The sequence below is a fragment of the Cupressus sempervirens genome, chromosome 4 (genome assembly GCF_028749045.1).
Source record: "Cupressus sempervirens isolate cs-2001-9-10 chromosome 4, ASM2874904v1, whole genome shotgun sequence".
Classification (NCBI taxonomy): Eukaryota; Viridiplantae; Streptophyta; class Pinopsida; order Cupressales; family Cupressaceae; genus Cupressus; species Cupressus sempervirens.
In genome coordinates, this window is record NC_143121.1 from 716411603 (window position 1) to 716483691 (window position 72089).

A 72089-nucleotide genomic window follows, 5' to 3' on the forward strand; every position below is an offset into this window, starting at 1 on the left:
GAATATGATGGAGCAAATAGATCAAATCATGACCACAAATTATCTAAAATAAAACAAGTGTCACATAGTGACTAAGCTCTTGCCATTAATATTATAATAAAATAACAAATATAATAACATAAGTATAAATTTTGTTAATATCATTATAAAAAATATAAATCTAATTTTTTTTTAATATTGTGATTAAAGTTATATAATGATATATAATAAATAATTTTATACTAGAAAAATATAATACATTAATTAAAATTAAAATCAAAATTATATTCAATATTATAATTACACTAGTACTGGCACTTGTTGGATTGGAGAGAGGATAATTTAATAGTTGAGTTTGGCATGAAACACATGTTTCATACTAAGATCCAAAATAAATATAAGTAAAGATTATCTTAAAGATTGTTTCGATACTTTTCATGTTCTTTATATTTAAAAATAATATACAATTTATAATTTATTTTTGTACATTGTTAAGTTAATCTTCTTTGAACTTCATAATGACAATTGTTGACTGTAAATAATTTTCTAATAATATAAACATATTTGAGACTATCATTTTTCCTCACTAATTAGTGAGAAAAATTATATTCTAACTTTTATATAATTGTTTTTTTATATATAAATCCAATTAATTGAACTAATGCTATAAATTATTTTTATTTTAATTTCTTTATAATTTAATTTAATTTTGCATTAATATATGTTGCAACAATAAGTGTCCAAACAAAATAATTATGTATCTTGTTGCATTGATATTTGAGCTAAACTTATATACACTCCCAACGTAGTATTGAATGAAAAAAGAGCACAAGGAGAATTCACGAGCCATATTTTATTTGGCATGATGTTGTATCTCTTTTAAGAGTATATATAAGTTGTGCATGGGAGTATTGTAGTTATTAGAATTTGGAAGATCAATTTAGTTTTTTCTTATTTACAATTATATATAAGCCAATCATTTTGTCTCATGTATTAGAAATTATGCAATTTTTCATAAAACTAATCAGTCTTAACCAAGTGGGGATTGATTCAAACAAATATCATTTAATCACTAATTTGATACATCAGTACTTAGTCTATTGGAAAGACTAATACTATATATTCTAAAAGATCTTCTTTACATTGTTTTTGAAATGACTTTGTAATTTCTTATTTTCTTGTACAAAACTAACTAATTTATATTAACCAACTTTCCAATTAACCTAACTACAAATTAATTTATTAAATGTAAATCTTATTTCCCAACAAATAATATCCTAACTAAACACTAAATTTTAAGTTCGAAGGGCTTTAACTTTTTCAAGCAAGTATATCTTGTCATAACAAAGTGCAAATACAACATAGAATGTTCCTTCATTAGAATATGACACGCTTATTATAAATAGGAGACATTTTTGATAGCAAATAAAATTGTGATATTCCTACCACAATTCCAGTATTTCTTGAGTGAAACTCATCAACTCATGTTTCATGAATAATGGTTGATAATGATTGTTAAGCACATGGATGTGTAGCCTCTAAGGAAGGTCCAATGTTTCACCTATATAAACATCACCTTGAATGCAAAGAATGCTTAGTATTCCATTTATTTTCTTAGAAGATGTGTTCTTATTAAGCACACTCATGAAACATGAATCGATAAATTTAAGCCTAAAATTCAAAAGTGATAGCAATACTTAACATCAATGTTAAAGAAATTTTCACACTTTATGAAATAAAATAGTATTGTTTTTAGATTTGATTGTGAACAATTTTTTATTTATTCCTACACCTATCCTCCCTACAAACTGTACAGTTGACCAATTTTCAAAAAAATCGAAAATATCATTAATTTTTTTCGAAAATTTCAGCATTTATCTTCATGATCTGCATAATTTGTAACCGAAACCAACAAAAGAAATTGAAAAAAAATCACTATGTTTTCGTGGGTCTAGAAGAAAAAAGTTTGACTGAGTGTTCCATAATGAATCACATAAAGACCTGTTCACAAACACATTACTTTAATACTGAACATTCCAACGATTCATTTGGTTCAGAGAAATGGCAATGAAGTCTAACCTTAGTTGATGATAAATCTTAACCCGCCAATGCAGGGCAAATAGTCTTTATGTCTGCAAAATCAACTTTATTACGATGGATGCAAATCTAATGAAGTCATTACAATCCTCTTTGAAATTCGATGGAACTGGTGAGATTATCAATGCATTCTAGTCTCTATGAAGTCATGGAAGCAATTGAAAAAATAAGGATATGAATCAATTTTTCTTTTATCTTGATGATCATCATATAATATGATTCAAAATGCATTCATACTAAATTTTAAAAAAAAGTTAAACATACAAATAGAATGTAAAAGTCTGATAACTTTGATTTGACAATGATGATGCACACATCTTTGTGGTAGCATTTGACATCTGAGCTGATCCATGGAGGCATGTTCTCACAGAATCCACATATTTCTAAATGCAACAGCTTTAGAAATGGCAATTAAATCAATTTTTGGCATGAAGCAGCTGCCCATGTGAATCACTCGCTTTGGGTTGAAGGCAAGTAAGTGTTTGCAATTATTGCCAAGACAAACTCTGCAGTGGGAAGAATAAACAACTGAGACATAATAAAAATAAGGAGAGCTCTGTATGTGTGTAACCGTAAATGATAATAATAATAATAACAATTGTTGTTATCACTCGATGGCTACTCTTGTCTGCACTAAAAAGCCTGTGATATTCAGTTTCCACCATTGTTTCATCTTCTATGTGTTGCCTGTCAAAAGTCGACATAAATCATGATCATCTGTTGGGAAAAATAGTATGATTGGCCCTTACTTAGCATGCCATATAGTTTCTAGCTTGTCTTGGGCAGCTACATCATTCTAGCATTTTCTATTGGATTGTTTAGCTTCTTGTCATTGCAGTTGAATCTCTTCGATTAAGAGTCAAGATTACTTCATGGTAGCCCGAAGACCTATTAGAGCCTCCTCTTGAATTTCGCCACTACTAATTTGGTAAGATTCATTTCTCCTAACAAACAAGTTCCTTAAGGTTACACATACAATTATAAGACTTACTATAATACACAACTTTTATCAATTGAAAATAAAAAATTAAATAGTACAATAATTTTTTAATTATTCTTCCTACAACTATCAAAAGTAAGAATGTCTATTGCAATTTTAATTATTCTTCCTACAACTATCAAAAGTAAGAATGTCTATTGCAATTTTAAAGACTAATAAACTCCCTAATTAGAACAAGTATTTATAGAAATATTTGACTACTTTGCATACCCACCTTATTTTGTTTTTTTCCTTATTCTTTCTTGTAAATGGTATCCATTTGACTTAAAACTATATATCTCAAATATTTTGTACTCTTTTGAATAGGTCATAACATATTTTATACTAATGCATTTTTAAGGACAATTTTCATTAAGCAGCTTCTAAATAATTCATACTTTTGAAAATTGTAGGCTACTAGGTAGGTTTTTATTTTTTATTTTTTAAATTTAAACTTTTTAAATAATTGCATTTTTCTTAGTATAGTAAGCAATTGTACTTCAGTGTATAATAGGAACTACAGAGAGGCATGGTCAATTAGAAAAAAACTTGGTCTAATTTGTTACATGTATTTTTCTAGAACATAAGATTAACAGGAGGCCAAATAAGAAATGATATTAATTAAGGAAAATTAGATTGTATAAAATAGTTTTAAAAAAGAAAAAGAAAAAGAAAAATTTCACACAAGTGAATTCATGAAATTATACACATTAAACTAATACTTTTCAACTGCTATAAAATTGTTTGGTTAACACACTCTTGTTATAAATTTGATAGAATCTAGAGTTTCATAAGAATTAAATCATAAAGAGATGAGTGCAAAACCTTGATATCTAAGAATCCCGATGTTTCTTTATTTAAATATGGTTGCTCTTATTGAATCTATTGACAATATTTCAATGACACATTTTTTTCATGTAGAAAAGCACATGACACATTTAAATTTTTACTAAATAAAAAACATTTGAGGAGTCCATTCTGAGTTCTCAAATGATATTTTCTTCATTTGTACACTTCTTTGCTACCATGAATTATCTTTAACATAAACATGGAGGATTTCTACTTAAGATAATAAATGAAAATTGAAATGGACTATAACATATCTTGGTACCTATTGAAGGTTCATGATTATTGTGGTCATGCCATAAGTTCTGGGATAATTTGAAAAATGTTTCACACCCGCAATCTATCTAAATAAGCTTAAAAAATATCATTCTTGTCGATTTCTAGGACTAACAACATACATGCTCAACAAAATGTCATGGTTTCCATACACATCTTGGTTATGGTATGGGTGATGGTCTTTTTTTTAGAACTTTTGTTAGATATTGGAGATGTATATGTAAATTCTAGAAGCATTGATGAAGGCACATGAATTTTATGGAAAAACACTTCCAAGTGATGTCATCCCTATTCCATAGTTTCCATTGTCGCACATGATTGAAGCATGTAGTCAAATGTGAAATTCATATGTTAGGCCTATGTTGCTAGAAGTTTTTTTTGAAATTTCTTAGAAGATTTGATCTCATAGATCATGCTTATATGTTGAACTCCCCCACATAGTAGTAGAGCCTTGACTTGCAAGTGACAAATAATTTTCCCACCTCATGTCATTGAATATCAAACCATCCTAAAGAAAAAAGAAAAACCCCAATATTATTTTTAATTCCACGATCACTAAGATTGAAGGCCATTGCACAATTCATACAATTAGTAATAATTAGGCTAAAGAACATGAGGTAAATGTCAAAGGAATTTCTTTTCACTAGATGTGTTATATTTTAGAGAAGTTGTAAAAGCCATTTATGAGCTTCTTTCTTTCCATTTGTTGAAAAGACCCATATTGCATTCCCAATACAATCTGACAAGATAATGGAGCAAATGATAGTTCAAATCTTGTTAAGAAATTCATTTCTATGGAGGATTTTTTGTTTTCATCAACAAAACACAATGATTTCATTATTTAAGATTTGTAATGTTTTATGCTAGGCTGTGTTCACTACAAATAGATTATAATTGTTTCATCCACATAGTTGATTGTTTGATATGAAATCTTCATGTTTAAAATTTAGGCAACATTTTCTAGGTGGGAGCCAAGACACAATTGGCCTTAATATTGACATCCTATGAAACATTACATAGCGAAAATTCATAAATGTTTTTTTCCCAAACCCCTCATTGTATATGAGCAATGTTAGTATGGATAGGTGGAGGATAGGTGGATAGATTGGAAGATGGATTAGGATGGTTTAGGATTAGCTTAGGGATAGGCAAGTGGATGGCATTTAATGAGGGTGGGTGAAGGAGGAGATATTTGTTAACTTTGGCTTGGGTTAGTAAGTCTTAACCCATTTTTAGAGAATGTGACAAGGTTAGGAGGGGATTAGGATTAGGTTTAAAGACATCTTCTAGAAGAGTCTAGACTTTGGATGAGGATAAAGACTTTCTAGAATAGTCTAGAATTTCCTAGGATGAGGATGAAGACTTTCTAGAAGAGTCTAGAACTTCTTAGGATGAGGATAAATTAGATTTTTAGGAAATAAATAAAGTTTTATTTATTTCAAGGGTTTGGGTTGAGGAGATATTTATTAAAACTTTTTTAATAAACATGAGGATTAATATTTAATCTTAATTAAATATTTTGAGTTGGGATTAGGGGTAGGAAATGATGGGATTAGCCTTTAATCAAAATTAAAGAAGGATTAGAAGATTTTGGAAGAGGTTAGTGGTCTTAAGGAAATTGGCCAAGTTTTGGGCAAAAAATAAATTTTTTATTTATTTTGGGTTTTTTGGTCAATTTATTAATTAAATAATTAATAAATAAGGAAATAATGTTTAAATAAGATTTAAACATTTTTGGGAGGGATTCTTTAATTAAATATTTTTAATTAAGATAAAGGGATTTAATGGCATAAAAATAAATAAATAAATAAAATAATTAATTAATTAATAAATGATGATATCATCAGGGACTTTTTTCAGAAAATAAAAATACTTTATTTTCTAAAGGTTTTTAGGTGTGTACATTTTGCCCCTCTTTGATGTGATGCCGCAAGTGTCATGGCATCAAAGATAAGAAAATAAGATGCCTAAGGCTAGAGCAGAAGAGGAGAGAATGGATTGTGAGATGCCCCCTCAAGAAGGCTATGGGGAGAGAAAGCGAGGCTCGATGGCTTCTTGAAAAGTACAAGAATCTCGGATGAGCAAGGAAACTCAGATTGGCAAAGAGAAGGGGCTGAATTAGCTCAAACTCTCACTATGGGAGAATGATAAAGGAGAATCAGATGCACAAGAGGAAGCAAGCTTAAGACTTTAGGGAAGGTGGAGGATGAAGGAGCGAAGCGCTATAAAAAGGAATCCAGGATAGGGAGATGGATGAGGGATTATAAAGCTGATGCAATAGGATTTCAAAGAGTCAGATTGGCGAAAGATGGGTTTTGGAGATCCCTAGGACTAGGATTGTGGATCTCGAAAGATGAGGCTTGGTGGATTGATTTGGATTGGTGGATCCCTAAGACTAGGATTGTGGATCCCTAAAGCTAAAGGTGAGGAGTGATTCAAAGAGATACTGATGCATAAGCTAGGGTAGGAGAGACAGATATTGGATATGGATGGGGGATAATGGAGATGAAGGAAAACCATTGAAGCTTTTTGAGCGGGGGGATACTTCAAAGAGAAGTACCACCATGTAGTTGAGCATTAGATTTGCTATAGGACTGTTGGTTAATTGCCAAGGTTACCAAGAACATCAAGGCCTTTTCACCAACTGTCCAGAGGACTGATAGACTGACTCAAAATAAACACGCAAGGATTGCCCCAGCATCACACATGAATCTCGAAAGAATCAGAGTGGAACCGACATTGGGTAACCCACAAGTAGAAAAGAAAAACAAACAAAAGACTTGATCAAGACCTTACGCCCAGATTGCCCCATTTGCAGTATACCATGATATGGAAGATCGTGGCAACTTTGAGGAGGGAACAAAAAGATTGTTTAGAAAAGATACTTCAAGACCCAAAAGGGAAGATTCCAAATCAAAAGAAAGTGAAAATCCAAAAGAGAAACATTTGCCAACGAGATGGGTAGGACGAGGTACTAACGGACCAAGATCAGACATGAGGAAAGCTATATCCTACAAGGATCTATCAGAGAGCACCTAAGCTGGTGGATCTGAATGAGTGATGCGTCTGGCAAGCTGAACTAAGAAGGATAACACTTTGGTGACAGGAGATCTAGCTAAAGGATGCATTGGGATAGCTAACCAAGGGTTGTGCGATGTGTGCAAGATGTTGATCAAGGAGGAACTGACACGAAAGCTGGATAGATACAATGGTACTAAGCTAAAGAGGATGTACAAGCTGACAAACCAAGATATTTACAAGTGGGCTGATCAAGATATGGTACAAGCTAATGGACCAATGATAGGTATGATACAGATGGATAAAAAGCTCAGGATGAGAGGATAGCGGGATGGCTCAATTTGGTGCAAGAGGCAGAAGCTAAGGATGAGGTGATAATGAAAGATATGGATTTGACAAGATGCATCCAATGATGATGATGGGGACAATGCTAAGGTTGGTGGTAGTTGAATGGATAGATGGCGCTAGAGTGAATGGCTAATGAGAGGATGCCATTGGATTTGCATGAGGATAGCCTAGAGCGGGATACTAATGACAAGGGAGGATGGACAAGACAAGATCTCCAAGGAATATAGTGCCCCCAGTCAGAAGATGACATGTGGAAGGAGGTCTTATGATGGATGTGATAGGATTGAAGCTAGGATGGAAAAAGCTGAAGGGGCTAGGGAGATGGATGATAGCTGGGATGGTTGGCTGAAGCTGCAGGAGATAAGTGGATGGTGTGAGATGGAAGATGGAGCAGGATGGTTTATGATTAGCTTAGGGATAGGCAAGTGGATGGCATTTAATGAGGGTGGGTGAAGGAGGAGATATTTGTTAACTTTGGCTTGGGTTAGTAAGTCTTAACCCATTTTTAGGGAATGTGAAAAGGTTAGGAGGGGATTAGGATTAGGTTTAATGACATCTTCTAGAAGAGTCTAGACTTTGGATGAGGATAAAGACTTTCTAGAATAGTCTAGAATTTCCTAGGATGAGGATGAAGACTTTCTAGAAGAGTCTAGAACTTCTTAGGATGAGGATAAATTAGATTTTTAGGAAATAAATAAAATTTTATTTATTTCAAGGGTTTGGGTTGAGGAGATATTTATTAAAACTTTTTTAATAAACATGAGGATTAATATTTAATCTTAATTAAATATTTTGAGTTGGGATTAGGGGTAGGAAATGATGGGATTAGCCTTTAATCAAAATTAAAGAAGGATTAGAAGATTTTGGAAGGGGTTAGTGGTCTTAAGGAAATTGGCCAAGTTTTGGGCAAAAATTTTTTTTTATATTTATTTTGGGTTTTTTGGTCAATTTATTAATTAAATAATTAATAAATAAGGAAATAATGTTTAAATAAGATTTAAACATTTTTGGGAGGGATTCTTTAATTAAATATTTTTAATTAAGATAAAGGGATTTAATGGCATAAAAATAAATAAATAAATAAAATAATTAATTAATTAATAAATGATGATGTCATCAGGGACTTTTTTCAGAAAATAAAAATACTTTATTTTCTAAAGGTTTTTAGGTGTCTACACTCATAAGTTGATCCATCTAACCTATTAAAAAAAAGCATCTTAGAACACATGTAGATAAATAAATAAGCATATAAGGGAAAAGAAACATGAAAATTGAGGATAGAGAAAAATGGTAGACTCTAGAATCAAATGGGGCACATTATTTCAATGGTCTTGAATTCCTCTCATATGTTGTTAACCATTGATTTAAGAAATCATACCACTCTTCTCAAATAATAAACACCTTTGACATAACAAGTGTGTACTTCTTGTTATATATATTAATCAATCCTAGGTATATTAAGCTCTTTTAAACAAACAAAGTATTAATTAGGATCTCGTATTGTAGCATAAATTATCTTAGGTAAATATTTTTATTTATAATAAAATATGTCTAAGGTTTAAGGTGTTTGTGATAGGATATTTTGTTATATAAGGGATCCAACTTGCATTGATTTATTTATGGTAGATCATGAGGGTCTAAAAAAATGAAAAATTTTGTTTACAACTTAGTGCAATATAATATTATGTTTGGAACATGCTAAGGTATTTTTGGAAAGTACGCATGAAAATATTAAGAAATGAAAAGGAATTATTGTTTATCTTAACATATATAAGTAATAGACAATTGATTCTTTGTAGTGAACTATTTGGGAGTAATAACTATTAATATTATTATAATGTATTTAATAAATAGAAATAATATATTCATTAAATATTTAGAATAAAAAATTAATGTTTAAATAGTTAGAAAACTGATTCTACATCTCTTCAAATTTAATGATAACAAGAGCTAAGCATTTGATAGTCTTCAAATATTCCAATGTCTCTCTTATTAACTTATTCTACAATATGACACTACTAAAAGTGAAGGATAGATTGATGTAATGAATTATTTTATAATTTTGTAATAAAAAAACAAGGAAATGAGATCTTTTCCCTCCATCCTATAAAGAAACATGATTAGTTATATATTGCATCATAAAGTCAAGTATAGTTTCATTAGTGAAATCATAATCTAACATCACATTACCTATATTGGTGTGCTTTAATTGCTGCTGGATAATCTCTAGTTGACTAAAAGTGTATGTTAAGATGTCATAAGATATAAATCACCATGCATGACATCGATCATGTTGTACATAGAGGACAAAAAAAAATGAAAATAAAGAAAATAGACCAAGAAAAATGATGACGAAAAACATATATTATGGTTTTTGAAAATGTCACTTTTATACATCCTACCTTATGTTACGATTAAACCATAGACATAAATAATAATTGCATGCAAATATAAACCATATCAAAAAATAACAGATCACACAGAAAAGGACACAAAACACCAAGATTTAATGTGGTTCACCAAACCGTGGGCTACATCCACCAAATAACAATTCCAATATTTTTATGATCTAGTGATTAAAATCTGATTACAATTCATAATCCCTTACAGCTCAATACTATAGCAAGAACCAATTTTTGCATCACCTTATGAAACAATCCCTAACCCTAAGCTCTTTTATACAAGTATTAAACCACTTTAGGGTTATAATTAATAATTACATGTCAGCCCAAAATCTCAATAAAATAAGGCCCAATTTTTTTTTGAGCCCCAAAAAATTTATGAAGTATGTACAGTACTTTCCTAATCAATCAGCACAATATAACAATCTTCCACTTAAGGACTGATTAGGCTCCACACTAAACAACAATCTCCCACTTGGAGACTGATCCTGTAGCTATGCCACTACTCCATGAGGTTCCCACTAGATCAAACCACCCTGGACTCTTTTGTTCTTTTATTCATGTTCAGTCTAGAAGACCAACTGAAGTTGAAGAGGAGTTTAACTTCTCCCTTGTTACTACCTTTGTAAACATATCTACTAGACTTTCATCTGTATGTATCTTGTCTAGATCTTTAACTGTCCATCCTCCAAAACTGACTGAATGAAATAGTACCACAACTATATGTGTTTGGTCTTTGAATGTAGAGATGAATTCTTTGCAAGATGAATGACACTCTGACTATCTATAAACAAATAATTATCCCTCTGAGGGTGTCCCAATTCTTCCAAGAACTGAAGCCATATCATCTCCTTAGTTGCCTCTATAGCAACAACATACTCTGCCTTTGTAGTGGATAAAGCATTAACCTTCTGTAACCTAGAAACCCAGCTCATGCCTACCCCACCAACAATAAAAACATAACCTATAGTACTCTGCTTGGTATCAATATCCATTGCCAAATCTGAGTCAACATAGCCCTACAAAGTAGTAGTAGAGCCCCCAAAGTGTAAACACTTATTGGATGTTCCTCTCAAATATGTAAGAATCCATATTGACCACATTCCAATTCTCAATTCTTGGATGACTCATATACCTGCTAACGAGTCCCACTACATGTGTAATATTTGGCCTTGTACATACCATAACATACATCAAGCTTCCAATAGCTGAAGCATAGGGTATCTTGGACATCTTATCATCATGTGCTTGTGTCTTGGGACACATCTTCTTAGTCAACTTCAAATGACCAAGTAAAGGTGTGCTGATAGCTTTAGCATTCTCCATAGCAAAACATTGCAACACCTTCTCAACATAATTAGCCTGTGATAGCAACAATTTTCTATTCTTCCTATCTCTGCAAATCTTCATACCAAGGATTTTTTTTGCTGCCCCCAAATCCTTCATAGAAAATGTATGTGCTAACTAGCATTTCAACCCCTTAATATGATCCATGTTAGACCCAACTACAAGCATATTGTAAGAATTTTCCTAAGGGAAAAATTCACCCAAGAACTAAGAACTCAAACACAAGCACAACTGTAGACCAAAAATGGAGAGAGTATGATCAGAATAACAATGTATTCAATAACTTGATACACAGAGTACACTGGGAGTGCATGAATATAAAGGCCTTAGGAGAGCTTCTAGAATGCATAGAAGTTAGCATCATGAAGTGTCATACAACCAAGCACATGTCCACCAGATATGGATTATCCTCCATTAAGCACGAAGGTAAGTGCGGTGATGAAGGATAAGTGTACAAGGGTGGGACATGCAAAATAGTGTTGTAGACACCATGTGCTCAAATAGAGTTTCGTACTCCTTTGTTGTCAACATGACAACTCACAAGGTGTGCAAACTCCTAAGTGTCTCACAAATAAAAATAATAAAATAATGCAATATAATTAATAATGCATTAACTTAAGTAAACTTAAGTAAGTGTAAATAGTAAAGTACATATTTACACCAACACCCCCCTTAAGTGCAAGTTAGGGGAATTTTGTTAAGCTTACGAACTAGAATGAAGATGCATAATGGGTCCCGACTACTAGGCCATGTAAGGTACCCATGTACATAATGAAATGCAATCTCCCATAAAGTGGGGAAAGAGGAAAAATCTCATGGGAAAAACCCTCCCCCAAAAAGAGAGATGAAAGAGGATGCATCGATGGATGGAGTAATCAAGACCCCCCCATGATGCCATACATCCAATATATACAAAGGAGAATAAGTGAAGGAAGAGAGACAAAATATGCTCCCCTCCAATAGAAGAAAGCCAACAAGTGAAAGCTACTCTAATACCATGTAAGAATTTTCCTAAGGGAAAAATTCACCCAAGAACTAAGAAATCAAACACAAGCACAACTGTAGACCAAAAATGGAGAGAGTATGATCAGAATAACAATGTATTGAATAACTTGATACATAGAGTACACTAGGAGTGCCTGAATATAAAGGCCTTAGGAGAGCTTCTAGAATGCATAGAAGTTAGCATCATGAAGTGTCATATAACCAAGCACATGTCCACCAAATATGGATTATCCTCCATTAAGCACGGAAGTAAGTGCAGTGATGAGAGGATAAGTCTACAAGGGTGGGACACACAAAACAGTGTTGTAGACACCATGTGCTCAAATAGAGTTTCATACTCATGTGTTGTCAACATGACAACTCACAAGGTGTGCAAACTCCTAAGTGTCTCACAAATAAAAATAATAAAATAATGTAATATAATTGAATAATGCATTAACCTAAGTAAGCTTAAGTAAGTGTAAATAGTAAAGTACATATTTACACCAACACATATCATCAACATATAAACATAAAATAATGTAGCTATCATCATCCAACCTCTTAAAGTAAACACAATGATCACACCTGCTATATCCATGCTCGTGCATAAACCTATCAAATTTCAGATACCGTTGCCAAGGTGCTTGCTTCAAGCCATATAAACTTTTCTTCAATTTGCACACTAGGTTCTCCTTACCCTTGACCTCAAATCCCTCTGGCTGAGCCATATATATCTCTTCATCCAAATCACCATGAAGGAAGGCTATTTTAACATCAAGTTACTCTAAATGCAAATCTTCAGTAGCTACAATATTTAAAACAATACGGATAGAAGTCACCTTAACAATAGGAGAAAATATCTCATCAAAATTAATTCCTTTTTTCTATGCAAATCCTTTTACAACTAACCTGGCTTTAAAACTTTTCTTACCTCCTTCTTCTTCTTTTTACCTGTAAACCCACTTATGTTCTAAAGCTCTTTTACTTGTAGGCAACTTGCATAAATCCCATATCTTATTCTTCGACAAAGAGTCCATTTCATCTTTTATTGCAGACTCCCAGTGAATCTTAGTATCCACCTGTACAGCTTCATCATAACATTCAGGTTCACCAATATCGGTAAGTAAAATAGAATATAAAGAGGGAGAAAATATTTCTAGAGGTCTACTCATCCTTGTTGATCATCTAACATTCACTTGTGTGTGTGGTATTTGTTGTTGTAATTGTTGCACATCATGAGGAATTGCTAGAACATCAGCTTTTGGAGTATCATCCAAGACTACATAATCATCTTCTTTCTTTTCATGTTGCTGCAACAGATCTTTGTGCAACACTTTCTCATTGAATATGACATCCTTGCTTCTTAGAATTTTATGATTTCAAAATCCCAAAGCCTATAATCAAATTCATTAATGCCATATCTAAAAAATACACATTTCTTTGACTTAGCTTCCAACTTGCTTCTATTTTCAGAATCTATGTGAGCAAAAGCTTCAGAATTGAAGATTTTGATAAAAGAATAACTCACCTTCTTACCAGTCCATGCTTCCTTTAGAATACCACAACCTAAAAGAGTAGAGGGACCTCTATTAATCAAATATATAGTAGTAATAATAGCTTCTGCCCACATGTGTAAGGGCAACCCAAAATGCAACCTCATGCTCCTTGCATGCTCCATTATAGTCCCGTTCATGCGTTCAACCACTCCATATTCCTGTGGAGTCCTTGGAACAATTTTCTATCTACGAATACCATTAGTGGAGCAATAATCTTCAAATTCATGACTGCAATACTCACCACCATTATTAGATATGAGATATTTTAATTTCTTACCAGTCTCATTTTCAACCAAGCATTTCTATTTCTTAAAAATTTGAAATACATCAGATTTCTATCTAAGGAAATAAACCCATACTTTTCTAGTTGTGTCATCAATGAATGTAACATAATAATGAGAGCCACCAAGGGAAGATACCTTACCTAGTCCCCATACATCAGTATGCACAAGCTCTAATTTCTCCTTTTTGTTTACCTTCCCAGTCTTCACAAAACTCACTCTCTTTTGTTTTCTATACATACAACTTTCACAAAAATCCATATTAACATATTTTAGATGTAGTAAAACTTTCTTTGAATGAAGTACTTTCATACCTTTCTCACTCATGTGCCCAAGTCTGTTGTACCACAACACTGTATCAAAATCTACAACAATTATTTGTTCTCTATGCTCAACTGCAACAACTATTCCTGAACATTAATTTTTCTTTGAAACAATTAAAGTAGAAGGAACAATATGACCTGTACAAAGATATAAGGTGCCTACTTTCACACCTTTTTCTACTATAAGGGAACCATTTGAAACCTTCCAATTTTTATCATTAAAAGTAACTACATAACCCTCATCACTGAGTTTCCCTACTGAAATTAGATTCCTACTCAGCCTTGGAACATGTCTTCCCTCATATAGTAGCCAATGATTCTCATTTTTCAACTTAATCTTAACTTTTCCCTTTCCAACAAATCTTATAGGGCTTATTATCTGCCGAATGAACAAGTCCAAAATCCCCTTGGACATAATCAATGAAATAAGGTCCTCTATGAGGTGTAGTATGAAATAAAGCACTAGAATCTAAAATCCATGACTTATCAACACTTTCTAAAGATAGAAGAAAAGCATCCTCTTCAGATTTTTTACTTACCATATTTGCCTCCTTGTCTCCATATGGTTTATCTCCTTCATTTTTCTTTCGATTATGACAATCTTTCTTTTTATGACCCGATTTCCCACAGTACTAGCAGTTGTTTGGTCCTCTCAATTGAGACCTCCTCCCCTTTGACTTTCCTCTTGATTTCCCATGGTTTCCTGAGTTACTTCCTCTTTTAGTCATTCTGCCTCTGCTTTGTGTGTTCAAAGCACTTCCTGATGTAGATCCACCTGATATTTTCCTATGAGTTTCCTCACTCAAAATAACACTGATTACATCATCATATTTTAGGGTACTAGATCCAGGAATGTAATTACTCACAGGCATTACCAAGCCATTCTACCTTTCAAGCAAAGAACACAAAATCAAGAGAGTCCTAATTTCTTCATCAAAATTGATACCCATAGAAGATAACTGACTAATAATAGTATTAAACTCATTTAAATGATCCTCAATAGATCCACCTTCTGCCATTTTCATATTAAATAAACGCTTCATGAGAAATACTTTGTTTGAAGTGGAGGGCTTTTCATATAGTTTCGCTAGGGTTTTCATCAACTCTTCTGTTGTCTTCACTTTTGTGATATTAAATGCCACCAATGATGCTAGGCATAATTGAATACTTCCAATTTCCTTTCTGTCCAAAAGATCTCATTCATCATTTGGCATAGATCCCTAATTCTTGGTTTTGCCTTCTAACGGCTTCCAAAAATCCTTCTCATAAAGATAGTCTTCCATTTACATCTTTCATAACTAAAAGTTTTTCCCATAAAACCTGTCAAACCTTAGCTTAACCTCATCTACCATTTCTCCCACTCAACCATGAGACTCCCACTCAACCGTGAGACTTTCCTGTAGAGTATAATTGAAAAAAACCTGGCTCTGATACCACTTGTTAGGATTAAACCATAAACATAAATAACAATTACATGCAAATATAAACCATATCATAAATTAATAGATCACACAAAAAAGAATACAAGACCCCAAGATTTAATGTGGTTCACCCAAACCTTGGGCTACATCCACCAAATAGCAAGTCCAATATTTTTACGATCCAATGATTACAACCTGATTACAATCGGTAATCCCTTATAGTTCAATACTATCGCAAGAACCAATTTTTGCATCACCTTATGAAACAATCCCTAACCCTAAGCTCTTTTATACAAGTATTAAACCACTTTAGGGTTATAATTAATAATTACATGTCAGCCCAAAATCTTGATAAAATAGGGGCCACAATTTTTTTTCGAGCTCCAAATAATTTATGAAGTATGTACAATACTTTCCTGATCAGTCACCACAATCTAACAATCTCCCACTTGGGGACTGATCAAGCTCCACACTAAATAACACCTTGAAAATTCTATTTCAAATAAATATTTTGAATCCTTCTACCTATGCTTTTTCTTTTTTTATTTTCATTTTTTTGAGTTGTGTTTCTACTTTTTCAATTTTATGTTTGAGCTTATAAAAATCCCTCACCTAAGCCATTATCATCACATCCTTAGGGAATTTTCTAGCATTGAATGATTTTTCCCATACAATAAGAAAGAAAATATGACACACACCTATTCCAAGGCAAGAGTTGCATTCTTTGCTTTCTCTAAAAATTTTGTCTCAATCTTTTATTTGGATGTTGTGGAAATAGTTTTAGATTATTATGGAGGCCATTTTTGCACTAAAGAAGATTTTTTGGGTAAAGGAATAATGTCTCTTCATTGCATAGGTGAAGAAATATTTTGTGGATGGTCCACTTGTTATAAAGTAAAGTCCACCAAGATATTTGAGAGGGGTGGGGTTGGGGGGGGTGGGGTGGTTTGTAAATCAGTTATGCAATTAAAATAACTCTTGAAATCTTTATTAATTTTGAAACAAGTAAACTATGGATGCAACAACCATAGAATGATAACCATACACAATAATACCATATTTGTTAACTAGAGAAATCCTTGATCAGAGGGAAAAACCTAGTGGGGATGGTACCCACAAAATAATGTACTAATATAAAAGTTCCTTGTTAGAGGATAGACTATGTTAGGAGTCAATGAGATACAATTAGTACATATGAGTCCCTATTAGGAGTCATGTCAACCCTATTAGGATTTTTGAGGAAGACCACCAAACCCATTGTCCAAATAGCCTTGTACTATTCCTTTTGAATAATACAATGTAGAACAACAATTGTCCGACCAACACTTTGTCTTACCAAATACAATTCCTTTTCAGCTCATTGTGCCTCAACTGCACCAAACTCTACTGCGATCTTCACAACTTCACATACCAAGTTTGCACAATATGTATTGCAAAGATATGACCACATATCATACTTTACCACAAAAAAATGATCTTTCATTTGTTAAAGTTGGAGCTTTAGTCAAATTAATTTGATCTGAGATACATTATTGTTATTGGTAAATCATAATTTTCTATATATACATATTCATGTAATTATATATATATATATATATCTATATATATATATATAAAATACATATATATATATATATATATATATATATATATATATATATATATATAAAATACATTTATATTATACACATATATTCATATATATACATACATACATATATATACATATATATATTATATAAATTATTATTATTAATCATATAAATGAAATGATGATTAAACCTTAGAGACATGTCTCCTTCTCTCATATTTATATGAGATCCAAATCTGGATTTGGAACATATCAATTACAATGGCCATATTAATACATTTGTAGAAAAGATCCATGTCTCTTAACATGGTATTAGAGCAGGTTGTAAATGATAAAGCCTACATCATTAGTGGATAAATAAATATATTACTTCACCAAACCAAGAAGGAAGAATTGATTCAAAATCATTTATATAAAACCTTCTATATTTTGTCGAAAAAATTGGGCAATAGATATGCATAGAGCTTTTCATTAGATATGGAATACATCATGTGAGCTTGGTGCTACGATAGTGGAAGATTGTTTAGAATAATGATTTGAAATTTTGATATTGGAATAAGTGTGACAAACTCTTGAAAATATAACGATACTAAGAGTGCATATTCCCACCAGTGAAACAAATTAAGATGGTAGATACATTTGTGTCAAACATTTGTCCAACGTCACGCATGTAGCCAGTTTTGGGATGAGGAGTAATGATTCCATGGCTTTTATTAAAAGACATTCATTCATAAAAAGGTATGCATTTATATATGAACATCAAGTTGTAAAGCATTTAATTATTAGTTTTATTGAGTTCTTTTTGTTATTTAAATGATGAAAATTATCTTGAAAGATGGTATCTTTTATATTATTTTTACTCTATTTTATAATAGTTATATTGGTACTATTAGGGGATACATTCTTAAATCTTTGAATCTTGAATTAGAGATCTATAGGTAACCAATCTTATCTATGAATCTTAGTAATGATAGATGATTATTTGAAGAAGTGATTTGTGATATTGAAATCATAACTCAACTGTGAACTTTTACCGGAAGTGGACCACAACAGTAGGGGTCTATGGCTATTGTTGTACACATGAAATGACATGTTGGCCATTGCAAATGTGGTGATTGCTATTGTACCCATGGAAACAGGTCACCCAAAAATGAAAGGTCAAGATTGTAAAAGTCTTCTTTCTCAAACCTTGAGCATTCTCAGTCGTAGATTAAAAAAAGTGAGTCACTTTTCTTTAGAGAAGATATACCTTTGACCTAATAATAACTTTCTAGAAATTTTTGGAAGTTAGCACATATAAACTCCTCCCTTATAATCTCTTCTAGCTTGTTCCTTCTCTAATTGTAGCTATTATCATTACCAATAATAAAGTGTTTACATAGTCAAAACCGTATGGAAACATTGATAGAGTGAGAAGGTCATCAACAATGCATTTGATAAAAAAAAATCATATTTGGATTGCTAATAATATTTTCTTACAATGTGCTTGTGAATTTAAATCAAATTGCTAGTCATATCATGTTTCTTTGAAATGAAATATTGATTGATCAGGAAGATAAAAATAATAATGATTTTAAATCACAAGAAAGGAAAAAAAAACATTGAAAAATGAGCAGAAGTCCAAGAATGCACCAAATTATGTTCTTTATTAGTGTCAAGATTATAGAACAACATGAGAATGATGTGGGCAATTGGAGCTTATAAACTTGAAAGGAAAGCCCTAAAACATCATTGATTAGAGTATCTTGTTGTGGTTTCTAATTATATTGCTCATATGGTTAAAGTTTAATAATGATGATAATTGTGATATTAGTTGGATAATTGGTTAAACCCACTCTTAGTTATATTGGTGGACTATATATTCTAATAATTGGTATCAGAGCATCAAGTCTTTGAAGGAAAAGCTTAACAACTTTGGGAGATCAATGGAAAATCTTTTTAGAGAGGATAGTCCTAGATTTGATGGGGCCAACTATGATAGTTGGAAGGAGAAGATGATGGCTCATCTATTATGTATGGGTTTGGGTTATTGGCTTTTGACTAAAAGTGAAAAGACAATTGTCAAAGAAGAGAAGATTGAAGAATACAATGAAGTAGAGAGAGGTTTATTCATGTGTAACATGAAAGCCAAAGAAGCTTTACTATCAGTTGGATAATTAATAATGATGATTGGAAGATTTATTCATTAATAATTATGATAATTGTGATATTAGTTGGATAATTGATTCACCCCACTCTTAGTTATATTGGTGGACTATATATTCTAATAATTGGTATTAGAGCATCAAGTCTTTGAAGGAAAAGCTTAACAACTTTGGGAGATCAATGGAAAATCTTTTCAGAGAGGATAGTCCTAGATTTGATGGAGCCAACTATGATAGTTGGAAGGAGAAGATAAGACTCATCTATTATGTATGGGTTTGGGTTATTGTCTTTTGACTAAAAGTGAAAAGACAATTGTCAAAGAAGAGAAGATTGAAGAATGCAATGAAGTAGAGAGAGGTTTATTCATGTGTAACATGAAAGCTAGAGAAGCTTTACTATCAGCAATTCTGAAGAATGAATACTATTAGGTAAAGTCACTAGAAACATCTCATAAGATTTGGATAACATTAGAATCTATTTTTGAAGGTGATACACATACTAAAAGAGTAAGATTGCAGAATTGGATATGTCAATTTTAAGATGCTAACATGATGGAAGATGAATCTGTAAGAAGCTACATTAGTAGGATATCATAGATTGTTGCAAGACACAAGACATATGGTGGAAAAAAGGAAGAAGATGAGGTTGTGTGGAAGATCCTGAAGAATTTGACACCACCATTCAAACAAGTAGCTCAGATGATTCAACTACTTATACCCTTTACTAAGGAGTTTACTAGGGAAACATTGCTTGGAAGATTGGAAGCAATAGAAGTAGGCCTAAGACAATCATGAGAACTGATAAGGGTGGAGACAACTTTTAGTGCCTTAAATGTTTGGCCAAATTTTCCTAGAAGTGCAAGTACACATGGAGGATTTTCTAATAGTAGTAGAACCAAATATGATGAAGATAAGAAGATTGAAGAAGGTATAGCCCTTCTTGTGAGAAGAGAAAAAGATGGTAAGAATATCTTTAAATGTTGGACTTGTACCGAGTTTGGTCATTATGCATCTAAATGTCCTAAGAGAGAGAAAAAGTATAAGGGAAAGTTTAATCCTAGAAGAACTAGATGTTGGAAATACAATAGGAAAGGTAAACTTCTAAGAGCGGGGGGTGTGAATAAGTAGTTTAAATTTGGACCCATAAAAATTTGAACACACATCTATCTAAAATTCAATGAGTAAATTGAAATAACATATGAATAATATACATCTAAATCATGTAAACATGTAAACATGTAAACATGTAAGGATTCACACACATAACACCATATATGATTACTCGGAAACCCTCTAAGTGAGAAGGTAAAACTGGAATGGGGATGACACCCAAAAATCTTCACTATTGTAGTAATAAAGTGTATCCAATGAAGGTTAAAACGTTTTGATCATGAGTCATGATCTACCCTGTGAAAGGTTTGCCCTGTTAAAGGTTTACAAAGAGTGTTAGGTCTCACCTCGTTAGAGGATTTCAACATCCTATTAGAAGTGTACCTTGTTAGAGGACCTTAATTTACAACTAAGTAAGCACCCTGTTAAAGGATTTCATACAGATTGTTAGGACTACTCTATTAAAAGATTTTGACTAAAATCGCCTATTAGAATGTCTTAGCTTTGATCTTGCAGTTAGCACTTGCTTGCTTGATAAAAAATCACTTCTAAACAATGTCTTCTTGATCCTTCTTGATCATATGTCTTTATGCTATATACTCTTCTCTATTCTCTATTCTACTCTAATTGATTCTGTAATGTAATTTCACTTCATAACTTCTAAGCCACCATGAATGCTTTGTTTGTGCATGAAAACTTCTCTCTTCACTCCAATTCATTAGACACTCATTCATTCACTAAGAGTTTAGGGTTTCATCCTCCTTAAGAAGACTTAGTGACTTAGGGTTAGGTATGAATCTATGTCCGAGATTCATCCATTTTCCTCTTAATCCTTCCCATTTTCTAATTGGCTACATGTAATTGCATAGCTAATCCAACCTGTGATTCATCCTTATCTCCAAAATATTGAAATTCAATCTTAAGTTGGCTCAAAAATGGTTTACATAGTTTTTTGTGCCATTAAAAACAAATATGTTAAAACTATGTCACTCATCATCTGAAGTCTTTGATGCTCGACATGTACTAATCTTCCTACTGTGACTCAGCACCTACATTACTCAACATCCATTGTTTACTTAGCTCCTATGTCACTTGACATATACTGTCTGCTCGACACTTGAGTGACTTGACACATGAGTGGCTTGACACTCACTATGACTTGGCTTGGTCTATGATTTTCTTGACATATGTTACTTGTTTGGCATGAACTAAGTAAATTACTTAAGTTTGTTGACACTCATCAAAACCAATTTGAGATAAAAAATCTCCACCTTTGACATGAGTGTCAAAAACACTTGAGTATACATTATCATCTTTAAATATTATGAGCATAACATATCTCAACTTGGCTTATATACAAAACTTCAAAATTTCAAAATTTTGCAATAACTTAGATACCTTAAAATTTGATAACTCCCATTGAGTTGATATGTCTGTTCTGTATCTAAAATTGAGTACTCCTGTAGGGTAAATGTGTCTCTGCTGATACACTTTAACTTCAATGCACTGAATTGCTGATATTCTTTCATCTGATATTTCCTTGTATTCTCTTATTCGCCATTTGTCTTATTCTCCCTATTTTTTATTCTCCTCTAAAAATATATATCTTCCCCAAAAATATATCTCCCCCTTTTTGACACTTATGTCAAATGGGCTATATAGTGATTGCATGTTTGTCCAGAAAAGATTTATGGACATCTAATATCATCTTAAGAGCTACATCCTAGTTCTCACATGCTACATCCAATGAATTGATTTGGATTGCAAGCTTGGCAACAAGATGAACTAGACCATATAAGGTAGAAAGATTAGGGTCTTTCTTCAATAGGGTTTCAACATAGCCTAGCTCCCTGTGCATTATTTCCATATGGGGGGTGAAGGTTGCTTGGATTTTAGTTAGTTTGGCCCTCATATTGGCCTCATCTACTATGAATATAACTAACTAACTCTGTGTTTAAAGCAATGTCTAGAAATGCTTCTTACTTTGAGCTGGATTGGTAGGTAATCTTGCACCTAATGCAGAAATTTGGCTCTCCAGACTCAGAATGTGACTTCTAGTCTCTTGGGTGAAGAGTGTCAGATTGCATAATTTTGTGTACAATGAGAATATGTTCTCAAGTACCTTCTTCACATCCTCAACCTTAGTTTCCAATGCAACTTGTGTTAGTGCTATTTCACCAGATATTTTCTCATTTACTTTGTTTTAGAACTTCTTTTCTAACCATTCAAGTAATTTGGCATTTGTATCTAGGTCTTCATTACTGACCTTCTCCACTATATCTATTAGTTGATCCATTAGTGGCTTGGTATCATCTAGAGTTGGTAGACTAAATACATCTAGAAAGATGTCTTTGATGTCTTGAAGTGCTTGCTTCTACCTGTGCTCCCTTCTAAGCATTTTTTGATGCTTTTTCCTTGCTAGGGCTTGTTGCAATATGCCCATCTATTATATTGTCATGGTATAAAAATCAAATTTTGGTAAAATTATTTCTTCATCAAGGCTCAAATATCCATATTGAATTACTTCTTTAGCCTTTGATGAGCTACGACTTGACACTAAGATCTGCAATGGAGTAGCTTCTGTGCTTGGCTTCTAAAGAGTATGACTTGATGGAGTGCTAGATAATGGTAAGGTTACTAGGGCTTGGATGGAAGTTTGCTCCTTTAGTTGTGGTGTTATCTCACTCTCCTTAAGCTTGCCCTTTTTTGCCACTATGACTTGAGTTGCACCTTGTCCTTGTGCTGTAGGTGCAGACAAGTCTATCTGACCTATTCCTATAGAAGCAACTTTTGCTTCCACTGTGCTCTTCTTTTCAATATCAATCTTGGTAATTGTATAAAACTTATTTGATATGGTTTCTAGTGTCTTTACCAAAGGTTTTACATTAGTAACTAGAGGAATGATAGAAAGTGGTTCTTGTGGATTCACCTTTTCCCTTGCAACATTAGTCACACTTCTATAGCTCATCCCAACTGACCAAAATAGGATTGCCACAAAGTTTTTCTTGCAGTGTAGATTGATCTAAGATCTTCTTCAAATAATTTTTGGTAAGGGGATTGATGTTCTAAGTTCATAGATTAGAAACATCCTTGATAATTATTGTCTCAGTAGTTTCACTTGTGATATGTGGAGGACTGATGCTCGACAATTGTGTGTCTTGCACACTCTATTCTTTTGGCTACTCAGGCTCAACTGTTGCCTTGTCATCTTCTTGCATTTTTGTTCCTCCTCCAATTGTGTCACATTTGTCATCATCTCCTTCATCATCCTTTTCTTCAATGGGTTCTTCCTCTCCTTCCTTTACTATTTTCAACCCATAAGTAACTTTCCACATTTGAGTGGTCTTCTTGACAACATCCTCAATGTTGTTTTGTAAAATGCTAAAGGCTCAGTATTTAAGTAAAAACCTAACTGCATACTTCTTCATAGCATTAGCAATTTGTGCCTTTGTTAATTCATGCATCACTTGCACTAGAGATGTTTCTCTTATTTGTTTCTCCAAGTTTAGACAATAATGGCATTTCTACTCAACTCTGTCATATTGATTTTTTGGCACTGAGTTGGCAATCTCTAGTTGTCTTGAATTTTTCCATCATGTCATATATGGCCTCCTCCACTTGATTTTTCTCTACTTTACCCAATTTATCAAAATCAACATGACCAAATCTTGATAAGTCTGCACTATTTCTAATTTTTTCACATAAATAATCAAGATCTGATAGAGGATTATGACTCACCACCTTAAATTGGTTGTTGTCATCTAATTCTATTTTCTCTTCATCAGACTCTACTTGTGCCACATAATTTCTTCTTGGTCTCTTTTTCTCTTGACCTCCTTGTTTAGTTTGTTTTGTCTTTTCCTTAGCCTTTTGTGTAGTTGCATGTTTGCTGGCTCCTGTAGTTGGTGTAATGGGCTTAGCTTGGCTTGGTTTAACAATTTTCTTAGCCCTTTCCACAGGTTGTGCCTTGGCCTTCCTCTTCTTTGGCTCGACAGGAGTAGGTGCTTCCTCAGCTTCTTCTCCCTCAACACCTTCAATCTCCTCTTCTTCTTGATCTTCTCCCATGCTTTGTGTCAAAGCTAGAGGTGCTTGTGCTTGGGTTTCTTCTTCTTCTTCATCCTCCTCTTCTTCTTCTTCCTCCTCGACACCCTCTCTAAACTTAGCTTTCAACTTCTTTACTATCTTCTCCTTTTTCTTCAAAGTTGAAGCAATCTTCAATTCCATGGCAATTTTGGATTTTACCATCTCATATTTTCCAAATAGCTTTGTACTTTTGTCTACCTCTTTTGATAGTAAATTTGTGATGGCTGTAGAGGCTTCATCCACATTTATTTCATAACCAACTGGCCTCAACCATCTTACTCTAGGTGTAGTAGCTTGCACAAATGTATAGTCAACATCCACAAGAAAACATACATCATTATACTATTTCTCAACTAAGGATACCGGTATTCTTAATCTTTCCTTCATTGACTTCTTGAAATCTTTAGAGTAGCTTGTCATTAGAGATTCAAAATTCTCTCCTAGCTACTCAATATACTCAGCAATCTGCACTGCTACTATTCTGTTGGTTTTTGATCCCATAGTACCAAATAATGGGAATGTTTTTTTGCACATAAAAGAATAAACAAATCAAAATTGAACCAAATTTGCATAGTACACTTTTAATTTTCCTAATTGCTTTGAAGTTCTTATATCAGACATCCACAACTATACAAGGTATGTTGTTTAATCTATTAGATTGATAGAACTTGTGTGATATTACCCTTACAACAAAGTTAATAAGAGGATCAGTGATTGTTTATATTGTCATACCTCTCTTGTTCCAGATAGCTCCAATGTTCTTCTCAATCACCTCCTTAGAATCACTTCTCAGTGTCTTAAGATGATCTAGGGTTGGGTAACTAGTAACCCTATGGATTATTCTCTTAGTTATTTTAATAGGTCCATTGTCCAACCATAATGAACTATCATGGATTCAACTAAGCACTATCCTAATCCACTCTATCTTGAATACATTAGGAAAATCTAGGGCTTGTGTCAATCCCTTTCTCTTAATAATTTTGAACTCTTCCTTCAAAACACCATTATCACAAAGTTTGTTATATGCCCCTCCCTAATCTCCATGTCACCAATGCTACCAATCTTGTAGTTATAGCATTTTCTTACATCTTGCACCATTATTACATTCAATGAAATTGTTGATAATGCACTAGAAGGGTCTTGCTTATATGCAATGTTAGGAATGGCTTTGACGATAGGTTTCTTGACCTCATTACTTACTAATTGAACATTCAAAATTTCCCTCCCTTCTACATTCTTTGAACTAGATACCATATTGAGAAACTAGGGTTTACAAAATTTTAAAATGTGTATCTCGACTCTTGATAAATACCTTGTAAAATCAAACGGATTGGCATAAAATTACTGCTTAGGTCTTTCTACAACTACTTGGATTTTTTTTAATATTTCCTTCTAGTCTGCTCACTCTTTCTAGACTTTGAAATGATGAAACATGAGCCAAAATTTATCAAATACCCTTTAAAAACCTTGCAATTAATGCTAAGTTCTTACATAGCTATAATCTCGTTGTCAACTAATTTCAGGCTCACTTGGCATCGATTGACATTTCCATTACTCAGCAACCATTACGAGCTTGAAATCAACTAGCTAGACTACTAGCTCAACATCTTCTAATATTTCACTTGACACACAGGAAATATTTCATTCTTGACAACAACATGAAAAACTTAAAATATTTATCTTGAATTTCTATCAACATCTTGCATCTTAATTCATGCTAATGTAGTCTTTTCAATACTAGCTTCCTTTCGAACTGATGTATGAAATAGCCTTTAAATATTAGTCCCACATACCTTTTGATTGCCTAGTTTGATGAGGTGTGATCACCTAACCCATTAGGTGAAGTGACCCCTTCTCCATTTGATGTGCTACAATCATCCCTCTTTTTCCATGTCTTATTCATCTCATCTTTGATGTGTTCAACATTTTCCTTTCCTTTTCCTTTATCAAATTTACAACTTGGTGCTTTTGACCTAGTTGGACAATACCTACTGATGTGACTAGTTTTTAAATAGCCGAAACATGTGGTTTGACTTAACCACCTTTGATGGTTACCACTGAAGTGTGTCCTAATACAATTCTTAGGAACATGTCCATATTCTTGACAACAATGACATCTATATCTTGTATTATAATCCCAGTTATAAGAGTTTCCATAGTTCCTTACCTTTGTTTGTCTGTTTGATGACCACATGGGTTTTGATCTACATTCAAAAGCCCTATATTCATACTTTTGATAGTTGTAGCAATATCCTTCAAATCTTTGTGTATCCATAGTCCTAGTTCTGCATTCATGTGCTTAATGACCTTGCTTGTTGCACTAATGGTAGTGAACCATGTTCTTAGGCTTGACATTTTGATTTACAGTCTTGCTCCTGCACACATTAGCAGTATGTCCTTTATTACCACAATTATGACAAGTAGGTTTAGAGTTCTTACCTTTGTTGTTCCTTTCTTCAACACTTTTGGATGACTCTCCTTCTTTAGTGCTTGTGTAACCCAGTCCTAATGTATCATTGTTGGATCTAAGGGATCTCAATAATTGCTCAAAGTATTTGATGGCTTCATTTGGTTTGTTGAAACTTTCAGCAAATTCGTTTTCTCTCTTTAGGTCACTTTGCAATTGTTCATTCTATAACTTGAATCTAGTTATCTCAATGTCCTTGACATTCAATACATAGTTGGCATTCATCATTTGACTTAGAGTATCCAATTGCATGTTGGAAATCTTGGTTAGTTCTAATGATTTATCTTCTAGTCTATTGGCCAAAACCTTTTTATCTTCTTCAATAATGTCTTTGTCTTCCATGGCTTTCTTCTTTTGTTCAACTACTTCACATAGCAGTATAACTTGTGATTCTTGCCTTAATTTGAGATTTTTGATTTCCTTAGCTTGGGATCTATTCTTTTCCATAGATCTACAACTACTGCGACAAATTCATTTGAGTCTCCATCTACAAATAGCTTAGTAGTGTCTATCTCATTATATTGTGTGTCATTCTCCACAATGGAAATTTATTTACTTCTCTTCGAAGAATTATTTAGGTCTTCTCTTACTTGATTCAATTGATGTAATATGAGATGCATTTCAATCTCTTGGTTCTCAATAGTCTTTCCCAACTTGTAGAATTCCATTTGAAGATCTTTCCTCAAAGTTTTAAAGCTTCTCCTTTAGAGAACAAGGCTCTGATACCGATTGTTGGAAATACAATAAGAAAGGTAAACTTCTGGGGGGGTGAATCAGTAGTTTAAACTTGGACCCATAAAACTTTCACCACACATCTATCTCAAGCATTCAATGAGTAAATTGAAATAACATGTAATACATATACATCTAAATCATGTAAACATGTAAGCGTTCACACACATAACACTAGATATGATTACCCAGAAACCCTCCAAGTGAGAAGGTAAAACATGAGTGGGGCTGACACCCAAAAATCTTCACTACTGTAGTAATAAAGTGTATCCAATGAAGTTTACAATGTTTTGTTCATGCGTCATAATTTACCCTATGAAAGGTCTGCCTTGTTAAAGGCTTACAAAGACTGTTAGGTCTCACCTTGTTAGAGGATTTCAATACCCTGTTAGAAGTGTGCCTTGTTAGAGGATTTTACCTTACAACTAAGTACACAACTTGTTAAAGGATTTCATATAGCCTATTAGGACTACTCTGTTAAGAGATTTTGACTAAAATCACCTATTAGAATGTCTCGGCTTTGATCCTGTAGTTAGCTCTTGCTTGCTTGATAACAAATCACCTCTAAAAAATGTCTTCTTGATCCTTCTTGATCAGATGTCTCTATGCTGTATACACTTCTCTATCCTTTATTTTGCTCTAACTGATTCTACAATGTACTTTCATTTCATAACTTGTAAGCCACCATGAATGCTCTATTTGTGCATGCAAACTTCTCTCTTTGCTCCTTCAATTCCTTGCACACTCATCCATTCATTAAGAGTTTAGGGTTTTTTCCTCTTTAAAAGACTTAGTGACTTAGGGATAGGTATGAATCTATGATTGAGATTCATCCATTTTGCCACTTAATCCTTCCCATTTTCTAATTGGCTGCATGTAATTGCATAGGGAATCAAACTTGAGATTCATCCTTGTCTCCAAAATGTCAAAATTCAATCTTAAGTTGGCTCAAAAATGGTTTACATAGTTGTTTGTTCCATTACAAAAAAAATGTCAAAACTATGTCACTCGGCATCTGAAGTCTCTAATGCTCGACATGTACTAATCTTCCTTTTGTGACTCAACATTTGTATTGCTTGGCATCCACTATTTACTTAGCTCCTATGTCACTTGGCATATATTGTTTTCTTAGCACTTGAGTGACTCGACACATTAGTGGCTTGACACTCACTATGACTTAGCTTGGTCTATGATTTTCTTGACATATGTTACTTGTTTGAGATGAACTAAGTAAATTACTTAAGTGTGTTGACACTCACTTATCAAAACCAATCTGAGATCAACACTAGGAATTGTCTGTATGCTAATGAAGAAGAGAAATTTGATGAAAAAGGTTAGAGTGAAAGTGATGGTGAGATAGGATTTGTAGCTATTAAGGAGGATGGTCTTGATAAAGAAATTAGGGAAGAAAATGCACTAGTTTCTCAAGTTGAAATGAAATTTGATTGGATAATAGATAGTTGATGTTCACATCACATAATTGGTTATATGAATACTTTTGTTAAATTCAAGAACTATAATGGACGTATTGTTGGAGTTGGTAACAATGTAGCCTGTCACATTACATGAATATGATCCATTACTTTAGATAGAAAGACTAACACTGATAATGTTTACTTTGTTGGTGGATTAAAGCACAATTTGTTGAGTGTTGGATAGTTCGTGGACAAAGGGTATCAATTAAAATTCACAAAAAAGACTTGCACTATCAAGGATAAATATGGTAAGATGATTGGAAGTGGAATTAGGTTGAGAGGTAATGTATTTTAGTTGAATCCAACTAAAATGACATTTTTGGTTGCAAAAGTGGATAAATTTGGTTATGGAATAGGATATTTTGTCATGTAAACTGTGATAATATTGTGAAAGTTAGTAGCATGTTTACAGTTAGAGATTTGCCTAAGATAATAAAGCATACTAATGTTTTTTGCAAAGAATGTAGATTGGTTAAGAAAAAGAAGGTATCATTTCCTAGCAAGACATTCACAACCATAGAGAAACTGGAGATTGTTCACACAGATTTGAGTGGCCCTTCTAGAATAAAATGATTCTATGGTGAAAGGTATTTCATTATTTTTGTTGATGATTTCACTAGAATGATGCGGGTTGCATTTATTAAAGAGAAGTTTGAAGCTTTTGAGAAGTTTAAGATATTTAAGAATAGAATTGAGAATGAATATAGTGTTAAGATAAAATGTTTAAGATCAGATAGAGGAGGAGAATTCACCTCTAGAGATTTTAACATGTTTTCTAAAGAGAATAGAATAAAGAGACAATTATCTTCACCTAGAACACCTGGACAAAATGAGGTTGTAGAAAGAAGATACATATTAGTAGTAGAGGTAGCAAGAGAATTTTTTTTTGAGAATGATGTTTCCAAGACTTTTTGGAGAGAAGTAACCAATAAAACAATATTTACTATGAATAGAGTACATATAAAAAAAGCTATGAACAAGACACCTTATGAATTATGGTTTGTTCATTATCCATTAGTTAAGTATTTCAGAATATTTTGGAGCAAGTGTTACATTAAGAGATGATGATATTGGTAAGTTTGATCCAAGAAGTGATGAAGGTATGTTTCTTGTCTATCCATTGAAAGAAAGGCATACAAATGTTTTAATCATAGAACTAAGACAATAGTTGAATGCACAAATTTAAAGATTGATGAAAAGTTTGGAACTAAGGAAAAGATGTTAGATTAAAATTCAGATGAAGAAGAAGATAATACTAGAATTGTTAGAAAAAATGTAGAAGTTTTCTTTGAGACTAAAAATGATCTACAAAATGATGTACAAACTATTGAGTTGGCAACTCCTACCACTAACAAAACCATGACAAAGAATCACCCTCCAAAGAAGATAATTGAAAGCTAAGACAAAGGTGTGATGACAAGAAACAAAGTTAATGAGGAATTATGTCTTATTTCTCAAGTTTAACCTAATAATGTAGATGAAGCATGCAAAGATGATAATTGGATTCAAGCAATGAAGGAAGAACTAGATCAGATTGTGAAGAATGACAGATGGGAATCAGTTCCCAGACCTAAAGACAACAATGTTATAGGAACCAAATGGGTATTCAGAAATAAGATGAATGAGAAAGGAAAATTTGTAAGAAACAAGGCTATACTTGTGTACAAAGGATATTCAAATCAAGAAGTAATAGAATATGAGGAGACATATATCCCTGTAGCCAAAAGGGAATCCATAAGAATGTTCTTGGCTTATGCAACGAATAAGAAGTTCAAAGTATATCAATTGGATGTTAAATCAACCTTCTTGAATGGAGAACTTGAAGAAGAGGTTTACATTAAGCGGCCTGATGGTTTCCCTCTAATAGAAGATAAAGATATGGTATGAAAACTAAAGAAATATCTATATGGTCTAAAGCAAGCACCTAGAACTTGGTATGCAAGGTTGAACAACTATTTGGAAAAACTTGGATTTTCCAAAGGTACGATAGATAGTAACTTGTATTTGAAAGAAATTGAGAATGGTTTATTGATAATAGTAATATTTTTTGATGACATAATATTTGGAGGTAATGATGAAAAAATTGATAAGTTTGTAAAAGAAATGAAGAATGAATTTGAGATGAGCATGATAGGAGAAATGAAGTTTTTTCTAGGATTGTAGATTCTGGAGAATAGTGATGATATTTTTACTTCACAAAATAAGTAATTGAAATATTTGTTAAAAAGTTTTAGATTAGAAAGTTGTAAGCCTATTGGTACACCTATGATAAATGGTCACAAGTTATCTAGAAAGGATGAGACACCTACAATTGAGTAGAAGAAGTACAGATCCATGATTGGAGGTTTACAATATTTGACTCACACTAGACCAAATATAGCAAACACAGTTGGGGTTATAGCTAGATTTCAAGTTGATCCTAAGGAGTACCATTATGCATTAGTAAAGAGGATATTCAAATATTTTAAAGGAAAATTTGATTATGGAGTATGGTATGGCAGATCGAGTGATCTTACTCTATGCACATATATTAATGTAGATTGGCTAGGCAATATGGATGACAGAAAGAGCACCACTGGTGGAGCATTTTTTTTCTTGGCGGAAGATTGGTTTCTTAGATGAGCAAGAAACAAGATTGTATCTCATAGAGTAAAACTAAGGAAGATTATATTGTAGCAACAAATAATTGTAATCAAGTTATGTGGATGAAATAGATGCTGAAGGATATCAGGATTGAGTTTACAAAACCTATTATCATATACTGTGATAACATAAGTACAGTAAGTATGTCTAAGAATCCTTTGTTGTAGTCTAAGACTTAGCATATATCTATTAAGTATCATGTCTTGAGAGAGAAGGCAATAGAAAAAGATATTAGATTGGAATATGTGAGTACTAAAGATTAGATTGTAGATATCTTTACAAAGGCCTTACCTAAAGATAATTTGAGTACTTGAGAGTTATGCTCCTACCTACTTTTGAGTAGTACAGAGCACTATTATTAGACTAGAGTGAATGTTGATGCTTCCTATATGGTGGAGTATTTGTTATGAGTTGAGTCACTAAGGACTCTTGATATTTGGTATTGAACAATGTCTTTGGACACTCTAGTTGGTTGAAGACTTGGAGCAATAAATTGACATAATGAGGCCTTTTTCATTGATTTCAGTGGGGGAGAATATGCATGAAAAACATCTCCTAAGTAAGTATGGGGAGAAGAGTGCATGAAAATCTCTACTTTATTAGGGATATTTAGAAAAATTCATGTAAAAAAGAAGGAGGAATATCTCTATGGGGGAGATATGGAACATGAGGAATTTTGATGTATGGTGAGTTGTTTACTATGAAAAACTATTTCCAATTCAAAGAAGATGTAGAATATAGTAGTGTTCTAGAGGATTTTAGATTTGATTGATGAAGTAGATTTGAAAAGATGAGAACAACAACAACAACAAAGTACTGTTTTGGTATACTTGGAACTTGAATGTTTTTCATCTATGATTCCATAAATTCCAAAGGAGGAGATTGCTAGCATGAATGCTATGATACTACATTGGGGGAGTATGTTAGAAATATATAATACTGAGAGGGGAGGGGTGTGAATCAGTATTTTGCAAACTTTTGCCCACAACTGAATATTATTAATTACTTTATAACTTGCATATGGAAGTAAACCAACAATACTAAAAAGTAAATATAACCATATGCATAAAGAACTCATAAAACCATTACTTTTTATCTAGGGAAACCTTGGCCAAGGGAAAACCTTGATGGGGATGATACCAACAAGATGATTCACTAAACAAAAGGATCTTGTTTAGGATATTGACCCTATTAGGAGTCTATGAAGTACATATAGTGTCTCAAGTCCTTTTTAGAGGTATAGGCCTTGTTAGAAGCCAAAACCCTATTAGGAGTTGCTTCAAACCTATTAAGAGTTGGTAGATTAAATATAATGTATGCAAGAACAACCCACTACCCTAATATGTATTTATACAATGAATTTCTTCACAAGAATAGATATATATATACAATACTTTCTATTTATTGTAATTTTCACTTTCTCTAATCATACATCAGATATAGTTCACATATCTTCTCATCAACTTCACATTAATCATAAATATTGCATAGATCACACATATGTTGCACACATATTCCCACTTAACTGTGCAAGACAAGATCTCTATTTATACTTGGCAAATTAGTAAATCTTTTCTTAGTTGTCCTTCATGTCTTCACACGCTTAACATAATATAAAGTAACCTATAGAATAAAACCCACAAAGTTAGCTCAACATGACTTAGTAATTTTTTTTTTAGCAAAATAATTCCTCAAGTCGTACAACTCAATTCTCTTCTATGCTCTTTCTACTCTGTCAAATACCTGTATTGGTATTTCAATCATAACTCACATCATACTGTCCATACACATTTATGTACTGGTATACATCATCATGGAACTATCATAAATTTTTTCTCAACTACACATAAGCTAACTCTCAATGACTCATCTGTACACATCACATTTATCTCTATGCTACTGCAAACTATCTAACACTAGGACAATTCTATCTCTAAATGCATAAATGAAATGTTGAATACATGTTAGCATAAATGAAAACTATCAAGACATCTATCTGATCATATTTCCAATATAGTATCGTAAGCATTGGAGAGTATTGACATGTTACATTCATGACAGTGTTTGTCATTGATGTCAACATAATAGTAAGTCTATGAAGATTGGTAAAGTAGTAGACATAGATCTTAGTTGTATAGAAAATGTTTTGATTATCTGGTGATGCACATTCATGGACATGTTTGATATAGTGTCCTAATGTGAAGGTTCTATTTGTAGTACCTAAGTTGAAGATGTATGAAAGATATGTCTGATTTGCAGAGAGCAGTATAGAGACAGAGTACCTAAGAAGTAGTTTCTAATGTTTGTACTATATCATCTGACAGTGATATAATTTGGAGATATGTGATTATTTAGTGACTTAAGATAGTCTGATGATGATGTCAGTGAATGCTCAAGCCCTAGTGTCACATGTGTGAGAAATTATATAGACTAGAAGCCGACAGTGCTATTGTAATTATGAATTTAATTAATTATTTAATTATAATTAATTTGGAAAGCTTCAAGGTCAACTCAAGGAATTATTTTGAAGATACAATATAGAGGAAAGATTTTTTCCTTGTTTGTAAGATGTGCATGCAAGTGGTGATCATTTTATTGAGTGCAAAGTGCAAAAAGGTGCAAAGTGTTCGGTGAATGTGAGTGAGCAATTCAAAGGATTATTAGATGTGAGATTTGTGATCTGGTTACAAGATCAAAAGGAGCAAAATTCTAGTTGACATGATAGAGAAGGAGGAAGGAGTAATACTAGTCATTTCTATTATTTTGCAAGCAATAATATAGGGATCATTTGGACAATGGGTTCATTGGTCTTTCCTCGAAGTTATTTGGATAGTGGATCCATCTGTCTTCGACAACTCCTAACAGGGTTGGAATCTCATAATAGGTACTAATGTGTATTGAATGTTGTTATAGACTCTTGATAGGGTCCATCCTCTAACAAGGAATATTTGTATTAGTACATCATCTTGTGGGTACCATCCCCACCATGGTTTTCCCTCTGATTAGGGGTTTCCCTAGTTAACATATCTAGTGTTATTGTGTATGAGTATCTTGTTGTGGTTTTTGATTATATTTCTCATATGGTTAAAGTTTAATAAGGATGATAATTGTGATATTAGTTGGATAACTGATTTACCCCCCTTCTTAGTTAGATTGGTGGACTATATATTCTAACAGTCCACAAATGCATTGAATTATGTTTTTTATTCATGTCAAGATTATAGGACAACACATGAATGAAATGGATAATTGGAGCTTATAAGCTTGAAAGGAAAGCCCTAAAACATCATCGAAAAGGAAAATAAGAAACAAGAATTTGAAAGAATGAATCCTACTAATTTGAGGCCTGTCCATTTGTAAAAGGACACTCTAAACATAATAGGGGTGGATGAAATATTAGTATTCTAGCTCCCCTCAATTTTAAATAAAGTTATTACTAGACAAGTCTCAGCAATATTGAAGTCCAATGTAGGAAATACAAAAAAAATTATAAATTAAATTCCTTTATGCCATGTAAGACAGATGACAAGCAATATCTAACTAGAGAAAGGAATATTATACAAAGGTTAATTGCATCAATGGCAGTCATATTAGTTAAGACAATTCCATTGTACCATACCACAGTCTCATGTGCCACATAGTACTAGATTCGATGATCATTGATAAAGAGCATCAAATAATTTGGAAAATTTGAGGACATTGGTGGGCTTGAGTCAAGAATGTGATTGGGATAGATTCATTAAACCCTTACTCCATTAAGGATGGGTGGTGACCTATTAATGAAAAGATAGTGGACCCCATAATGAAGGTGAAGGTCACTAGTCATTATTTTCAAATTTTTCCTATTTATCTACTATCAAAAAGGTATTTTAGGCCCTTGGTAAGGTAGGTATGAGAAATTCTTCATTAATAAAGATATTTGTTTAATAGGCTGATGGAGACACAACCCAAGAATAGAATGGACACAATAGGAAAGGGAAAACCTTATTAAATATGAAAATATGCTAATACACTCAGTGTAGAGAGAATAGACTCCAAAACATGCCCTATGGGCTTACAATAGTATAAATTTGGAGATAATTTCTTCTTCCAGTACCTTCTCTCAAACTCCACTCTGAACTGCCTTTTACAATGCTAGAAATGTTCTTAAATAGACCCCAAAGGGTTAAGGATTAGGAATAAATTCAAGAAAGTGCTAGTTGGAATCCATCGCCAAAATGGAAGGCTTCAGAAGTTGCTTTAGAAGTCAGTGCAAAATTAGAAGAATCCATAAATGGTAGCCGAACTTTCGAGAGGCATAACTTTTGAACCGTAGCTTCGATTGACAAACTGTTTACATTTCTAGAAAGCTCTCAGAGTGTTTTATAGCCTTATGAACTAGCTTCTCTTTTCCTCCATTTTTAAGGCCCATATGAGGTCATTTAGTACCTCAAACCTAACTTTGAAGCATTCTTAGGAGGTCTCCAAAAATTGAAAAATTGTGATAATTTTCAAATTGTGCAGCCTTTTGACCTAATTATTTTTCTGGAATGTTCTAAATTACAATTTTAATCATCCCTCCAATTTACACCTTCTAATTCACCATAATTATAGCTCAATTATAGAGTTCTATTTTTATGGCATTTACATGTATCCCAAGGTGCTTAAAAACTCTAACCCAGAACAATGATAGTGGAACTGTGAGAGTTGGAACCTTTATTTGACCCAAATGGGTATCGATAAATGAAAACACATGAAACAAAAACTATGTCTAGGTATTTTTTTTGGGTGACATAGGATTGCCCTTATACCTCTAGATGCTCCTGCATTAGATACCCAGGGTAGATTGAAAAGTGACCCTGTCACTTTATGGATGGTAGAGGAAATCCCAAATGGGAAACCTCAGCTATTGATATCCATGTTGAGTCCTCTATTGGCCATCCTTTCCACTTAACCAGGTACTCTTCATACTTCCTATTTCTGGTACTCCTGCCCACACGACTATCTAGAATCTCTTCTATCTCCTCCTTCTTAGAAGTAGGAATTGGACATAGCTCCAGCATCAACCCCTCATCTGCACCATCATCATGATATTTTTTAAGTCTACAATGTTGAAGACAAGAGAAATGTGAATTCCATCTAGCAACTCCACCTCATATGCATTTCCTGAGTCATGTTTCTTTAGAATTTTGCAGGGGCCAAATTTCTTCATCTTCAGCTTGTTGTAAGTACCTACTGGAAATATTTCCTTTCTCAAGTGTACCATGACTAGATCCCCTACTTAGAACTCCTTATGTCTTCTCCTTTGATCAGCCCTAGCTTTATACTATTGATTCATCTTGATAATGTGTGCCTGGACCTCCTCATGTAGGTGCTTGATATGTTCAATAAATTCTTCTACTTTAGCACTTGTCCTCTCCCCTTGCTCCATCTTCCTTGATTCTGGTGCAGTCCTTGGGCTACTTCCATATACAATTTGGAATGGTGATCTACCAGTACTCCTATTTATAGAGTTATTATAAGCAAATTTTGCTTGTGGTAGAATCAAATCCCATCCCTTGGGCTTATCCCCAACTAAACATCTTAGCAAATTGCCCAGACTTCTATTACCACTTCTGTCTGGCCGTCAATTTGCGGGCGATGTGTGAAAATAAATTTCAAGTCCATTCTCAACTTCTTCCACAATGTTCTCTAGAAATACCCCACAAATTTTGTATCTCTTTCAGAAACTATACTCATTGGGAGACCATGTAGTCTCACCACCTCTCTCAAAAACAAGTTTGCAATATGGATGACATCATGAGTTTTGTGGCATGGAATGAAATGTGCCATTTTGGAGAACCTATCAACCACAAAAAATACTAAGTCATTACCCCTTTGTGTGCTCGGAAATCCAAGAACAAAATCCATACTTATGTCCTCCCATGGCTTTGATGGAACAAGCAATGGTTGATATAGTCCAGTATTGTGACTAAATTCCTTGGCCACTTGACAAACCTGACAACTCTGTACAAACTTCTTCACATCTTGTGAAATTTGAGGCCAAAAATAATGTTCTCTAAGAATGGAAATGGTCTTATCTCGACCAAAATGTCCTATCATCCCTCCACTATGTTTCTTATTAATTATATTTTCCCTCATGGAACTCCTTGGAATGCACAATTGACTACCCTTGAACAACATACCATCTTGAATCAAATAGTCTAACCACTTGGTTCTATCTATAGCGAGAGTTTCTTTACAAGCTTTCCATGCTTCAGCAAAATCAGGATCCTTAGGGTACAAATTCTTGAGTTCATCAAACCCAACTACTTCAACTTGCATTACTGTAAGCAACAATTGCCTCCTACTCAATGCATCTGCAACCCTATTAGACTTTCCACTTCTATGCTTCAACACAAATGTATAGTTCTGCAAGAACTCTATCCACTTCATATGCCTGTGGTTCAATTTGCCTTGGCTATTTAGGTACTGTAATTCTTGGTGATCAGTATATAAAACAAATTCCTTTGGCAATAAATAATGCCTCCATTTCTTTAAGGCTTGAACTATTGCATAGAACTCTTGATCATAAATAGAATACTTCTTCTTCGCATCATTCAATTTTTCACCAAAATATGCAATAGGCTTACCTTCTTTGCTCAATATAGCCCCAATAGCATTACCACTAGCATCACAATCTACCTGGAACACTTTACTAAAATCAGGAAGTGCCAACATAGGTTGTTTTGTCACCTTCTTCTTCAGCAATTCAAAACTTCTCGCAGCTGTCGCAGTCCATTTGAACTCTTTCCTATCCCCTCTTATCGTGTTAATCAGGGGTGCACATATGCCACTAAAATTCTTAATGAACTTACTGTAAAAGCTAACCAGACCATGAAATGATCTCACCTTAGTAGCAGACCTTGGAGTAGGCCATTCCAAGATGGCTTTTACCTTCTCTGGATCCATTTTGAGACCTTCAAGTGATACAACAAACCCCAAGTAGACTAACTCTTTTTTAGCAAAGCTACACTTCTTCAGATTAATTAACAGTTTCTCTTCCCTCAACCTTTCAAGGATACTATGAATATGCAATAAATGCTCTTCCAAAGTCTTGCTGAAAATTAAAATATCATCCAAATAGACAACAAATTTTTTTCCCAAGAACTTCTTAAGTACCTCATTCATAAGCCACATGAAAGTGCTTGGGGCGTTCGTCAATCCAAAGGGCATGACTAGCCACTCACAAAGACCATCCTTGGTCTTGAAGGCAGTTTTCCACTCATCTCCTTCTCGTATCCATATCTGGTGATAGCCACTCTTGAGATCTATCTTTGTGAAGTACTAAGCTCCACTCAAGCAGTCCATAAGATCATCCATTCTTGGCAAAGGAAATTGATACTTGATGGTATCCTATTTATAGCTCAAGAGTTTGTACACATTCTCCACTCTCCATCCTTCTTTAGTGCTAGTACTGCAGGTACTGCATATGGACTCAAGCTCTCTTGAATCAAACCCTTCCTCAATAGCTCCTAAACCTATCTGTTTACCTCCTCAATTTCAGTAGGAGTCATCCTATGAGCAGCCTTGTTAGGAAAACTAGCTCCAGGGATTAAATCTATCTGATGATTGATTTTCCTTACTCGTGGAAATCCTTCTAGAACATTATAAGAGATGATATCTCCAAACTCACTTAATAAATCTAAAACTTCAAGTGGTATTTCACTACTACCTTCCTTATCTTTTCTAGGAATCAAAGCATAGCACATACGCCGATGTTTCATTCCATCTAAACAATTTCTTCCATCAACAAGATAGATCCTAGCACAACTACATACCTTTTCACCTTCCTTTATCATGGGCTTTAGTTTGTGGAAAACTCCATCCTTTGTCAGAGAGTATGTGTTTGCATGACCATCATGTACTGCATGCCTATCAAATTTCCACGGTCTTCCCAATAATAGATGGTAGACATCCATTGGAATAATATCATAGATAACTTCATCATGGTAACTCCCAATTTTGAACTTCACTAAACATTGTTCACTTACCAAGACCTTATGATCATCCTTCACCCAAGCGATTCGATAGGGCTGGGGGTGTTTCTCCCTCTTGAGTTTCAGCTTAGAGACCATCTCCTTTGACACCAAGTTGTCAGTGCTACCACCATCAATGATCACATTGCAACATTTATCCTCACACTTGCACCTAGTAAGAAATAGACTCCTCCTTTTTCCTAGTTCAATCTCTCCACTTAGTAGGACCCTTTCATTTACTAAAGTCTCTCCTCTTTTTGCATCCACTGAATGTGATGACTATGCATCCTCATCCACATGAGAAACCCTAGCTTGGCCCTCAGCTCTCCTATCTTTCCTTCCTTGTCATTGAGGGCATTCAAAGGCACGATGACCTTGTTCATTGCAATGGAAATAGGTACCATGGAAACCTCCTCTTCTTGAACCTTGTCCACATCCTCTACCTCTTCCTCTCTAATATCCAAAGTTTTGATCACGGGAGCGATTGAAATCCTCGTTCCTCGTTCCTCATTCCTCATACCCACATCTTCATTTTTCTTTTGGGTCTCATTTCGGCCTCCAGATGACCTACCACTGCTCCTTCCTCCTTGAATGCACCCTCTTTGTCTCCCTTCAAACCTTTTATTTAGATTCTCTTCAACTTGCAAGGCAAACTAGTGTGCCTCTTCAACACTGGTCATTCTTACTAGACTTAATTCCTCTTGGATGCTAGGTCGCAACCCACTGATATAACAAGAAACCTTCTCCTTATTTGCTTCTGCATGCCCTGCTCTAATAAGAAGTCGGTAAAACTCCTTCGTATATTCGTGGACTAATTTTACTATTTGTTTTAACCCATGCATCTTCTTAAACAAATCAAGCTTGCAGTCAACATGAATGAACTACTTCTTTAGTTTGTCCACCATGCTATCCCACCTTGTGATCTTCTTCTTTCCTCTTCTATTTCTTTCCAATTGAACCTCTTGCCACTAGATTTTGGCATGGCCTTTCACTTTGGTCTTTGAAAACTTAAACCTATCTAGATCTTTGGTATCCTCATACTCAAAGTACTCCTCCAGTTCATTGATCCAATCGATCAACTCATTCGATTTCAGATTTCTTGTAAAGACACCCACATCAATTGTAGATCTTTTTCCAAACTTAGTAATGGCCCTAAAAAGCCTCTCCTCTACCTAATTTAGAACTTCCCCTTCAACTTCCCCTTCTGGTCCAATGTCTTATTCTTCATTTTCATCCTCACTTTCATCGCCTATGGCAACAGTCTTGGTGCAAACTGCCTCATAGTCGGTGCTCTGTCTACACACTCAGGAAAACCTACTCTAATACCACTTGATGGAGACACAACCCAAGAACAAAATGGACACAATAGGAAAGGAAAAAAATTATTAACTATGAAAATATGCTAATACACTTAGTGTGGAGAGAATAGACTCCAAAACATGCCCTATGGGCTTACAATAGTATAAATCTGGAGATAATTTCTTCTTCCAGTACCTCCTCTCAAACTCCACTCTAAACTACCTTTTACAATGCTAGAAATGTTCTTAAATAGACCCCAAAGGGTTAAGGATTAGGACTACATTCTAGAAAGTTCTAGTTGGCATCCACCAACAAAATGGAAGGCTCCAAAAGTCGCTTTAGAAGTCGGTGCAAAATTAGAAGAATCTAGAAATGGTAGCCAAACTTCCAAGAGGCATAACTTTTGAACCATAGCTCCAATTGACTAATTGTTTACATTTCTAGAAAGCTCTTAGAGTGCTCTATAGCCCTATGGACCAAATTTGCTATCTCCCATTTTTTAGGCTTGTACAAGGTAATTTAGTACCTTGAACCTGACTTTGAAGCATTCTTAGGAGATCTCCAAAAATTGAAAAACTGCGATAACTTTCAAACCGTGTAGCCTTTTGACCTGATTCTTTTTTTGGAATGTTCTAAATTACAATTTTAATCATCCCTCCAATTTACACCTTCTAAATCACCATAGTTATGTCTCAATTACATTGTCTTATTTTTTCAGCATTTACACATATCCCAAGGTTCTTAAAAACTCTAACCTAGAACACTGATAGTGGAACTGTGAGAGTTGGAACCTTTATTTGACCCAAATGGGTATCTAGAAATGAAAACACATGAAACCAAAACTATGTCTAGGTGTATTTTTTTGGGTGACACAAGATTGTCCTTATACCTTTGGATGCTCTTGCATCATAGGCATTAAAAGATTTTGGTCATTTGAAATTATATTTGGCATCAATAATTATTATTCTTATTTGTACACAAGCTATATGTCTTGATCTTTTCCTTTGAGATTATTCTTGTAGGAAAAGAGGGAGTTTGAGATTTTGAAGGTGTTTGACATTTCAAATGACTTTGAGATTAAGAGGACCCACCACATCTCATGTATTTTGGTTTTTTTGAGGAAATTTATTTCTTTAAACTAATATCTTTAGAAAATTTCCCAACCTCTTAGGACTGAGGAAATTAAAGAGGTTAAGGTTAGATGGTTTCTGGAGTGTTCAAGATCCTCGACATGTTAGTGGTTGCATTCATTTATAGGATTTTCAAAATTGTGTGGAGCATTCTAAATACCAAACCTTCTTGAATTTAAATGAGAAAATGTGAAGAAAATATTGGTAAAAAGTTATGACCATGGATTGAAGACCTATATTTCTCTCATTGTTCACTATGAGTGATACAAGTGAAACTAGTTGTAACAACATTCATGCTAAAATCTATTTGAATGGAAAAATCAAAGAAGATTGGTACCATAAACATTGGGTCCATTAACAAGTACACCTCTTTGATATGAGACATTAGTTCCCTATTAGTTATCAAGTTATGTCCCCATTGATGAATAAATATCAGTAAAGTGAGACTGTGAAAGAAAAGTACTTAAGGATTGTTGACCATGCTAGCACTATGCAGCTAACACATGACTTTAACATTATATATTCTTAAGTTATTATCACAAGTTCTTCTAGGACCATGAAATTTAGTAGTATTGGTGATCTCTTTTCTCTCTAAATTATGATAACTTAATATTCAATCATTCAATGATGGTAATATGAGGATAGAAATGATCATGTCCACACAAATATACACTGAGATTATAGAAAAATGATAGGCTCACTTCCAAAGTAAATCGTAAGAAATGGTTCAAATCTATGAAATGAAATTATTTTACATTATTGGGGTAGGGGGTGAATAATTACCTTAACCCAATGTTTTATTTTTATTGAAGGAATTTTTGATTTAACGTCTATGGACCTTCATATGTAGATAAGTATTTCTTATCCTTAAGTGTTACATTTTTCTACCACCTTAAACAAATTGAGAGAAAAAACTTTATTTCATTTAATACAAAAGGTGCTAGGCACCTGGGGCCCACCTTTTGAGAGAAAACTTACTAAGGAGAGGGGTCATCATAGTGGTAGCTAAGATAGGAAATTTGCAATTCAGTTGAACAATATTTTTTCAATAGGTTGCATATACATTGAGATCAAAAATAGATTACAAACTTACCCCTAAAGCAAATTGATAGAACTTTTCTAACTTCATAAAATAAATGAGTGGAAATTATACATTGTAGGGGGAATAATAATAATCATTATTTCATTCTCACTTAAACCATCTTTAAAAGGGGGATATTTCAGGGAAGGGGCATCTTCAGAGTTTCAAATATAAATCATTATTTGATTTGATGAGAAAATATTCAACAATATAAGAATGAGTGGGAATTTTACATTTTTGGGGGAATAATAGTCAATGTTCCATTCCCAGTTGAACCTTCTTTAGAGGGGACATGCTCGAATAATCTAGGAAGACAATTTTTAAATCTTCAAAAGTATTCTTATTTTTAACATTTATCTACTCATTGTAGTCTCTCTCTTAATTTTAATTCTATACATACTATAAGGGTTATTCACCTTGATCATTTCCTTTATTTTTGAGGATGATCTTATAGGAAAAGAAGGTTGGTACTTACTTTACACATGCTACCAAATATTTTGTAGACTCAATCTAATGATAGGAGCTCCAAAGACCCTGATGATCAAGATGGATAAAGTGAGGCTATTGAAACAAACATATTTGATGATTGAGATTATGAGGTCCTTGTACATTATGAGGGAATATGAAACTTTTTCTAAGGCAATGCAGGAGATTAGAAGATTGATACTCAGAGGGAGTCTAGAACCACATGTGTGTGACTACATCATGTTGATGGGCCTACTCCTATGTATATCATGAGGAAATGATGACTTATCACCAAAAAATTAGAAAATTGATATCAAATTCAGAGTCAAGTTGACAAGAAACCATTTGGGGAAGAGAGCTTGCGAGGCAGTAACTAGAGGACCTAACTTCCCAGGATCATTGTTCAAAGGGATAATTTTGAGGTGTAATCCTTTGTAAATCATATCTTCTCTATGAGGAGAAGTTATAAGTGAAATTCCTTGTAATACATTTTTCTCTATGAGAGGGAATTGAGGTGAAAGCCTTTGTACCACCCTCTGACTTGATTCATGGTGGTTACTATTTCAAATATGATATGTAATGAAAGGTGACTATCTTTCATGTGTGTCAGGTCACTATTGTAAAGTGATGACCTTGTCAATAGTTTGACCTATCTTCTAAATACACTAAATGTGTTGGATGTCTAGGAGCAAGTGTTATCATGGTTCTTTGGGCCGGATTTTGTCGGACACCATAATAACCAACTCATCATGGTTCTTTGGGCTAGATTTTTTCAGACACCATGATAACCAACTTATCATGGTTCTTTGGGCTGAATTTTTTTGGACAACATGATGACTAACACATCATGGTTCTTTAGTCCAAATCTTGCTGGACAACATGATAACTAATTCATTATGGTTCTTTGGGCTGGATTTTGTTGGACACCATGATAAAAAACTTTTTATGGTTCTTTAGGTTAGTTCTTGCCAAAAACCATGCCATAGTTACTATTATAAACCACACCTAAGGTGGTGTTTAAGCTTATATTGAAGTTATGGAAATTGATTCAATCATGTGTTATGAAAGGTGAGAAATTCAGCCTCATACTGAGATGATATCTCTTCATATTCTTGAGTGCATAATGTGTTCTATAAATCCTCCCTAGCTAAGAGGGAGTGTTAAAGTTGTAGCTTTAGTCAAATTAATTCGATCTAAGATACATTTTTGTTATTAGTAAATCATCATTTTCTATATATACGTATTCATGTAATTATAATATACATTATTATACATATTAGAGTATATAATATCTATATTATATAATACATATATACATTATACATATATATATATACATATTTATATATTATACAAATTATTATTAATATTTATATAAATTAAATGATGATTAAATCTTAGAGACATGTCTCCTTCTCTCATATTTGTATGATATCCAAATTTGCATATGGAATATATCAACAATTACAATGGCCATATTAGTGCATTTGCACAAAAGATCCATGTTCCTTAACATAATTTATACCAAGTCCTAGAATAAGTTATCGAGTTGACCTTAAAGGATTTCCTCATTTACAATAATAATATAGGACCATCTTAAGATATTACAATACATGTTACATTACAATATTACATCTTTTCAAGATTACAATCAATTTGTAGGCTCGCAGTCTTTATAACTTTTCATACGATGAACATTTGATAACTCAACCAATTCATCTTTAACATGTCTTCAACCTGCATCTCATCTCGTTCAACCAAATTCTATCTCTGTTAGGAGATAAAATCCAAACAATAGTACTCACTTTCTTGAAACATTGTTTGAAAGATGCCTTCACTAAAATATGCATGACTCCATCTAGTCTGCATATTTTCATACAAGCTCTTAACTGTAGCATCTAGACATACTCTATAAGATAACCCTAAGTGCACATAAGTAGATTTTCAATCCTCAAACCACACAAATTCAATATTTGTGTTATTTCACCAATCTTCACAAAATAACCAGTCTATTGACATCAATGACAAAATGTGTCAAATGCAACACATAAGCTCTGAATCATGTCTCCAACAATAGAAATATACTCCCCCATATGAATAACATCAACATTCATGCTAAAAATCTCCCCCTTTGGTATCGATGACAACATAGATGAAAAAAATATAAGATCCAAGAATACCAAATGTACTTCTTCACCATCTACCTTTTCTTGCCATTCATGCTTCTCATAAATGTAATCATACATCTTAGTCTCACATATTATGTTCTCAAATATCTCATTCTCTACAAGATGTCATTGACTAACAAACATGCATAAGGAAGGTGTTAATCTCCCCCACACATCAAGACTTTTCTATAAGTCCTCTTCATCAATCAAATCCTCTTCATCAATCATCAATCTCTCCTCCAAAGGATGTATCAAATGTAATGTTTCTAACATACCCATCTCTCCTCAAGAATAATGTTTTTGATGTACTCATTTCTCCCCCATTGACATTAATGAGAAAGGTATCATTGTATCAATTTTCTAAGTTCAATCATTTCCAAAATAATCCATTCAAGCTCTAGTGTTAAAAGATACTATAGATTACCAATACCAAGAGTCCTTAATGACTACTCAACCATAGAGGAAGCATCAAGCACCTAGTCCAAATAAAGAAATAGTGTTCTACTACCATTTGGACTAATGCAATCTTTGCATCACCTACTCGAAGTAGATTGGGGCATAACCCCAAACATACCTCTCAAATACCCAAATGTATCCTTCAAAAAAGGTTTTGTAAATAGATCTTCCATCTTCTCCTTTGTGCTAACATATTCCAATCTTATCTCTTTCTCTACAACTCTCTCTTAAAAAGTGATAGTTAATAGAAATATGCTTTGTCTTTGAAAGTAATATTGGATTCTTTGACATACTTAGAGTACTTGTGCTATCAAAATTAATGATATCAAGTACAATTAACTCTATCCCAATATCTTTCAACATTTTCTTCATCCAAATAGTCTAATTACAATTATTTATTGTATAATTTTCTTCTATTGTACTTAGTGAAACACAATCTTGTTTCTTGCTTAGCCACTAGTTCTCTTTTTTTCATCTACACTTCCTACCCAATCCACATTAGTGTATGCATGTAAAGTGAAATCATGTGATCTATCATACCATAATCCATAATCAAGCATGTCTTTCAAATTATTTTTACTATTGCATAATGTGTCTCTTTAAGTTTTTCCTAAAATCTTGCCAGAATTCCATTTGTGTTAGCTATACTAGGTCTAGTGTGTGTCAAATACTACAATTTTCCAATCATAGATATGTACTTTTTTTTTTCAACAATAGGGGATTTATCTTTTCTAGATAGCTTACATCTAGTTACCATAGGTCTTCCAATAGGTTTACACCTTTCCAATCTAAATCTTTTTAGAAAATAGTTAAGATACTTCACTTATGATATAAAAATGCCATCATTGTTTTGTACAATCTACAATCCCAAGAAGAATTTCATCTCTCCAATCATGCTCATCTCAAATTCTTTTTTCATTTCATCTAAAAATGCCTCACTTGCTTCATTATTTCCTCCAAAAATTATTCATCCACAAATACTATTGGAATAATCAAATGGGAAGAATACTTCTGAGGGGGGGTGAGGGGGTGAATTAGAAGTATCACACTTTAACCTTAAAAATTTTTAACTGAAAATAAGTTGCATGCATGTTATCATATCAAATAAGCATAAAGTAGATACATGCATCAAAACACATAACACCAAATTTGGTAACCCAGAAACCCTCCAAGATGAGAAGGTGAAATTGAGGTGGGGATGATACCCACAAAATATCATTGCAACAATAATGTTTGACCACTTCTGATGGTCTGCCCTGCTAAAGGCTTTACACTGTATCAATAGTGACTTGTTTAAAGGATTTACAAACAATTTACTTGAAGTGCTACCCTGTTAAAGGATAAAGGTTCTACAACCTAGTTGTTAAGCTAACCTATCAACATAGGGTTTTCCTTCTAATACAATTGCTAGAGAGTATTAGATTAAATGAAGCTAATAGCTTACAATCTATAATTGTTGAATTTAGGCACTTTATCTACTCATTCTGATCTTGATCCTCTAAGATCTAATATTTGTTCATAACCCTTGCTCTATTCTAATCAATTGAATATGCAATGCTGATCCAATTACTAAGTCTTTGACATCCCTGCTGCTTGCCCTGTTCTACAATTCACTCTTTTCAGCTTTTCATCTGCTAAACTTATAAATTATCATGGGGTTTGTGCCTTCTTATAAAGGCTTCAAAGACTTAGGGTTTGAAATGAATTTGTGAACTAATTTTTCTTGCTCAAATCCTTGGATTTATCCTATTGGTTGCATGCAATCTCCACTTTTCTTATTGGCTACATGTTGATTGCATAGGTAAAAGAAAATATTCAAACTTATCTCTAAAATTCTTCGAGATTCATTCAAAAATGGTTTGCATTTGAGTTTGTGAAGACACAAATTCATATGCTAATTTTGTGTTACTCAACACATACTAGATTATTGGTGCTCGAAACATGTATGATTCTTGTTTTCTTGGCATCTATAGCATTCTAGCTTGATTGACACATATAGCATTCTAGCTCACTCAACACATGTATGATTCTAGTTTTCTCAGCATCAACTATGACTCAACACCTAAATATCACTCGGTTGATATGGTTCACTGAACAACTAAAGTCACTCAACACCTATTAGAATTTTGGCTCGACACATACCGTGGCTCAACATATATAGTGTAGTCAACTTCTATATGAAAATTGGTTAAGTGTGTTGACACTCAATTGTCAAAACCAATCTAAGACCAACAATCTCCACCTTTGACATGAGTGTCAAAAACACTTAACTAAGCATTATACTTGATCTTATGAGTACATTATTCATTCTATTTGGAATATGTACAAGATTTCAAAAACTTGTTCAAAATTTTGTAAAGAAAAATATACCTCAAAATTCTTATACTTCCCCTGAGCTGATTGTGCCATTTCCATTTCTATAACCAAAATTCTTGTGCTAAATTTAGCTCACGCTGATGTATTTGATATTTTTTGCCTTTGCCCTATTTTTGTACTCTGTACCTATGTTACCTTTCATTTTTATTTACAACTCCCCAAAACATTATATCTCCCCCACACTATGTCTTATCTCCACCTTTATTATATCTTCCCCTGTTTGACACTGATGTCAAAGGGTACTAAGGGTTAAGACCGTATTTTGCCAAAAATGTACTGTTTACCTCCATAATCATCTTGAGAGCTGCATCCCAATTCTCCAAAATAATTTCCAATAATTTATGCTAGACGGTAGTCTCTACTGCAAGATGTACAAGTCCATCTATAGTAGAAAGATTAGGATCTTTCTTTATAACAATCTCAACATAGGCTTGTTCTTTATGGAGTACTTCCAAATGTGGGGTAATGGAAGATTGTATTTGCATTAGTTTGGCCTTGATATTGGCCTCTTAAATTGTTAGTGTAGCTAATTCTTTTTCTATGTGAAGTATTTGGACAAAATGCTTCTCAATAATTTGCTCCCAACTTAGTATTCTTTGGCTTGTCTCTTGTGTGAAATAGGAAAAATCACACAAATTTTTGTACAATGAGAATACATTCTCAAGTATGGTCTTTGTCTTTTCAATCTTCTTCGCCAATTCTACTTGTGAAAGTGCTACATCATTGGATATTTTCTCATTTACTTTTCCTTGGAATTTCTTCTTAGACCATTCCCTTAGTTTCACATTAGTTTTCTGGTCTTCATTTGTCACTTGGTCTACAATGTCTGAAAGTTGTTCCATTATTGGCTTGGTTTCATTAGGTGTTTTCAAGTTGAAAGCATCTAAAAAGATGTCCTTAATCTCATGTAATGCTTGCCTTTGCTTATACTCCTTCCCGAGTATTTCTTTCCTTTTTCTCCTATTTAATGCAACCTGCATTTCAGTGATTTTCTCAATGCTTATTGTTTTTGAGTCATAACTAGGTATGACTATCTCCTTATCTAATTTAGGGTCTCTTCTTCAGTTTGGCTTGAGCTGGTGCTTCCTTGGCTTCTTCTTCCTTCTCTTTATCCTCACCTAAGCCTTGAGTTATCTCCAATGGGCCTTGCCCCTATTCATCTTCTTCACTATCATCTTCTTCTTCATCTACATCCTTTGCACCTGTTGTCCTTTCAATTTCTTCACCAAATTTATTCTTTATCTTCCTTACCAGTTTATCTTTCCTCTTAATCATAGAGGCTGTCTTCAACTCTATTTCAACTTTGGATTTCAGAACATCATATGTTCCAAAAGGTTTGGCAATCTTATCAATGTCTTTTGCAAGCAATGTTGTGATTGCTACTGATGCATCATAATGTTTAACTCATATCCCAATGGTTTTAGCCATTTAACCCTTGGAACTACTGCTTGGATATAAGTGTAATCAATATCAACTAAGAAACAAATGTCATTGATGTGTTGTTCCCCTAGGGAAACTAGTATCCTCAGTCTTTGTTTCATGGATTTCTTGAAATCCTCAAAATAACTTATCATTTGGGCTTCAAAGTTATCACCCATTTGCTCAATGTACTCATTGATTTGAGTAATGGCTATTTTTTGATTTCTAGTTTACTTTTTCAATTAAGGGAAATTCTTCCAAAACATAGAAGAATGTGCAGACCAAAACTGATCCAAACTTACATTGAGCACCTTTAGATCTTCTAATTGCTCCTTGATTTTCCATGATCTATTGTAACAACAATTCTACCAGATCATATGTATGATCCTTCTTGACAAGTTTATAAGCTACATCCACAGCAATACATGGTACACTATTCAATCCGCTTCATTGACAAAACTTGTGTGAAATCACTCTTATTGCAAAATCCAAAAGGGGATCTATGATTGTATCAATGGTCATACCCCTTTTTTTCCATTTAGCCCTGGTGTTCTTTTCAATGGCTTCTTTAGAATCACTACACAGGGTCTTGTGCCGATCTAGGGTTGGAAAGCCTGTAACCCTATGCACTATTCTCTTTGTTATCTTAATGGATCCTCCTTCTAACCACAAACAACCATCATGAATTTGGCTGAGAACAATTCTAATCCACTTAGTTTTGAAAACTATGGGAAAAACTAGGGCATGGATTAAACCCTTTTTCTCAACTATTTGAAATTCTTCCTTCAATACTCTGTTATTACATAGTTTATCATATGCTTGAAAAATCTCTAGGTCTCCTACTCCTATCTTACAATTGTAGCACTTCCTTACATCCTATACCAAAAAAACTTTGGGTAGAATAATGGAGAGTGTGCCAGTAGGGTCATTTTTATAAGCTACCTTCGAAATTGGTCTAAAATTGGGTTGTTTAACCTCATTTCTAATCAATTGGACCTCGTGACCTTCCTTTTCCTTAGGGTTTTTAGAAATGGATATCATTTGGTAAATCTAGGGTTTCAAAAGATATAAAACTTTATGATTGTGAGTCCGCACTTGAAGAATACCTTAGATCGATGAAATTTGTGCTTGATCTATGTTGAAATCCATGCAAAAGGCTTCAATGCTGCTCTTCAATCACTTTTGCACTCTTCTCATTCTTGCTCTACATTCAAATGATGAGAAATGATAGAAAATTTGACCTTATATGCTTTAAAGCATAACATTAAATGCTTAGTGCATATATAGCTGTATACTCAACTCTTGAAGATTTCAACGTAACTCGACTTCCATTGGTTTTCCATCTCTTAGCTTTAACTGGATTTCCTTTTAACTCAGCTTCTATTGCTAACTCAGCTATGACCAATCACTCGGCTCCTAATAGCAACTTGATATACACTAACATTTACTCAACATCTAAGGACAACTTAGCAACACTTGTAGAAATTTTAAGTTTTAACTTGGCATCTTTTCTTATGCTGTTTTGTTCTTTGCAGTGCTTGTTTGTCTTGGGGCTAATGTGTGATATAGCTTTTTCTATCAGTCTCATACACCTATCCATGCTTAGTTGGATGAGGTGTGATCACTTGACCTCTTAGGTGAAGTGATCCCTTCATTTGATGCACTAGTTCCATCTCTTCTTTGCCATGTTCTATTCATTTCTCCTCTGACATGTTCTATATTCACCTTCTCTTTTCCTTTGTTGACTTCTGACTTGGGTGCCTTTCACTTTGTTGGGAAATTCCTACTAATATGACCAGTCTTCAAGCAATTGAAACATGTGGTTTGGCTCAACCATCTGTTGTAGTTCCCTCTGAAATGTGTCCTTATGTAATTTTTAGGAATGTGTCCATATTCTTGACAGTAGTGACAATTATACATAGTGTTATAGTCCCAATTGTAGTGATGACCATGGTTACCTTCTCATGTTACCTAGTTTAATGTGCACATAGGCTTTGATCTGCACTCAAATTCTCTATGTGTGTACTTCTTGCAATTGTAGCATTGACCTTCAAATTTTGGTGTTCTGATAGTCCTAGTCCTACAATTGTGTGCTTGATGTCCTTGCTTTTTACACTTATGAAAATAACTTGCATTCTTAGGCTTATCATGCTGATGGCATTCTTGCTCCTACATACATTAGAAGAATGTCCCTTTTTACCATAGAAATGACAAGTAGGTTTAGTGTTCTTACCTTTGTTACTCCTTTCTTCTACAGTCTTGGATGATGCTCCTTGTCTAGTGCTGGTGTAACCAAGTCTTGAAGTATCATTATTGGCCCTTGGTGATTTCAGTAGCTCCTCAAAGTAATTTATTGTCTCATTGGGTTTGTTGAAGCTTTCTGCAACTTCCTTCTCTCTTTTTAGGTCATTTTGCAGTTGTTCATTTTGCATCTTCAGTGTAGAGATCTCAATGTCTTTCATATTCAGCTCATGATGTGTATTCATTATCTACCTTAGGGTGTTTAGCTACATGTTTGAGATTCTTTCAAACTCAATTGTCTTTTCCTCCAGTCTATTGGTAAGATTTCTCTTGTCATATTCTATCATGGTTTTTTCTTCAATGACTCTTTTCTTTTATTCAGTTACTTCACAAAGCATCATGGCTTGTGATTCTTGTTCAAGCTTGAGTATTCTGATTTCAAACTGGACAAGACTATTGACAATTAGGTGATTAACATCCAACTCAAACTAAAAAAACTTGAGAAGGCAAGACAAGATCTGAAGGATTCCCTAAAAAGGGGAAAGGAAATTACCAACAAGGTAAATCAATACTCTTATGAAGAATTTGGAATGGAAGGATGATTCAAACCAAGTAGTCCCAATAAAAAGGCATTTGCTGAACTACTTGAAAGGAACAAACTCCTCAATGAAGGGGTAATGACATTGAAAAGAGAACATGAAATCCAATTAATGAGACTATGTGAAGTGACTAAACAAAGAAAGAAAGTTGAAGAAGATAGGACTATGGAAGAAGAAGACAAAAGTGTAATAGCTACTAGACTTGAAGAAATGATATCAAATGTGCAAAATCTCACAAATAGACAAATTAATTTGATGAATCAAATGATGACTAAAAATCAAAAACTAAATCATAAGGATGTGGATATTACAAATTTGAAATCTCACAATGAGATACTAAATAATGAACTAGAGAATGAGAGAGAATCTATAGAGACTAAAAAATTGATCATACTACAAATATTTGTCAAAGAAAACATGGTATGCAGAATTCTAAACCTAAGTTTATTGGTTATTGTTTTTACTGCAAGAACAAGGACATCAAATACATGAGTGTAGGTTAAGACTGACGAATACACCTACTACACCTAGATTTGAAGGATACTACTATAGCTATAAGAAATATGGGCATAGAGCATTTGAATGCAAATCAAAGACAAAATCCTACTAGCCAAATTTGAAGAAGATGAATTATGCATCTAATAATACATGTTCCAAGTGTCACAAGTTTGGAAATCAAAGAAAGAATTGTAGGACTCAAGTACATTCAAAAAATTAGACAAAGAACAAAGGAAAAGGAAAAGTGGACATTGAGAAAGTGAGGAATGAAACGAACCAAAAGTGGACAAGGAAAATAGGATGGAAATAGAGGAGGTAATGGAGCTAAGATCACCCAATCCAATGGAGAAGGTGATCATGTCATCTCTCACTAAGCAAAAGAGGTATGTATGGAACTGCATACCTAAATGATATACCATACATTAGTTCCCTACATTAAATGTGTGCAAAAGTTCATATCTTCATATAAAAGATGCATGAGAACAAAATTTGTGAAAGGTTGTTGAGTATTAGTAAAATATCTATGTTGACCAAGAATTACAACATAGATTGAACACTCCAATAGAGATTGAAGGTTATAGAAGAGACTAAGATGTTGTGCTAGTTGGCTTCCACTCAATAAAGTACAAAACATTAATGATGAACCTAATCGATCAAAGGAGAGGTATTTAAAAAATTTCAAATGAATTATTTCATACCTTGCATCCAAATTTTTGAACAGCTCAGAGCGATTAAGCGATTTCAAGAAACCAACAGAGATTTCAAGGAGAAATTTGATCAAGAAGTATGAAAGAGTAAAGAGTGTGAATGACCATAGTTACGATCATGGTAGCTTCATCAACCACTAAAATTAGTCAAAAGGTTAGTAACGTTCAACTGGTGAAGAGTGATGCCTATCCTCCACCTAATTTTTGTGCTATTCCAAAGATTTTTGTAAAAGGAGACTCAATGGGTGCATTATCTTTGATACCACCTAAAGTCATTATGGTTCTTGACGTCAGAAGCTAATGTATGTACAAAATTGGAGAAGTGAGAGTTTTTGAAATTAGGGGAGCTTATGAGAAGCTATGTAATGAAGGAACTCTAAAGGATGAGTTTTAGATTGTTGAGAGGAACTTGGGTTAACTCTAGCCCTAGAATTTCAAAGAATTTTTAGAATTGAATGGATCAAAGTTATTTTGAGTAGAGTTCATGATATGAAGCACTAGTTATAGAATGGACTAGTGTAGATCACAAAGAAAATGATACATAGGGTTATAGATTATCCAACTCTAGATAAGAAGAAAACCATGTAATACTTGAGTTGAGGAGAAATCGAGACAAATACAGGAGCTATGTAGAATGGATGTGGTCTATCCATTACAAGCATTTCTGATCCACTCATAGAATTTTTATTGAGAGTCATTACTCAAAAATTCTATCAATGTAGCATATTGAATAATGTCTCATGTATGGCTATGGACCAAGCATGGAAGATTGTGATGAAAGATCATGAGTATGATCTTTCCGAGCTGTACATGTTAGAATTGGCAGAAAATCTACCATTGATAAGAAAGGAAAAGAATTCAATGTGTAATTTTGGTTCCCTAACTGTTTGTATATTATTTTATGTACAGAAGTATTTGAATGATATAGGTAATGTTGTATCAGAACAAGATAAACTAGTGACAAGACAAATCAATGAGTATATTACTCAATTAGTAGACAATTTTGAAAATGCAATGAATACGTATTTTGATGAATTCAAGTTGAGGATGAAAAGGAGAATGAGAATTCCACAGGATTTGATCATAAAATATTACAGTGACATATGTTTCCTTATTGATATAGACAACACATTTGTACAAGCAGTTAAGCTAAGGAAGGCATGGTTACAAAGCTTTGAGTATGAGATAGATAGTGATGTTGTAAGTACAAACATTGATGCACTATTAAAAGAAGAAATAGATATTGAGGTTGAACCATTTGGAAGATATGAAGAAGTAAAGGCAAGGTTTAACAATGAAAATCAAGATATCTTCCAAGGAGAAGAAAAGAAAGAAGATGATTGAAGACTTAGAAGCTAAATTAGGCACCATAGGCAAAGGAAAAGAACAATTACAAATAACACAAGAATAAGAAAGTGGTGATGACTAAGATGAGGTAGAAGAAGATGAAAAGGGTAAATTCCTAGTTGTTGTCATAGAACCAAGTAAGAAGGCTCAAAAAATAAAGAAGAAGAAGGCAGTGACACCTCCACCACCAAATAAGGCAAGAACCAAGGCAACTGCTATTGCCAAGCAGTCTGCAAAGGAGAAAGTAGTAGAGTCTACTGAACTTAGTGAACCTAAAAAAAAAAGAAGGAGATTGGTTAGAGGACCAACTAGCAGGAAGATGAAGACTATTGAAGAGGTATGTGACAACTTAAGAAGATGTATAGGTTTATCTAGTTTTAGATATGTGAGATATGATACATTGAATAAAGATGATAGAAATAAATTTGAGGAGGCCATGGTAGAAATGATTGCAAATAAAAAATTATCCCCTAATGAAATAGAGAAGAAGATACCCAAAGATCTATATGATAGATCAAAGAGGAGATGACAATAGGTAGAGGAAGTAGAACATCAGATAAGAACTGACACACTAGCTAGAGTTATGTTTGATTTGTCACAAGAATAGAAGGAAAAATTTTTAGAGAAGCATCGGAGAAGATTTTTTCCTAAATACAAAATTTTCTTGATGCTAAAAAATAAAGAGGAAGTTATATGACAACAAAGTGAATTGCTATGGAAGAGCATTTTTTGGTTAACTACAAAGAAGGTAGAGGCTGTGAACATTGATGATGAATATAGTAGTGGAGAAAGCTTAGGTGTGCCAAGTCTAGAAGGTAGCACATCTCCTATACATGCTAACACACCTAAAACTCTAGAAACTAAGAAATCGAGGTTTACAAATGAAGAAGAAGATGGTGAAGATAGAAAAACTAATGAAAATGACAAGATTGTTTTAGCACCTCAGATTGAGGAAAATAAAGAATCAAATAAGGTTGAACCAAATACAACTACTTCTATCTTGAGCACAAATGCATAAGAAATATTGAGTGGTGACACCCACTCACCTACTCCTAAGGTAGTGTCGAGCAACAAGACCCCTTCACTAAACATGAATAGAAAAGAAATAAAAGATATTTCACTAGATATTGAGGTTAGCTTGGATGAGACCATTGAGATGCCACAATTTGATTTGGAAAACCTCACCTTGTAGAAGAACCTTTTCCTGCAAGAAATCTTGAAGAAGAAGAAGAGACAAGAAGAGATATGGAGAGAGAAAAAGTAGCAATAGACATTACAGGATGTAAAGCATATTTTTGTTGATGCTTTTGACATGCAAAATTTAGATGAAGAGACACCAGTCATTGATCAACTTTTAAATATAGTTGATCAAGTAAGTACTGAAAATTTTGAATCAAATAAGAATATAATGGATTGGAAGAATTGAGACCAAGGTTGTGGACAAAGTTTCCATAACTATAGTCAAGCAGAAAATGCTATTGCAAGAGAAATCATAGTTTATGATGGAACTTATAAAAAGAGTACATAATTTGTACACAAATTTGTTAGATGTGCCAAGATTTACATAAAATATTTAGGAAAACATAGATAAGGTTCAGGTTGAGATGAAGGCATCCAACAATATTAGTTAAGAGTTAGCAAGATCTAGCATTGATCACTACAATATTGTACTAAATGCTCAAGGCACATTGGTCAAGCTTTAGGAAACTAGCAACACCATGAGATCTAAATTGATCTCAATTTAAAAAATGTTGATACCTCATTTGGAGGTTATGCAAAGAGAACTAAAGACAACCTAGGATCTTATTATAGAAGATCATAACTTATTAGTGACTATGAGTTTAATTAATTTAGCTACAAAACTAGAATTGCAAAATCAAATGTTAGAGGCAAAAAGAACCACATGGAATCATGCACTAGCCATGATTACTAGAGTTCACAAGAAATTTATTGAAACATATGGCTTACTTCAACTCTTTCAAACCCAACAACAATGACATAAAGTGTTCATAAAGTGTTATGCATGATTTTTTTTTTTGTGTTTCCTCACATCCTTCAATCTTGTCTTATTCAATCACATCCTTCTTAGTTTTGTAACCAACCAAACTTCTAGACCCATGCATAGAAGGTGTGTCTTCATCTTCTCTTTCAAGCCATCATAGTTAATTCCACCAAATTTTAGATTATCTTTCCTTAAATGTGCCACATATCTCCTTAAGTGGTTAATATTTTCTTTTAAGGACTTGATGCTTTGAGACCAATTGTTAGAAAGTAAAGTCCACCATAATAACTTAGAGGGGGGGGAGGGGGGGGGGTGTTGGGTGAATCAGTTATGCAATTAAAACAACTCTCAATATATTTATTAATTTAGAAAAATGTAAACAATAGATGCAACAAACATTAATGATAACCATGCATAATAACACCATATTTTTAAACTAGGGAAATCCTTGATTAAAGGGAAAACCTTGGTAGGGATAGTACCCACAAAATAATGTACTAATATAAAGTTTCCTTGTTAGAGGATAGACCCTGTTAGGTGTCAATTAAATGTTGGTATCTCTAACCATTATTGTCTATTAGTGTCAACCACTTAGTCATTTACAAGGCAGAGTCAAATAGTTATCATTGCATTCAAGCTAATCTACATAGGCCGAGTGATGTACATAAGATAGTATGTCCGAGTAGGATCTATAGAAGAATAGTAAGTGTATGGTCACAGAGTAATTTTCTATATGTACTGAGCTCATCAAAAACTAAGCAAGTTATTTTCAACTAAGTGATCGAGTATATATTGAGCATTAGAACATTAACAAAGGCCAAGAAACAACAATGTTGAGCACCAAAAACAATAAAGATTGAGCAATGTAGAGTCCACATAAAAGTCAAGAATGGAACAAAGTTTTAGGAAAAAATGATTATTAGGCTGACTTGGAAAGTTTATTTAAGTTTTGAAGAAGTTGTTACAAAAAATTTACATGACATGGATCACATATCCCTATGTGTATGTACAACAATTAAGATGAAGATGTAAAACATGGAACCATCTAGAAAACTCTTCATGGAAATCTTTAAATACTGATGATCTTGACCTAGATCATACACACAACAAAGGAGAAGAAGGAGAAGAGTATATGTGTGAACATGAAGCATTATACAATGAAGGATTGAGAAGATCAGAAGTCATTCAAGGGTTTTTTTATCATCTACTAGAGAAAGTGACCTATTCATAAGAAGTAAATATGAAAGGGAAAGACAAGTATTATTATATTAGAGAAGAGGATTAGTTAGTAAGGAGGAGACTCAAAATTAGCTTGCAATGCAAACTGATAGTCAAGTACTAAATTAGTTTTAATAGACTTGAATCAGGGCAAATCTCTTAATAGAGTAGTCATAATAGATCATTGTAAATCTCCTTAAAAAGTCCTTACTTTGTTGCAAGTATCAAGTCCTTTAACAAGGTGAAACCTAATATTTTCTTAAGTCTTAAATAGGGAAAACTCCTCATAGAGTAGATCATATTTTATGGTCAAATATTGTAACCTTAATTGGCTGATTTTATTACTATAGTAGTGAATATTTGTGGGTGTCATCCCCACCCCAATTTTACCTTCACCTTGGAGGGTATCTGGGTAACAAATATTGTGTCATGTGTTATTAATTCCATGCATGTGATTGAATTGATTTATTTGTTACAACAAGTTAACATTTATATTTTTGCATGCACAAGTTATTAATAAATGTGGATGAATATGTGAAAAGTATAAATTATTATAGATTATGATTCACCCCCCTCTTAGTATCTAGTTTACATCTCCATAAATCAATGTTAAATAAATTCAATACATAAATTAATCCCTTTTACGAGACTTTGATTCCCTATTTGAAGATCCCAACTTTGCTAGGAGTTTTGAGGAAGCCCAATGAACCCACTATCAAAATAGCCTCTATACTATTCCTTCTGAATAATACAATGTAGAACAAAAATTATCCTACAAAAAATTTGTCTTTCCAAATATAGTTCCTTTTCATCTCCTCATGCCTCAACTACAACAAACTCTTCTCTAATCTTCACAACTTTGCATACCATTTTCACATAGTAGATATTGTAAAGATATGACTATATACCATACTCTACCACAAGGAAACAACCTTTCCTTTATATCAAGTCTTAAACAAGTTATTGAGTCTTCCTTGAGGTTTTTCCAATTTAAAATAATAATATAAGACCATCTTAAGATATTACAGTACATGTTACATTACAATATTACATCTTTTCAAGATTACTATCAATCTGTCAGCTCACAATATTTATAACTTTTCATACGATGAACATCTGATCATGCTAACTCAACCAAGTCATCTTAAACCTTTGTCTTAGATTTCTCAACTAGATTCCATCTTTTTGAATAGATAAAATCCAAACAACAATACTTGCTTTCTTGAAATGTTGTTTGAAAGCTGCCTTTACTAAAATATGCATAACTATGTCTACTCTTCATATTTTTGTACACACTCTTAACTATAGCATTTAAACATACTCTAGAACACAATCCCAAGTGCACATAAGATGATCTTTAATTATTGAAGCATGCAAAGCCAATCTCTATGTGTTGTTCCACCAATATTCATAGAATAACCAATATGTTGACATCAATCACAAACTCTATCATGAATGCAACACATAAGCTCTAAATCATGTCTTCAATAATGCTAATATACTCCCCCATAGGAATACCATCAACATTCATGCTAACACTACTAGAAAATGATCAAAGGCTCAAATATGTTGCAAATGATTGGTTTGATTTGGCATATGCATGCTCCTTGTCAATATTTCTTATGTATTATTATTATTCTAATGATAGAAGAGGAAGATGAAGTGAAATGAAGTTTTTAATTACTTTATGTGCCAATTTGTTTTGATGTTAATATTTTTTAAATTTAAAAGTAATCATTCCTTTTATTTCAAATCAAAGTCGGTAGATTTAATATCAATTTACAGTTTGTTTTCAAGTCACAACATTTATTATTCTGCTTGTTGTTATATTGGAACATTTGAAATCACAACTATTAATGCAAGTTTCTTTTCCTTTGATCAATCCCTCACTTTTGTTTTTATTTTGATGTTATGTCATATGATTTAATTTGTATTTCCTTCATATGTATTAGCACTCACCATTTTGATGTAATTAATCAACTTGCACCATAAAAGTGACGTTTTTGAGTTTGAATTAGAATTTTGAATTAGGCTTGTACGTTGTTGTAGATTTTAATATTGCAAATTTTATTATGGTTAGACTCTTCTTTGCTTCTCCACCTTATCTCACTTCTTCATTTAAAAAAAATCAATGTAGAAGGAAAATTAGGAAGATGATGTGTAAAAGCTTAAAAGATAGTTAAAATTAAATATATAATAACACAAAATTTATGGATACAAAATATATTATATTTTATGTCAAATATGATATTCATCTACATTTTATCGTCATTGAACAAAATTTATATTTTAAAAAATAGATAGATTAAATTACATGAAACTAGGTTCAATATTAATTTATATATCCATTAGAATATATTATTTCAATTTTTTTAAAACATTATAAGCTACATTCAAAATTTGTGTTTAGATGGTTTCCTAGAAAATAAATAATTTCTTTTAGGAATGAAAAACATAATGCACAAAAGTAAACAAGAATAGTGAATAGTGAACTATACTCACCAATAAACAAATGTTAATAAAATAATATGTTATTAGTTCCTACCATAGGCAAGAAACTATAGCATTCAATGCATTTCAACTTTTTAATTTATTTCTCTAATTATAAAAACTTATTATTCAAATACTTTTTGAGCTATCAAGTTTTCATATTTATTGCATGAAAAACAATTCAACACAATATATTTATTGACACTTTGATTGTTTGTTTTTGCTACAGTAGGGAGTGCAACTTTTTCATATGTTTGTCCAATCAGAACAATTTATTATTCAATTACTTTTTGCAACTATAAAGTTTTAATATATATTATATTGAAAACAATTCACAAAAATATATTTATTAACAATTTGATTGGTTGTTTTGTGCTACAATAGGACTTGCAATTTTTTGTACACAAAATATAACAAATTATTTTAGAGACTTTATACATTTTACTGTTGCATACAAAGACAAATGATAAATTAAAATAAAAAATGTATCACAGTTAACTTCTCTCTTCTTCACTATTTACATCCAAATTGGCATATTATTTGACCTTATATTTCACCATTGTTGAAAATTATAGAATCTGTCCCAATTATCTTGGAGCGTCTGGCTCTCATAACACTAAATCAATTGAAGAGCTCAGCTCAGTACTATTTATTATATTGTTCGTCACCTACAAAATCTACTAACACCTATGTTGATAAAACATTTACAAGTACAAGAAAGAAACAACTGACTCAAATTTATTTTTCAAGCTACGTAAGAAACATATAGGTAGGAACTAGATGCTATGCATCCTTATTTCTTATAGTATGCTAGTTAAAAAGAACAATTTTCATTTTATAAAGTGTTCGTATTCTATCACTGATTTGATTATATTATTTTTTGAGATGCAGATCAGGTACTTTTCTAATTTTAATACATATTTTAGCAATTTGGTTAAAATTAGAATTGTTTAGTGGTAAGTTTCTAATTTGCTGACAAATTTTTAATTTTACTTTTCTTAAATTATGTTTTTATTTATTTAGATGAAAATATGACTTATAATAGACTTTGTTAAAAATGAAGTTGATTTTATTATCTTCATAATTTTTTCTTCAATAATTAGTTTTAAAGATTAAATAATTTATTCTCAACATTTTGAAAATTTTAATTCTTTTTTCTTATAATTTATGAATGACTTTAACATACATAATATTACTGTCATTAGATTTTCACAATCGATTAGAATATTTGTATGTGTTTCTAGCTTAGATTGTGTATGATTTTTTAGCATCAACGTTTCAAATCACACTATGTGTTCCATCATTAGGATAAGAGAGTGTCGGATGTAACAGAAGATGCATAAGAAAGCCTCACCTCAAGTTAAAATAGAAGAAAGAGAGGAGGACATGAAAAAAAGGAATAGATGAAAGCAAACCATATAAAGAAATATATAAACAAAGAAAAGAAAAAAAAAGAAAAAGAAGCTAAACAAAAGAGCCAATATTCCTTTGTTTAGCTTCTTTTCCTTTTTTTCTTTTCTTTGTTTATATTTTTAGTTATATGGTTTGCTTTAATTTATTCTTTGTTTTTCCTTTCCTCCCTTTCTTCTATTTTAATTTGAGGTGAGGCTTTGCTCTGCATTTTATGTTCTATCCCAGACTCTCTCATATAGATGATGGATCACAGAGTGTGATGTGAAATGTTGATGCTAAAAATTCATACACAATCTAATCCAGAAACATGTACAAGAATATATAATATTTATTCTATCTTTATTTTTTATGAGAGGAAGTGGAATAGTATGAAGGAAAAAGAATGGATAAAACCAATTAAAATAAAACTTTTATATGTTAAACTAGGGCAAACCTACAAACACCATGGTAACAACAGTATTGTGAGCTTGAAATTTACCTACAAAGTGAATAGAATGTTTATAAGTTATATACATACATACATATGGGTGAACCTACGATAGTGGGTTACAATTTTTTGGAAGAAGAAATTCCTCCAAAAAGTGCACGCCCAAAATTCTTGGTTAGGGGGCTTCGATAGAAACCTTCCAGGATTTTCGATCAAAAGTCCTTGAGTTTCAATTGAAAGTGCCCTTTCTAGATACTTTCCATTAAAAATCATTGGTGTTTCAATCGGATCTATGGGTGAAGCATCCAATTTTTTACTATCATTTTCTAAGTATTTTAATTTTTTTTAAATGTATATACTTCCATTTTCTATTTAATATTTTATTATAATATAAATATGTAATATACATTTGTATATACATATATATGTGTGTGTGTGTGTGTTGATATAAACATATACACTTGTGTATATAGACACACACACACACATAATGTGTACATATACATACATACATACATACATACATACATACATACATACATACATACATATATATATATATATCATATATACACATATATGTTTAAATGTATTGACTCTAATATATATGACATAAATATATAATATATGTCATACATACACACACATATATATATGACACATGTATATATATAACACATACACATATATATGTATGTATATGCATGTATATATATTTGTATCTATAACACATATACACACATGTCATATACATAGATATATGTATAACATACATGTCATATATATATGTACATACATATTGTGTGCCATATATATACATATTTACATATACACGTGTACATATATGTATATAATTTTTAGTTTATTCAAATTTATAATTCATTTTCAATTAATGTGCATTTATATTTAAATGTAGTAATTCATTTTAGTTGAATACTTATGTAGTTATGTAGTTTAATTATTTTTCAATGTTAGGAAAAATATATACACTTCATTTAACAACTTAAATACTTTAGGTACACATATTTCTATGTATTATCCTAGACATCATGGCAGATCAACCAATTCCCCATCAAGAACTTTATGCACATACTAATCAAGAAATTTAGAGATTGAGAGACTTCCTAAATAATGTTACATTTTTTAGTGTTTATAAAAGTACATGCCAGTCATACTAGATAACCTTATTAGCATTAGGGATGACATTCATGTTGCTAGTCCATATTGAGTAGACACTATAGAGACCATACTTGAGGGGAAGAGATGAGACGTTTATTCAAACATTTCTCTCACTAAGGTACATGACTTAGTGCCCAAAGACACCTTGAAAATGGAATATTTCCCGCATTATGTGAATCAAAAGTATGTGAAGGGGTATCAGTTACGAAATTTTAGGATCCATCATGTCAATGTTGATATAGCCATACTATCTTTCTTCTCATGTTCATTATCCAAATAACCACCATATTCCACTTTTTTTTTTCACAAGAATATTTTGTTGAGGCTCATTTAGGAAGGGTGGTGAATTACACTAATTTTCCACCATATGTAGGATAAGGGCATAAAAGGTTGGTTGATAAAGATTCTTATCATCAACTTGATTATTAGTTACTAGCACATAGTGTCATTATTATTTAGAGGACACCTACTATGTCCCATACATTACATCCCATAATAGATGATATTGTATGTAATACCTAGCTATGAGGAGTGATTAAGGGATTTGGGGACATTGCAACAACTACCAAATCCATATCTAGAACTAGGTTGGTTATATTTGATATCTTGTTGATGCCCTAGATCCTTAGCTAGAGCACCCTTAGTGGACATCTGAAGTGCTATGGGCATCCCTTCACTTACTAGCCTAAAGTGTCTTACTAGAGAGGTGAAACAAGTTTCACTAACCATTTTTGTTGAGGATCCATTAGATGTATATGCATTCATAGTAGTAGATCATAATATATCCATATTAGATATTAGAGCTTTTGTGGGTATCATCAGATATGCTTAACCACATCCTTCTCATCACACATACTATATACATAATGGTATTGTGCATCAGGGTCTACCTACCAACCACTCTATTCCTATAGAGGGAGAGAAACAAAATATACACACTACAACATGTGAAACACACTAGTCTTGTGATGTTGATTTCAACACAATGACCAAATTTTATATGGATTTACTGACATGTGATGATTCTACTTCCATGCCATCTCATTTGGTCAATCCCCCTAATTCATCATTTTGGGATGTGTGTTCACCACTCATATTATAGATGTAGAGTGGGGTGGGGGGGGGTGAATCAATTATCTCAGTCCCCTTAAACAATTCTCACCTTTTGAACTTATTAGCAAATAATTGTTACTAATCAATTTTGGCATTCAACTAAATAATAGCAGTTATAACTTTATGCATATGAAAATAGTAAACAACATGAAAAAAATTCATGAAAACATTAACGCTATGTTTTTAATGTGGAAACCCAATTTGGGTAGAAAAAACCATTGCGCGAATTATCACCAACAAAGAATTTCACTTTTCAAAAGTAAGCTCAATTAAGAGCCAACCCTATTAAATATTACAAACACATTTGCAAGATGTGACCCTATTGGGAAATTTTCACCAAAGATAAATTTGATCTATCACTCTTCAATGAGTGGCCTCATTAAAGGACTAAGTACATTCATTAGAATTCCACCTTACAAAGGATTTACAGAAAGGATTACTAAATACACTTGGTTAAGATATTCTCTGCAACAATGGTTAGAAAGTAACAATGAAATGATCTGTAGAAATAAAAACTACATTTTCTTGTTTAGATCTACTTTATGGCCCATTCTCTTCTTCAAACTCTACTTTACTAGTTGATCAACACACACACACACACACACTTCATCTTATCATAATCTTCTTTCTCATCTCTTATATAAATATTGTTTTTCTACTTTATATCATTTGTCAAGGTTTCCCTACTTTCCTATCATCTATTTGATCACATCTCATCTTTCATACATTGAATCTATCACTTGGAAAAATATTTAATACATCGTGCCAACTGTAATTCACCTTGGAACTTGAACTTTTCTTGTATCATGAACCTTATCTCAAATATTTTCCTTTTGATCTTACCTAATCAATTTTATCCATTGATTTTTCTAACAAACTTCTTTCCTTCCTTTGAATATCCTAGATGAATATAGATTCTCACTTGATGTCATCCCACAATCAATTTTCCAAAAAAGCTTCATCATCTACAACCTATGTTCTTGTTCAACTAAACAACCTCATCTAATTAGTTAACACTTTCTCCTTCAGTTCCAATATTTTCTTGGTAACACTTGTATGCATGGTGTACTAACACATCCTTAGTTTACTTAACACTAGTTTGATAAACATCACTAAACAATATCCTTTCTTATTGAACACCATTTCTAGCTCAGTAGAATACACTTATTCTATATTTTTTAACTTCACAACTTCATTCCTTTAATATTGAACAATGTGCCTTACTTGTGCATTACTATTACACTTCATCAAATCACATAAAGAAATCAAATCAATATTACCTTGTCAAAGATTAATTCATCAATTTCCCATTTAAACTCACATACTTAACATACTTAACATCACTTCTTCATTTCATCTTCTGGCATTACCAATGATTCATTTTCTTAACATCACATTCTTCAAATGATTTGAAAACTTACATAAATTAGTAATTCAATAGGCTTGAAATCAATGATAAAATAACATTTGATTCAACTCTCCTACATACCTTTCATTTCTATCTAACCTTGTCCATCATCAACATCAATATCAACTGGGGTAATAATCTCACCCTTTGGCATTGATGTAAACACATCTAAAATATTGATGGAGGGTGGTCCCCTTATACCACAAACACATAAGAGAAATAAAGAAACAACCAAAATTGGTGAGAACAAAATATGGGATTCTTAGTATCACCACAAATACCAAATTACTATTGAGCTATTGTGCATGATGCTTGATAGTAGGAATCCTTTTGAACTCCTCTCTTGAAAAGATAATCTGGGATCAAATCCAAAGTTTAGGGCAATCTTGTGACCTATTGGAATCCACTCAATAGAAGATAAATGTGATTGTTCATGAGGAGGCCTTTTCTGGTTCTAACCAATTTTGAATAAGATGTTGAATCTGCTTGCTATCTCAAAATAATAACCACATGAAAAGAAATACTTTTTCTTGTAATTTTCTATTTTATAATAAATGCAACTTTAACTATGCAACAATATGAATTCCTAAATTAACCAAGTGTTTGTAAAAGAAAATAACAAAGATAGGGTAATGAGAATTTTAAGAAAATGACTTGAAAAGTAAATCTCTAGTAGACATAAGCCACGTAAACAACACGTCTGCGAGTTAAGCCTTTGAAAAGATGGGTAGGTAACCAATGAAAATAGGAGCAATTCTTCCTCAATTCCATGGACGCAATCATCGATAGGAATTTAATAATGATGAGATGCTTCACTTTTCATCAAATCACAAGGCCACAAAAAGTGTGCTCATGCAGGACAAAAAGCTATGCAGAAACAATAATGTGATCTCTTCTCCAACTAAGTACGCCAGAAAAATTTGTAAACATTTGGAAAACACCAAAATTAAAAGATTTATCAATAAAAAAAATACAATAAAACTATTGGCTCCATTATACTCCATGAACATACATTCACAAAATATAACACACTCAAGCAAGAATAACAACACTTTAAAAAAGAGAACCAATAACATATATTATTGCATCAAAATAACAACCTAGAATACATGTTTAATTGCTCAATTTATAGGAAGTATTCTCCTCAATTTTTTTTGAGAGTGAGAGATTCCTTCATGCAAATATATGCTTCTAAACTAATAAAACAAATCTATTTAGTACAAACTGATTCTCTAACTGGGGCTAATAGGACTCGACCCTTATTTATATCATTTAATGGGAGCATGAGCCTTTTCATATCTTAAAAAAAAGAAAGCATAAGAAAATAAGAAGAAGAAAGCCATTAGATTATGTAGGAGACTTTGGAGATGCTAAAAATAGAAGCTCGACCTTCTTTCAGTGTTTGTAGGAGTTAAATTGTTGTCACAATGCATTTATGATGCATGGAAAACTCTAAATTTGGAGCTAGCAGTTAACTGTTTGCACACTTCTAACTTCTTCAAAAACTTTCAGTGCACCTTTGGAGAAGCACACCTTGCACACCTTGTGCACCTTGGGACAAGCGCACCTTGGAAGATAGGTCTCAAAAATGCAAAATTTTACCAAGTGTCAAAACTGAAATTCTAGCTTTTGGGTCTTGTTCTCCTTCATACCAGAGATATGTCTGTGTATTTTCTCTTGAATTTGTCTATAATCTCTATCACTTGGTTGCATCCAATGAATCTAAAGCATCATATTTATCCTTTACTTTTTGTCAATAGTTGCCCACTTCAATGTGAGTCTCTACAAAATCTCCCAATTTCCCATTTAATTCTAGCAATGCCTCTTTGGTCTTAAATTCTTGTACAATATCATCATTAGTGGAAGCTTCTTCAAAAGTATTTCAAAAAATTTCAACTTCTTGTACAGTCATTAATTTATCCCTTGAATCATCTTCAAAAATGTCCAGGAAAACATCACTAGAATGTCTCTCTGCCTCCAAAATCTTCTCTTGGCTTTGATCCTTGAGCTTATGGATGTTGCATGTAATGTTTCCATTACTTTATTACCATACACAATCTTATTTATCCAATCATCTATGTTATCTAACTCATCTGCAATATATACATCTATTAGCACTCGATACCTCTAACCCTTTATTGATTGTAACACTTGCAAGTCTTTACCCCAGGCATGTACTTCATCCATTAACCAAAAATTCTGGTTCAATATAGCAATCAACTTATCTACATTATTCTACATGTGGTGTACTAGTTTAAGATTTTGTGATCTGCACACCTTTCTCTTCAAAACTTTCATGCCATTGTTGACAAGCCTTCAAAAATGGATCTAATTGTATAGTCTCCTTATCCCTCTTATCAAGTGCCACTTATAAAGTCTCCTCAAGATTTTTAGGATCCAATAGACTAACTACTTTGTTCAAATAACCTCTTAGGATTTCATTTTTCTTTTAGAGTTTTTAACACTTTGAACTCATCCTGTTCTAAGTTCCTAAACTCTTCTTTGATTCCTATGGTGACCATCAATTTGGTAGTATCCACAGTGGGTTTTCCAAGCAAGAAGTCTTTGATTTGATAATTTTTTGGAGTCAAATCCTCAATATTTGCATGTAGAGGAGGGATAGCAACATGGGAAAACAAGTCTTGATTTTGATCACTCAAAACAAAGGCCAATGTTTAGCTTAGGTTTCTTGAGAGCTTTAACTAATTCTCTCATTCCCTCTTCCTTAGTACAATATAAATGCCTTTTGTGTCTAACTGTCACCTCTTTTCTCAACCATCTTGGAGTATCTTCCATTAGATATTTATCCTTAGATGAAGAAGGAGCTTGTATCATTAGGCCTTTTCCCTTATCACTTCTTTTTAGAGTCTTCTCCTTTTGTGAGAGATCCACATCATGCATCTCTATTTCTATCAAGTCCACAATCCTCACCTCTGTATCTTGGGAAGTTTTTTGGGGTTCCTCATATATTTGTCCCTCCTTTGATACTTCATCAACAAGTATTTTTTGTGGCTCTTCCTCCTATTCAACTTGTACTTGTTCTTCATTATTTGGAGGGAGAGGAGTAATAGAACCTTTATCCAAGCAAGATAAATCTTGACTTGATGATGGTGGAGCAATTAAAGGTCCTTGTGGTTGAGGCAAAAATTGACTCCAATCCTCTTATGGATGTTGATTTGTTAAGGTATCCCTTATCTTGTCACCTACCAGGTGAGTGCCTATAGGCGTGAAATACAAATTTGACATCTTAAAGACATCAACCCCTTGGTCTTCTTGCTCATCAATCCATTTTTTAAATTCATCCTCTGAAGTTGTAGCCAAAATAGGTTGTGTAGGAATGGATTATGGTGTTATAGTGGAGCTTCTTCTCCACTCTACCTATGTAGCCCTAGCAAGATGAGTCCTTTGACTCAAAGGAAGGTTATCCTCTTCATCTTTTTCATCTTCTTCTTCCTCTTCTCGAATGACTTCTAGGACTAATGTGTAAGAAAAAGTGATTGAAATGATAAAATATAATAAAATAAAATAGCATGAAATAATAGATTTAATCCAAGAGAGCAATAAGAGTTTTACCATACAAATGATACAAGATCAATGGAGCAATACCAAAGAGGAAGCAACACAAGAGACAAAGATTTGATAAGGGGAAAGCAAAGAAAACCCCTTGTGAGTATTATGAATGAGGCAAAAGCCTAAAAATGAGAGAGAGAGAGAGAGAGAATAAATGGAGCAAAATAGCTCATTTACAATAGCATCAAAAACATGATGTGAATAATGGAGACTAGATGAAAATGAGAGAGAGAAGCACCTCTTTTAAAGAGATAAGAAAGGAGTTGCATGTCTTTGCATGTGTAACTCTCATTTCTATGAATGCCACATTCATAAAAGGTGTGTGCAAAGTGTCAAGTTCCTCTTAAGGAAGAATATTTATTTTCTTTATTAAAGGAAATACAAAAATGAGTTGTCCTCACAAGTGGACAATAGGACAAGAATGACATGTCCTTTACATGTGGACTAGAGGACAAATAAATAATACATAAGGGATACCTTGGTTTATCCCAATAAATAAATAAATGCAACCAAGGAAAGATTATTAATTCTAACACCCCTCTTTAATCTTTACTTTGGGAGATGTTGTCAAAACCAATTTACAATATTACAACTTGATTTTTTGAAATATCTTCATTGTGCAAGAGGTCTCTTATTATCATGGGTACATCATTGAAGAGCCAAGAGAAATGGATAATTCTTCAAGTGTGTTACATCTTCAAGTGGATTCATGTGGCATAGGATCTGTACAACAAATAATGATATCTTGCATGTGCCTTGATGGATTATCTGAAACATAGAAACAAAGGCAACTATCCACAAGGATAATTTCATCTTATATTCAAGTTAGAAGCTTTTTATGTATAAGTAAATTCACATAGAGTAAATATAAGTGTAACTTGGTACCACAAAGAAATCAAGATAAATCATATCTTGCAAAGAATAAATATGTTATCAAAACTTTCAAAAAAAGACCATAGAAAAGGTTAGCTAATGAATCCAACATCAATAATGCTTCAATCATGTGGATATAGACAGTCCACTAATAAGTCATTTTACTGCAAGTTAATGGGTGATCAATCCATAACCTGCATGACTCATGATTTAAGCAAAGAAGTATACATAACATTATATGACATGTTTTCAATGATATCAAAGGGGAGAAGTATGAGTATTAACAATTGGCTGCCTTCAAATAAGAGTAAAATGCTTTCAAGATGGGTCAAATTAACTAAAATTGGAGGGAAACTTCAATAATAAATGGTATTAACCATAAAGTGCCAATATGGCAATAGAATGATGCTAGAAAAGCATAAACTGCACTTATGTGCCAATTAGTAGAACAAAATAAATGTTGAAGGCAATAGTGTATAATAACTCATAATCTCAAGGAATAAGAAAA